The 72089-nt window shown below is 39.0% G+C and overlaps 1 protein-coding gene and 1 long non-coding RNA gene across 2 annotated transcripts; one reads left to right on the forward strand and one right to left on the reverse strand.

The window, feature by feature from the left end:
* Nucleotides 1-10513: 10513 nt before the first annotated feature.
* Nucleotides 10514-21700, forward strand: LOC127017172 (uncharacterized). The gene is made up of 5 exons (XR_007766545.1): nucleotides 10514-10551; nucleotides 11714-11801; nucleotides 14773-14857; nucleotides 19940-20087; nucleotides 20506-21700. It is a non-coding gene; the product is annotated as an uncharacterized LOC127017172 (long non-coding RNA).
* On the reverse strand, nucleotides 18506-30367 carry MBIP (MAP3K12 binding inhibitory protein 1). Its single transcript, XM_050898125.1, has 8 exons — nucleotides 30191-30367; nucleotides 28231-28452; nucleotides 28032-28128; nucleotides 26498-26563; nucleotides 24648-24800; nucleotides 22024-22121; nucleotides 20628-20666; nucleotides 18506-19461 (listed from the first exon to the last, which is right to left on the reverse strand). The coding sequence occupies exons 1-8, from the start codon at nucleotides 30365-30367 to the stop codon at nucleotides 19351-19353; spliced, it is 963 nt and encodes a 320-aa protein (XP_050754082.1). The 3' UTR covers nucleotides 18506-19350.
* Nucleotides 30368-72089: the final 41722 nt, after the last annotated feature.

Below are 72089 nucleotides of genomic sequence, written 5' to 3' on the forward strand. Positions count from 1 at the left end.
GCGTAGCATTTATAGTTTCAGCGGATGAAACTCATCGTTCCTATTAAATGAACTATGCTTCATTCTCCAAACTTATATATCAGATATCTGATTACTGCTTTATTTATGAAAATTTATGAATTGTTATTTATGAAAATTATGAAAAGTTATTTATGAAAAAATAACTTTTAATCAGAATCGTTGATAGTAAAAGTTATTTATGAAAAAATAACTTTTACTATCAACGATTCTGATTTTTCATCATTTTAAGAAAAGAACCTGCGTTTGTTGAGCAGAGCAAAGTGATAACAAAGGGATGGGTTATAACCGGGTACAAGCATACGGAGTGTTCAGACAAGGAATGGCATTTCTTGACTTAGTAAATATTGATTCTGACTATCAGCAGAGAGAATTTTTTCAAGGGAATGATAGCTGGGCAAAAGCCCAGATTTTCTTTCAGTAACACCTACAGGTAGTAAAACAGTTTTTCAAACGGGGGGCTAGGATCTCCATTGCAAGGAACAGAGATTACCAGTCTGGATTAAGAATTGGGACAAGATTTAGCATTGAGAGCAACCTGACAGCCCTGAGTTACACAGTTTTGCTCTCGAATTAAATCATTCTTGCACTTGGTTTGTTTTCTTTTTTTCTTTTTTTTTCCTTTTTTTTTAAATAAAGTATCCATTGCCTTCACATGCACACAAACAACTTTGGATGTGATTTATTATTATCGTTAGAAACCATCTTGAGAAAAATTTCATTGTGAGTTTTGCCAGGGATTTTCTAGACATTCAGAAAGAGGCAGCGTGTGTCTTGAAAAGTTTTTATACTAATTTAAATTAACTCAAAATCAACAGCTTTATGCAAGTGTAAGCCAAAATTAATGCAGTGATGAATCGGGCCCCACATGTTGGACCTTTCTGAGCTCTAAATAGCAAACCACAGAATCTCAAATACAAGGAAGATGCAGTCTGGTGTGAACTGGCTGATTTGTTAACTTTGCAGGATTAATGTATCTTCACAAGAAAAGTTTTCTTAAGAAATGGAGGATAAACAATTCTTTCAGACTGCAGTTTCTGCTTAAAACCCATGACAAGAAAAATGGTTTTTTCTCCTTGAAGGTTTGTGTAGCATCAGGATTCCTTTGCATAAAAGAAATACTCCCTAACAACATGTAAAGGAGAGTACCAAAAAAACCCCAAACAACCCAGGATGAAAACCTAAGATTCAGCATAAATCAATTGTAAAAATTATTTTTCTAGCCCTTGTGTTCATAAACAAATGCAGTGGCCCAGATTTTTTTATCTGTATTGTTTAAAACTCCTATCTAGTCCTGTCTGTGCCAGCTGGGATCAACCAATTCAGTATGTTTGGATGCCACTTCTAATTCCAACCTGGTGCTCTGAGCCCATCCAGTATAGAAACGTTAATGCAGCATTTCTTGATCACATGATCAAAGAAAACCTGCCAGATCCAAGCTGAGCTGGAAATGCGTCCTTCCCTCCCCCCTGCAACCCTCCATTCCTGCAACACACATGATGTTACCCCAAATTTTGCTTTCCTCTGCCCAAGCAGTATTCCCAGGAGGGTGGAATAAACTGTCCCATGAGCTAGATATGCTCACCAGGTTGCCATCCTTGACATAAAAGAAATTTTCTGAGATCTTGATTTTACTCAAGCAAGCATAGCAAAGATCGAATAAGGAGTTAATTGTTGGTAATGACGGATTTAACGTTGGGTAGGAAGAACGACATCAGATGAAAATACGATTGTCCAATAGTAATGTTAGAAGTCTTTCACATCTCCTTGCAAGTTGAAAAGGGTATTTGACTCATAAAGAACTTTTCTTCCTTTAACAAGCTGTAAATGCAGAATTAAACTTGGAATTAAATTCTTAGTTATTCAGAATTACACCTTTTGCACGGTATGTGTGAAGGTTGCAAGGAAGAAACGGGCCCATGCTGCACCTCAGGACACCGTTTGTGCAGCTTTACTCCAGCTCTGGAATGACTCTGAACAGGAGGATGATTTGTGACCCATCTCCTCCGAAGGAGTTTCAAGCTCTCCCTTTTACCAGATCTTGTTTTTCTGTTCAGAGCATAAGCCTGCTGCACACCTGAATCTGACTCCTTGCCACCACCACATAAGGCATCTCTCAGAGCACCAGCGGGGCTGGGTGAGCTCTTAACATCCCTTGCACGCTTTCTGTACAAAGGCCCAAACCTTATGTCTATATTATATCCACCAGCAACATCCAGCTCCTTCTTGGAGTGCTGCTGGCATGGTCCCTGGGCAGAGGGGCTGCGCCTGGCCAGGCCTCCCTTGCTCGGAGCAGGGAGCAGAGCTCAGCTTATGCTGCGGTGCACAGCAGAGGGTAGGTGCAGCTGCACTCTGGGTGAATTTTTCTCTTGCTAAATGATGGTGAGGGAAGGGATTCTTCTTGCCTCACTGTGGCAAATGTTCTGCCTTCACCCTGAACACGTCCCAAATATTTCCATGTTCTCAAGATAACTTCAGAGATAAGGGGTTATTTAACTCTGCCAAATCATGGTGTTTGTTCTACGCAATGTATAACTGCAAATATTTATGTGATTAACATCTGAATTCAAGCATACTTTAGTAGTACAAAGATGTGATTAGTCTCACCAGAATATGATTTTTTTAATGGACGTGGCTCCCACTTTCCAGCAAAGATTTAATAGCTGAGTCCTGCAGGGAAGTCTCCATTTAGTGAACTTTTACAGCTTTAAAAATATCCTAGGGTACATTTCCTAGCATGCAGCGTGGCACAACACAGAATTTAAATGAAATGCCGTGTTCAAAATGAATGAACAAAGTGCCGAGTGTCAATCACTACCCTCGTCCTTTCCTTTTTTTAGCCCAAATCATATAAATGACTGGTACTGACAATGGGCATGGTTCTGGTGCTTGGGAGCAGCATTTTTCCTCTTCAGTCTGAAGATCTGGAACAGGGGGCTAAGAGGCTCCAAGCATGCCTTGGGGTAGCTCCTCAGCCTTCTCCACTCCCCTGGAGATCCGCTGGCATCTCCAGAGTGCAGGGGAGAGGCATGGAGGCAGACTGGCTCCCACAGCTCTTTTTGAGCCTCCTCAGTCCCAGTGCACGTGGGGAGACAGGAGCAATGGCAATGGCACAGGCCCTTCCCTTTCGCCCCGTCGCGTGCATCTACGGTGCCTGCTGAGGTCCAGCTCAATACAGGCAGCTCTGACCCCTACCAGGTGTCCCAAGGGACCTGGGCTCCCAGTACACAAGCTCTGGTAAAGCTCCTGGGCTGCAGGAGCCAGCCATTAGGACTTCCCATGAACTTCTTCCAGACTGGATTTTAACCAAATGTACTTTTTCCCCATTCGCACCATTGCCCTCGAGATCAAAAAGTGGCTCCCGAGCCACCTACCAGAGGGCAGAGGCCAATTTGCATGTCAGCGGATTTGCAGATGGAGAAATGTAAACAAAACAGCAGAATCATCTCAAATTCCAAACCCCACCACCTTCTGCGATTTCTTCACACAGTTAAGTAAATTATGAAAAATAAACAAGTTGGTTATTATTATGGGAAGAAAACCCAAACAAACCAAAACGTATGTAATATGTTTTGTCCCTGATGATGATGAGGACAGTCGGTGGTCAGCCGAATTGCCTTCCACACGCAACCAAGGGCTCAGACTATGAATCTGATACAAGTAGCTGGGTGTGCAATAACTGCAGAATCAGCATCTTGTTTTGAAATGACTCCTGCAAATCCTGCAGGAACATTTCAGTACTAGATGGTGTTGCTATGGGCACCAGAAGGAAGCTTAATATAAGAGAAACTGTCTTAGGAATTCAGGGGGGATGGGTGTAAACAGAATACGTATGTAGGAACCGGAATGTCCCTGGCACTAAAAAGCGAATGGCATTTTGGGGTTTTTAATGTTCTGCTAATAACATTTTAGAGTAGGTCTTTCCAGAGGGAAAATATAAGCTGGTACCTTTTTTCAAGTTGCCTAAAGTGAAAGATAGGTATATAGGTAATCAAGTTCTGTAAGGTATATCTGCATCCTGTGTAGCAGAAGCATAATGAAGTCTGGATGCTCCAGATAATTTCTCTGTAAAAACAGATGTTAAAAATGGGAATGGAAAATGAGGGAAATAGAAGAACTGCAGTTCCCTCTACTATTCAGGAGAAAGGATCCCACTCTGTCTTTGAGTACAGTTCAACCTTTAGGCAAAAATCACATTGGCAAGGGACAGCCGGATGATTTAATTCATAGCTAGATTTCTCCCATTCTGGCTGTCTCTCCACCAGTGTAGACTACCTAAGTGGATGAAAAGAAAGAAAAAGTAACCAGTGTAGAATAACTGCAAGCGTATCTCAAGACAGACAAAGAGAATGCAAAATTAAATTCTTGATGTGAAAAGGATGGGACAATGAGCCTCTCTCCCCAAGATACCTTCAGAGAGGATTCCATTTCAGCACTTGCTTGCTTGCTTGCTTGCATTATTTTTCATTGACGCGTCCCAAAGAAAGCCTGAAAGCCTTTTATTATTTCGTATTTCCTTTTTCTTTTTAGTATGTGGTATAAGTTCTTTTTTTTTTAATATTATTTTCCTGTCAATGTTAAAGCAGTTCCCATTTTTCTAGTTTGTTTCTGACACCTAGCTGTGATCAACAATGCTTCCCACTGAATCACTTCTTTCATCTATTCAGCTTCTGTTATTTCCCTTATCTCCTCTCCCCCCTTCACCAGCTTACCTCTCATTAACCCTCAGGGTTCCAAACATATTGTATCTCTCCCAAAGACACATATTTTTATTCAGACATAAGTAATTTTTGCTCGCTAGCCTCAGTTTCCATAAGTCCCTAATAGAATAGCTGTGTGTAGTACATCATACTCTTTATGGCACGGTGAACAATAAACCCAGACATTAATTTATACTTGTGCATTGTACGCTGTTCCACTTCACCTTTTCTCCCCTCTGAACTGATAGTCCCATAAAACCTCATTCTTCTCTAACATAGGAAATACAGTTCAATCCACATGTAAAAATCTGCTTGGCTAGCAATTTTGTTTGACCAACAAAACTATTATTTTCTAAGAGTCACTTTAACCCATCATGATATATTTAAAATCACGTTTTAACTTTTAAAAGTAGTGGTAGTGATACATTAAGCTACATTTCTGCTAGTATAAAATATACAGGGTGTTTCTAGGGAATAAGCTCTCTCTTATGTATACCAATATATTTATGGCTCATTTTCAGATGTACAACTGCCTTCACTTGTCTGAGGATGAAAAATATGCAAAACCCAAGAGATTTAAGTCCTGAGTTTTAGCTATAACTTTTGTGACTGAAACTGGTGAAAGCAGCTGGAAATATATCCAGCTATTCATGTAGACTTCCCTCTCTGCTATCCCTCCAATTAACTGTGTAACCCAGCTCCAATCCTGAAGTCCTTTCTCAGCTAAAATTCATATAGTTTTTGGAAATGTGTGTTGTGTAGCATGAGGTGAGAGTGTAAGTTCAGATGCACACAGAGAAGGCGCGTTGCTCATCCTGGTAAATAAGGATGTGTCAATAAGCTTATGCAGGCATCTATATTTAAGAAAAATTAAGGTAATATATGGGAGATTATGTAAATAACTTCAGAATTCATCATGGGTGTAAAAACAAAACATATTTTGGAATACACGTTTGTTCCTTGCAATTTCAAGCATTATTAACATTGGCTCTAAACAAAGGTTATTTAACACTCATGGAAAGATTTGCTTTGTTAATACATTAATGGGCATATTTATTGGAATCAGGTGGAAGTTTTTATGTATTATATTAAAGATACTAAACTGTGTGAATGGATTCATCTGTCTCAACTTAAAAACTAACAGTTGGATGATTTGAAGTTTATAAAACACAAATTTTTTTTCTTTTTTAATTTGGGCAACATTTCTCCTGATTTTATTATGTAAATAGTCATTATCTCTTGACTGTATAAAGTATCTTTTACCAAAAAAACCTCTTAGAAAAATGAAAACATCTTTCATATTTTTAGATGAAATGTTTATACTGGTTTATGGTAAACTTTCTCAAAATTCAGTAAGATTCTAGCACAATTCAATGCAGTCTTTTGAGCAAAAGCAAATTACACCCAAGAACATTCTTATAGACATTAAAAATAATTGGCATCACTAAAAATTTCAAGTTTGTGCCAGGAGCAAAATAAATATTTAAGTTACATTTTGTGCAAGTAGTCCTTGCTAATTTAATCCTCAGATATACTCAGTCCTGTATAACTTAATCTCTCCTTCATCTTATATTTATTACTTCAAAAGGTTAGTTTTCTGTTACAGAGGAACTTACTGCTGCATCAAAGGTTTAATTGAGCTCCTTTTAAAGTATCATGATTGTCACTATAAAATCATGCATCCGCAGTAAGTGCGTTTATAGAGAACTTACAGCTTTAAATTTCACTTAGAAAAAAAGCCTTATACTTTCCTGCAGGTTCTGAATGCAGATTTACTATAAAATAAGTGAATAATAATACCAGGTTATTTTGGAAAGTGTTCTTTCATGCAATCACTGCATTTAGCACAATCCCAAAATGGCAGCCCAACAGGTGGTCCTTTCACAGCCTTCAGCCCAAACAATCGGAACAAAAAGGACACCAAGAATCGAATGTTCTTCAGGATTTAAAAAGCTGTTCACTTCCCTTTGTTCATTTTCAGATTTAGCCATGTTCATTATTGTTGAGCCACAAATGCAGGACATTCTTTTTTGACATTTTGCCATAAATAGACACTGACTGAGGCTGACTAGCCAGCTAGCTGCTTTGTCACATGCAAGCGGAAACTACTTCTTCACAAAGCGAATGCATTCCTGGTGCCTCAATGGCCCCGGCAAGCACCGGTTGTGACATGCTGCAAATCTGGCAAAGTCTAGGTTAACAAAAGTATGGGTGACAAAGGCTGAAGTTTCTCTTCCTATATTTTCCTCCACAGTAAGTATTTAATTCTGGCCTAATGAATTTGCCTGGAAGACTGGGTGTCACATTGACAGGCTCTTGAATGTCTGAAAATATACTTCTGCATTGTGGGCTCTCTTTGGAGGGAACCGTTAGTTAACCGGTAATGATGGACTTCAGGGGCGAAATCTAAGATGAAATACTTGTTTCTCGGTGTTTTAAAAGTTGTGAAAGTTCCTCGTTACAGTGATCTCAGTCTCAACATACGCAACAAAAGATGGGCCCAGTCCTATGGGTCTTTAATGATGCAAGGAGCCTTTACAGCCGCCTTCACTGTGCTGCGAGGAATTACTCAGACAAGTAATGGGCGTAGAGGCACAGATCAAGCTTTTTTCCCTCATGTGTATGAATAAATGTGTAAAACACATGTTTTGTAGAAAAGACAGGGCTATAATGGCACCTGACTGTTCAAGTATAGTTAAGTGAATTTATCTTCAAAATTTTTAATTTACCAAGTCAAATACTCTTCTGCTACTGTATATTTTAAATGTAGTACACACAGCTTTTTCTTTTTTTTTTTTCTCTTTTTTTTGACATCTCCAGCCAAATTCAAAACTCCCAGGCTCTCCCACTGCTATTACCTTGGGGATTTTCCAATGCCCATGCGAGTCCAGGGCTTTTGACGCCCGCCGGGGTGTGGATGAGACCTGCATTTATAGGCAGTCCTGGTGTGCGGGATGAGGGTTTGAAACTAGACCCTTGTTAACCTGTTAGCTTGAAATTAGACGCTGTTAACCTCTTACTTTCAGCATTCAATTTTTGGTGGAAAACGTGACTTGCTTCAAACTGTCTTATGAAAAGATATGTTGCAGATATAAATAAAAGATTAATGCATTTTAATTTTAAAACATCTATGTTCAAAATTGCTTATAACAGTAAAAAAGATATTTGATAACTACTGGTAACAATTCCAACACACACACAAGGAAACACCTGTCCCTCAAGTCCTGCTGCTGCCAAAGGCAACAGCGTGGTCTAGAAGAAAACAACCTTTAGGTACAGACACAGTCTTGCCTATGTTAGTAAGGTAGCAGCTATGCTGAGCAGTGAATTTTTCCTCTTCAGTTCAAAAACTTGAAATCAGTAATGAAAAAACTCAGTGTTGAATACGTTATTGAATGAAGCCGATGTTCAGTGTTGTTTGCCATCCGGATATTTGTTTCATGGTTTACCTGAGCCCGTTGTATGCCGAGGAACCAGTTTATAAATGAACGAAAGGGTGAAAGCGAAGACCTGCTCTTGAGACCCTGAAGATACTTGGGCAAACTCCTTTACTGTGGGTCTCCCCTTCCAGGCTCCTGAACCCACTGGGGTGTTTTCCTTGCAAACCTTCACGGAGGGCTGTGAGTCCTCATGGTGTTCCTCCAAAGGAGGAGGCTCCTGCCTTTTTTTTGTAGTAGCAAAAGTAAAATTGTTCAACTTTTTAATATATGAATGTAAAATCCATAACCTTCATAGATTTCAGGGGGAATCAGTTAGTAAAATGTTTAGGCAACCACCAATCAAAATTATTATTGGGTGCTAAACGATGAATACATGTTGTATGAGGATTTTGGCTTATTTCAAACACAAAGTACACACAGGCAAGAAATGTCAGCTTGTAAAAAAAAAGAGTACAATGACACAAAAGTGGGACTTGATGCTCTTTCTAATCTTATCCTTATTTTTAGTTTTATTCTAGCCTTACTGTCATTCCAAAATTCTCTAACAACTGTTTTAAATCAAGATATCTTTCATAAAGAAAAGTACTTATACAAACATCTGCATATATTTTTGCAAACCCAAGTTCAAATTTCAAGTTAAAACTCTGGGGAAAAAAAAATTCTGTTTGTGTGGCAGTGCTGATTTAAGGGAAGAAAAGTAGAAGTCACAGGACACAGAGAAACTTCACTAGAATAAATCAAACGGCACTGAAAGTCAATTAATGCGGAGGTAGAAGCAGGGAAGCATCCAGCTTTACCCCTCTCCAGACAGCAATAAGTCTCTTGCAAATTTAGCTGTCAGAAATGATTGCTTTGTTTTTGACAAGTGACATTACTTCCTCTTATACTGGAATTAAAATTGATTGAAATTGATTCATGACTTTTCAATATTTCCCGCACCCCTTCATTCCTTTCAATTTGAAAACATTATTTCAGTGAAATAAACACGGATAGAAACAGCATATATATGGTTTTGGGTTTTGTTTTTTTTTCTTTGAGACGTCTAAGTATTAAGATGAGAGAATGGTATAACTAGTGTTTTTTGACTGGGTAGTAATTAATTTTCCATTAAAGAAATGCTTTCAGAAATTATGTCTTCCTAAGGGAACGAGGTTTTTAAAAATTTTTTTTACTGATTCTTCTGGCGAAAAAAAAAGGGAACAAAATAACTATAAATTGTTAAGCAGCCACACAGAAAGGTTCAAATCAGAACAAAAGTTTTGCTATGTTGCTTGGAAGGTTTTCCCATTTGAAGTCTTGCTCCTGCTTTCGGACCCACCTGGATGAAGGGCAGCAAGCAGGCAGTGATGCCAAGCGGTGGGGCTGGCCCGGGAGCGGGGCCAAGGGGGACGAGGAACCTGCGCCAGGCAGGGACCCGCAGGGGAAAGCAGAGCCTGGCAAAAGTGTGCTGGTGGTTCAAGGAGCTCATAACAACATTTCATGGTGAAACTGCCTGCAGTGTGGCTCTGCCTGAACTTCTTTGGCTTCAGCAGCTGTAAAACTGTGTTTGTTTGGATTCAGCTGCGGGAGCAGTTAGCCTAAAGTCTTGCAGCAGCAGAATACAGTATAATTCAGGCATCTTTACTCTGTAGCATTATTAAAACAAGAGCCTATTGGAAAGTCTGCTTATTCTTGTCACAGATACAATATGTGATAGCACCATTTTAAGTGCAGGATCCAAACACATCCTGAACATTTCTTGATATATCATGACAGCAACATTGTAAGACAGCCAGTCTTTATGATCCCCATTTACCTACAGGGAACTGAGGGAGAAAGCATGGAAAGATCAAATGATTTCAACAGAGCTTCACCAGTAACTTGTGGATGTGGCAGGCACTGGACCAGTCCCTGCTAAATCTCAGTAGAGAACTGTAACCATGAGAACATCCTTTCTCCCAGAACATAGAAATTTGTATTTAGTCTAATTGAATTCTTTGTTTTTCAGTGTTTCTACCCCCTTGTATTTCATGCCTTTGCTGACTTCTGGTCAACTGCAGAACCCCACATGAAGCCAGGGTGCCTTGCTTTAAAACAGAGACCTGCATGTCACCCTATAGACCCACTGGCAGCAGTCCAAGAACTTCCCTTATCCCAGTGGGCTTTTTCACACATTCCAAGCAGTGAATAATGAGAAGATCACCAAAAGCATGGCAGAAAAAGGGAGGACGAGGGCAGTAATCTGAGCAAGGGAGAGCAGGTGGGAAAAGTAGCAGTGATTGCATAGCTAGATTGTCATGAATGGGAGTGACTAAAATAAATACAAAGCAGCTGGAGTCATAGGGAACATGCTGGGATATGGTGAGGAGTGTTGGATTGTGAAAGGATGGCAGGGTTTCTTTCTTGCCATGAAGGTATGCTATGTTGTTGGTGCTCAGTACCTGGTAAACCTGTTTTTCTAACTCTTGCTGTAGCAAATCTATTCCTTCAGAAGGAGGCAAGCAGGCAAAATTCACTGCTGTCACGCAGCAGTCTCTGGGTGACTGACAAATTGAAAGGATGTAACAAATATTTTGTAATTAATCAAATTTGTGAAGTTACAAAAATGATCATAACAGTCTCCCTAAAAACTAGATTGCGAAGCCAATTCCTTCCTTAGTTAATCCTCCAAAAGCCCTGAACCCTGATTATAAGCTGCAACATTGATATTAACTGAGAGAAAACTGGTTCCTGAAGCCTGTAGCCATTGTAGGCAGAACTGTGGGGCTCTGCGTCGCTAGGAGTCAGAAACACCTTTTGCACTGAGATGTTCTGAGGGACTAATAATCTGGTTTTCTTCTGCACGGAAACAGCTCTCCTCTATGCAGTTAATGACCTGATACCCTTTAGACTTCTTGGTGTCTGTAGTAACCTTCAGCAGCAGCAGCCTGTCAGAGTCATGTAACCAGAATTGGTTCCTTCCTCTCCTGTCAAACTGCTTTTTCTTTGTTTTCATCTCCTCTGTGCTAACAACCCTTCTGTGTAGCATCCTGCAAGGTCAATCTCTGACACTCTCCTTTGGCCCATCTTGTATCACCCTGGTCTCTTCTCTACCTTCACAGCTATCTGTGCTGGGTAAGTGTCTTCTCTTCTGCAGCTCCACCACCTGGAACAACCTTATTTTGTCTCTTGTTGACTCTCTGTCTTGTTTCAAATTGCATTTGAAATAGCTTTTCACCTTTGCTATACCTATTTTTCTCATTCTCCGCTGCTTGCTTGCCTTGTAATTGCATTGGAGGCACTCAGTGAAACACTTTGGCACAGCTAAAAGACAAGTTCATATACACAAATGTTATTGTACTGTATTAAAGTGGAATTCACAGGCCAGAACAGTTTATTGTTTGATATGTGTTATTGTTGTAAAACCAAAGCAGAGATGAAACGCTCCCTGTAAATGTGGGTTTTGAACTGATAGGTTTCCCTCAACCTATGCTGGAGGGTGTATCAGTACTGTTTCTCCATGGGTAAGAAGCAATTAGCATCAGCAACTTTTAACATACTGATTTTTAAATACTCCAAAACATCTCCATTTTGCAGTGTTTTTCCTCCTTTGCTGTTTGGGACATGTAATAAGGAAGAATTGCGAGTGTTCGTGCTAAAGGAGAATCTCTCTCATCCCTTCAATGTAAGAAATGTTTTTGTCATAAGCCGTTGCAATGTGTCAGTGAAGATTTTCCACTGCACTGAGGAATTCCTGTATTTGGCTGTCTCATGTTAAACTGTGGTAGATAACTCAAGCAAGCATGACATTTCTTGTTGCACCCTGTAACTGAAGTTACAGGCGGTAGAATCTGCTTAGCTGTGTCATCTGAACAGGCTGCCTTCCCACAATGGTAGTTTAGTCTGTATTAAACAGAAGGCTCTTTCTGCCCTCCTCTCCCATTTTATGATGCTATTATTTGCTGAACACCAAATTCTGAAAAATTAATGCATACCTGAAGGCAACAATCCATACGTTTTCATTTCTTCTCAAGTTCTGTGCAAAGGCTGTAGTTCAGGATTTGAGCTTGTTTGCTACTACGTACCCTCTTCGCCAGAGAAGCACCTGGTTAGTAAAACTCCAGATTTATTAGTGGTGGCTGTTGTGACTGACCACAAAATGAATTCCCTGTGTGGTGGTCAAGCAAAGCAGCTGGCATGCTTAAGCAAATATCTACAGTATGATGTGTACAAAATTACTGGCATGAAAGTGTACCTCTCATTACTGTGATAACTCTGCATACATCTTGCTTTCTTGCTATTACACATACAGGTTACATGCACGAAGCTCCAACTACATAAAGCAGAGGTGGGACTACTGCATAATTAAGGGCACTTTCTTCATTCTTTGAATGATTTTGATGATTCAGGGTCTGGGGTTGATAAAAATTCTTCTGTATAAAGACAACTACAGTGTAGGTTATTCAAACTACTCCCCATATACCCAGAAGACTCAGAAACAAAACAGAGCAAGAGCTAGGTTTACAGGCCAGTGCTTGGTGAAGGCTTGCTCATGCTATGTGTTTTCACAGCAAGAGAGGAGACTCTTTGGTGGAAAACACCTAGCCAGCTTCCGTTCATTTTGACAACTCAAAGGGAAGTGGGAGAGTCTCCATCAAATGCAAAATGCTGTGTGTATAAACTGTGTATAAAATAATGTAGCATATGCATGTACAGCTGTATGAGAGACTACATATAGGCTTACTAGAATTGTCATAGAACAGGCTACAGAGGCATCGCTTTTATTCTCTCGCAAGTGTTAGTAGGGCTGTAATTCTAGTTTCGAGCCAAATGAGTTTGTGACAATTGATTTAGCCTGGCTGTTGCTACAAAACTTCATAATAACAGAGCATATTGTAGAACTGGTAAAATAGGTCAGAATTAAGAAATTTTATTATATTTATGTACAAACAACTTATTTGTATTCATAGTGGATTGTCTCCACAAATCTATTCTTGTCTCAGAGCCAAATAGAAATTTAATGTCATTGTTATGTTTAGGTGAACATCACACTCTTATATTCCCCTCTGTTTGGCCTTGAATAAAAATCAGAGCAACAATAATATAAATAGTATGAAAGTAGTCATGAACAGTAGCCCATCTGTACTGGACAGAATTCTACAAATCAATTAGATGGTCATAAAAAGCTAAACAGATGTGGATGAATCAACTGTGGAAATAAAATGGATTGAACTCTTACGTTTATTGTTCATGTATAACCCTTTTTAATAACCAAGATGGGTAAATTACACTAATTAACCTTTAAAAATTTAGATTATTTCTAAATAATAGCTTCAAACAATGCCTATTCTTTTCATTGTTACTTCTAAGTGTTTTGTCCATGACAAGGCAGTTTCATTAGAAGATCTACAGAGGTAGTTGTTTAAATGTGCTTTTTCTTTTTTCTTATTTCTCAATCATTAGACTTTCTACAGTACATACTCCCACCTCTCCCCCATCAGGTAATGCTTGAAGTCACAAGAAATCAAATCCATATATCCTAGGAAGCAATGACAAGAAAACTCATCTCCTGGAGACCACTTGAGTTGGGTCTCACCGCTCTTGGGTGGGATAGATTATCTGACAGGACAGCAAATCCTATTCCTAGCCATAGGAGCACATTACCTGGGCTAGGGCAAAGCTGGCAGCAAAGGCAATGTGTAGCCCAACGCTTTTGGACAGGGTGCCTGGATCCTCAGCAACCCGCAGGGCTGCGGATAGTTTTCATCCACTTTCTCCCATGCTTTGAGGTAGCGAGCAATTGTGAGAGGATTATACAGGTTCATGTTATAGCACAGCTGAAATCAGGGTAGAGAGATTCCTACCGCTACAGAAGCCTGAAGTACTCAGCAACCCTTCAACAGGAAAGGTTAGGGGAAACTCTTGCTTTTATGGGGAAAGGGAAAAGGTATCTGTAAGGGAATCTTTCTGGAGACTTTTTTTTTTTTCCTCTTCAAAGCCCCCCTCTCCATGTCTTCATTCAGGAGAGGATGGTTCAGCATCTGTTACTGTAGAAATTGTTTTGTTTGTTCTCACTGGTGCAAATGATTTGTAAACTCATCAATCAAAAATATATTTTTATTCAGTGTTTTGACTACTCCTTCAAATAATGCATCTTTGGCATTCTGGGGTTAGAATTTCTCAGTGGTGTTGTAAGGTCTTAATTAAAACAAAAGAGATAACTTATGATGTATTTAAAAGAATAAATAAGTAATCCAGCACTGATCACAATACATTGGATGGAATGGTGAACGGTTTGAGTTTCCTAAATTACTGATATTACCTGCTGATACGAGGGCTGTTCAAAAGGGCACTTCACTTTTGGGTTTATTTATTAAAATCCTGCACTCAACTGTAAGAAATTAGCCTCCTAGAGATGAATCGCTCCCTACTCAGGGGAGCCTGAAGCAAAGAAACTGATCATGCACACGTTGCAGAACTGTGCAGTAACACAAGCTCCAATGTTTTACTACATCTCTCACGCAAGGTGCTAAACAGCAATGTGAAGCATTCCTAAATGTTCTTGGCTTAAAGGTGATGCTCTTAGACATCTTCCTCAAATAATTAATGCCAAATTTACAGCGCTGTATAACTATCTTTTTTTATCTTGTAACCAGAAGCCCTTAATAACTGAGGTGAAGCGTGAAACACAGGCTATTGGACTCTGGCAAAACCTGGACAGATCTCTAGATCAGCTTTCAGGTAAGCATAAATAAGGAGACAGAATGTCTCATTTTATCTGTGAAATTTTACGTACTGCAGCTGGGATACAAGTCTGTCTTGACTTCTTGCAGTGGAAACCAAGCTATGCTTTCAGTTCTTGGTTGGCTACAGAGATTTTAAGCATTTCCTTCAAAGCATGCACCTTGAAAATATCAGGGCAGAAGAGATGCAGCTCAGGTAAGAGCCTTGGCAGCCTGGAATGCTTTGCAATCTCTCTCCAGCAGGACATACCGTGGTCATTCTCTCTTTTCCTGCCAGTTTACAGCAGAATAAGCTTGTTGGTGTTGGTAACGTGGAATAGCTGTACACTAAAACAATAGTAAACCTGTTCTGGGTAAGTTAATTAAGCAATGCCATTCCTAATTGCCTGTAATTTTAATATATGTAGATTGGACATGTGTGGGAAAGGTTCACAGAATTTCATCTGAACCCTGTGATATATCATCCTGCAATGGGTTGCACTTATGTTCAGTGCAAGAGTTCCTCAACAGGGAAACCTTCTATACAAAATTACCATTGTATAACCCAAATCCAGGTGGTTTTTATCTACGACCAAGTTAGGGGTTCACATTGTCCTACGAGAATTGCTTTTCTTACTCATGTGTGACTCCAGTAACAAATCCCAGAATCCAGCTATGGCATTTGTGCATGACTGATATCAATAAGATTTCCACTACCGACTGGGGGAGGTGGGGTGGGTAGTGGTGCTGGTACCTCCTCTCAAATGTCCACATGTTGAAGATGAGATAGACTTTTAATAAACAGCACACTTCCTTGTGAGCCTAAATTAATGAAGAATCTGCGCTATGTTTAGCATTTTTATGGCAGTGTGTTTGCTCATGGACTGAGATACCATCTTACAAGAAAACCAAAAGCAAATTTTCTCAAACTGCTTGCAAATTAAAGAGCTCTGGACTGACAGCCAGGCAGAATGCCTGTTGCTGTACGATAGTTGTTCTCGCCATGCTGCAGACAAGCTGTGGGTGGTAGAGGTGTTTCCACAAAAGCACTGAGGTCCTTTCACAGGCAAACCTTTAATATTACTGGGATTATGTACGCTGGAGGATGGTGAACTGGATCACATAAGTGACCTACAAAAACGCTTCTGTATAGTTTTGTCTATTCAGTAAATTCTTCTCTGGAGTGAACCTGCACATCTAAACCACTCCTTTGTCCAGTTCAGACTCAAACCTGGCCTTTTGCCAAGTGAGAAGTGTTGCTGTAGTAAGCAGCAGCCACAGCAGTGCTTCTCATTACACAGGCTTCTGGATCCCAGGAGCAGCCCGAGAGGAACACATCGTATGAGGGAAGGTATCCTCAATGTTACATTGTACTGCTAGCTCTAGCTGGAAGTGGAGAAGGAAAGGAAGATGTTTAACAAAGATATAAAGTTCTCTTCTTAAGCACACTTTGGTGTGTCCTTTTGGAGGAAAGGGAGTGTAGATCAGCCCAGCATCAGTAAAAAGGTCTTGGTCAAGGTGTTGACATGCCAACAAGATAGTAAACACTTCCTCTGCTTTTGCTTCATTTGTGGTTACCTTTCAGACTTCTTCAGCTACTGCAGCCCCATCTATCAGCAAGCACTGTAGTGTTTCAGGTGCAGAAGAAAAACAGCGTAATTGGTAGTTGTGGAAAATGAATAGTGTAAGAGGTCTGTCCTGCATCCCCTTTATTATGGGGTGTGGTGGATTGCGTAGCTCATCTCTTCCTGCAGAAATAGTCCTTACAGTGGAAGTTAGTCGTAGAAGGTAAAGCCCAAAGAGACAAAAGGCAAGCAAGGATAAACTGGTAAGACCAGTAGCACTGAATACCAGAACAATGTCCTGTTGCCCCATCCCTCTATGCATAAAAGTCACATAGCAGAGGAAGGGAAACTTCCAACAGCTTGGCAGCCCTCTGAAATCCGCAACTACTTTTAACGTGCAACTCACAGCAGAGAATATCTTCCCAATGAATTTTTATAGGACAGGCACATTCGCATTAAGCGTACAAGAAATTAACAACTTGAAATCAAAGAACGGCAAAGGTCTAATAACAAAGCAAGATGAATACCTTTACATTTTTCAAGTGTATCCATAGCATTTATTTGATAAAGTATGTAGGGCTAATAAATTACCAGGCAGACTACTTCTGCTGTTGTCTCCTTAGCTATTGTCTTGCTACAATGCATCTTCATTATGCTTTCAACCTCTAACTGCTATGTTGCTGCCATCCTGAGAAAGAGGAGAAGGAGAATCCCATGGCAAGAGATCTTTCAAGTAGCAGGTAATTCACGACAGAAAAAGCCACTTCGAAACTGCTAATGCAGTCTTTTTGTAACCAGTCTCCCTGGAGGAAATCAGCAGTGTTTGCACTTCATTCCAAGAACTGACCCCTGATGAGGACTGAAGTATTTTTTTTTCTGTATATATATATATACATATGCACTTGTTTTAATGTAAACTAACAACAAATAATTTAATATTAGACAAATCTTTCAGACCTAGGTATCTGCCACAGGTTAATCTCTTATAGGGCTTCACTCCAGAATTTTCCAGAGAAAACTGCATAGTGCAAATGCAGTAGACTTAGCCAGCATGTCCCACCAGTACGTGAATTATAATACACACGAGTAGAGGCTACTGCTTTATAAAAGCTAAATTCCTGTGATCATCCTTCCTGTCCCCAGTTGCAACAGCCACCTCCCACCACTCTTTCAAGTACTACTGTGTGAAGTGTGTGGTGCTAGGCACAATTATATCCACTGTGAGGGTGGTGAGGCACTGGAACAGATTGCCTGGAGAGGTTGTGGATGCCCCATCCCTGGAGTGTTCAAGGCCAGATTGGGCAGGGCTTTGAGTAACCTGGTCTAGTGGAAGGTGTCCCTGCCCTTGGCAGGGGGTTTGGAACTAGATGATCTTTAAGGTCCCTTCCAACCCAAACCATTCTATGATTGTACTCTTTTGAGCTATGGCTCTTGGGACACAGTACCAAAAAAAGAAATGTTTTGTAGACAGCAAGTAAAGCTTATCTACATGAGGTAAAAGTTGCAGCTCACTGTGGTGCTTCACCAAAACACCCCTCATAATATGAGCTGTTAGGATTTCCAACAATGGCAACATTTCGCATAACAAAAGTAGTCTCTGTAGGACACTGTACTGATATGTAGCATACAATCTGAGTAATGGTCCTACACATAGGCAGGTCAGTCTTCAACTGCAAAAGTACCTCTTTGTATTCAATGTTGTACTTGAGGCAGTCATGACTGCTTGGGTTAATCTCTTCCTGGGTGGACACTAAGCATCTGAACAGGTAACTATCATACTGTCTTCTTTCCTGGAGCTAGGACCAGAGCTCAAGGAGCTTTGTCTCCCACCTCTGCTGGTTCACCTTCAGAGAAGCATTAGGTGCAGTTGCTACAACAAGCGTTAGTCTAGATGAGAACACAGAATCACAGAAAATGCCTACTATGCTTCAAAGTGCAAGACTGTGTCCAGTCAGTACTGTTCATAACACCTGTCACAGAGACTGATACAGGGACATCAATAGTAAGACTGCTGTAAGCAGAGCAGTTGACATAAAAGACTCCCTCCGTAACAGCTACTTTTCTTCTAAACTGGAATAAAGACAGCAAATAAACTAAAGAACTGGTATAAATAGAAAATGGTTTATTTTAAAAAACCAAAACAAAACCACACTTCAGTGTGTGGCTAAAGGTCTGACTTTAATTTAAACTACGTACCCAGCATCCATGCTTCAGAAGTCATGTAAGCATGCATATGGAAGGAAGGGAAGCTGGTGCCTGCTGGCATGCTCCTCAAAACCTTCCCTGGAGTGGTCTTTAGAATATATTAAGTTTGTTAGCAGGGTATGCAGTTTGAATTCCTGCAGGACACTGAGGAAGTGAAGAACAGGTGTCTCTATTTACACATATAGGATTTCCATAACCATCTTTCAAACAGAAATGCAATTTGCTGCATTTCTAACAGCTGTGAAAACAGTGACAAATATGAAAAAAATGCAGGTAAGCATGCATACTGCAAGTTTTTTTTGTAATTTTTTTTCCTAAGACAGTTTACTTATGCGGAAGTATTTAATTTTATTTCACAAGTCTATGCAAACTACTTACATGAAAAGTATTCAAAAGATAACCCTTCTGAATACTGAATCATCAAGAATTACATGCGAAATGTAGCTTTTGTATGCAGGTTAAGACTTCCCACATACAAACAATGCTGCAATCCTCCTTTATAACAGAAGGGAATGGATTATTAGAATGCTATTCCTAAAACATTCTTCATTTTAAAGTAACTATTTCATTAATAAGACTGTTTTTCAATTTTTTCTGAAAGAAAGCTTTCAAGATCATCCAAAAGAAGCTTATATGCACGCTTTGCTTTCATTGCTAAAGTCATCCTTGATGAACACTACTCAGGTCTATGGTTTAGGTATGTGTAAAGCATGGTGAGGACTCTGAAAAGACTTTTTTTTTTTTATCGAAGAAGTCGCTCAGCCTCCTTGGACTTGCTTTCTTTTGTTTTCCTCAGTAATGCCTGTTTTATAGCATTGATCTTTTCATCAAGTTCAGCCAATGAATAGTTCTGCTAAAAGAACAAAATAAAAACCACAATCATTTACATCTTGTAATTGCGAGAGAAGTGGCCTAGCACTTGATACTTGAGGTCACTGCGTATTGCACTAAATGACAGAAATACTTTTGCAGAATTGTCTGAATCTAGTCTATGGCTATTTAAACTTGAAAGAAAAAGAATGTAAACTTAGAAGAAACTGACAGTCCTAATCATGGATCAATACATCCATGTTATTTCCATTAGATGCTTGTTTAACCTGTTCATAAAAAAACAAAAATTCTTTGATGTTAAAACACTGGACGAGACTATCTAGATCTTGTAGAACCCAGCTTTACAACTGAAGGGTTTTTTTCCTATTGCCCAACATCAGTCTCCTCTGGCCCACTTAACCTGACAATTTTTTTCATCTCTTCTTACACAAAGAACTATTCATCATCCTTTTTATAAAAATATTTCACCCTATGGAAGATTTTTTTTCTTATATAAACAGGCCTACTTCCTCAAGTCTCAGATGGCCCACATCCCATTCTAAGCATTCTCTCCAGTTCATCTGTCTCCAAGAGTGATGGCTAGTAGCAGACAGTGTTCCAGCTACGGTCTCACTTGCACTGAAGAGAAATTCTCTCATGTGGCCTAAGGTATGTGATTAATGCATTCCCTTATGTGATGGTGTGAAAATGGTAAGTCTTACTGACTTAGGTTAATATCTGCTGTAATGTCAAGTCTTCCTGCAACACTTTTGCTGAGCCAGCCATTTCTACTTTTATTGTCTCTTCACAAACTGATAAAGTGAATTAAAAAAAAAAAAATTTAAAAACATCAACAAAACCCACCAAGCCACAAAACAAAACCAGGAGACATTACTAGGAGGCTGATCAGAATTCACAAATTGCTTCTTACCCCCAGCTTGATTAACATCATTACAGATTTATTTTATTCTATCATGCTTCTAACTGGTGAAAAAACTAACTAACCTACCCTAGTATAGACTTTTAGAAGACTCATTTCATTGTGACACCCATTAACTTTGTCTCCTTCCCTCTCTTTCTTTGCCAGCAAGCTATCGAATACTGATGCAGCTATTTCTGAGAAGTTAGATATTTGCTTGGTAGAACTTCTGTTTACTTTTCACTCAGAACATCCTAAACTTAAGGTAAACAAAAGTTAACAGTACTTACGTGGGGAGGTTGAACCTTTCTCCTCTTGCCAGAACAGCTCTAAAGAAAAGACATAATCAAAACAGACTTAATGTTGCACTGACAGAGGACCACAAGTAATTCTGTAACAACATTGACAAGAGTCTTTAAAGTACAGGAAGGACACTGGCTGCCATTCCATGGATTAAAGAAATCTTTTTCATAATTAAGTACTTTGGATCACAGGAAATACTACTGGAGAACAGTCAGAAGCTGTTGAAGTTTCTCCACGCTTGGCAGCCAACAACTACCAACTTAACTGAAGCTTCCTTCAGACAAAACCAAGATCAATATCCAGCTTTTGAAACTGTCAATATTTTTCTCCCTAAAATTTTCCTGTATCCACACCAATATTCATGCAAAACTTTGGACAAAAAAATGCTAATTACTGCACAACACTACTATTGCCACCATCACAAATTTTTCCCAGATCCCATCCTAGAGAAGATCCTAAAGCACTTTCCATGGAAATTTCAGCTTATGAAAGTGTATGTTTTAACTTCTGGTTTCCAACAACTTAAAGGAATAGCCTCACAAATAATATTGGTCTCCAACACAAACAAAAAAAATGGAACAAAAATTGATAATATTGCTATTGATTTTTAATTGCTGACTCTTCTTTGGCTGGTCTCAAGGGAGAAGATATAAATTAAAATATGATCAACAGTAAAAGAGACATTCTTACTGTTACATGCGGAAAGAAGAGCAAGATAACAGACAAGAAATTTCTACAGCCAAGCAGAGACTGATGTAGTAACAACTAATGTTCTCTTTGTCCTAATCTCCTTTGGTGAGTGAAGGATAAGGTTTACTATTCAGAAAGAGACAGAACTCTGCCTGAAGCCCAGCAAAAAGAAACCAAAGTCATAGAACCACACAAAACAATTTTTAAAGGGTTTAGTCTCTCATCCTGTTGGAAGTTATTTGACATAGTAGATGTTTAGTAATCAGATCATGTACAGAAGTCCAAAGGATTGCAGCTGATTTAAGCCATTAATGATTTGTATTGAGATCAAAACTTTAGTCAATTTTCTTGTCTTAAGAAGCACTTCAGATTTTAAGGCCGGGGGGGGGGGTGGGGTGGCGGGGGGGGGAGAAATCCAACCTCTAATACATTTCTTACAAATTAGTTAAGCTCGGGTGGCTGCTATTTTTCCCCCTCCAACAAATACTATTTTCTTTCAAATGAGAAATTAGGTAGAAATATGAACTTACATAGATGGTCCACGTGAAATATAACCATTACACCAAGCCAGAGTTGTCTATCAAAACTGTCTGCCCCCTGACTCCTTAGGTTTTTGTCTGTACATCAAAGATTTAAGCACAGAAGTCCTGAATACATTTAGGTATGCTACAAGAAGTTGAGAAAATTTCTTACTACAGATTGAAAATATTCAGGAGACAGTCCTTCCAGCTCAAGGATTTTATCTTCAAGCTTCTTAATTCTCTGATAAATGTCTCTTGGTACAGGACCACCTAAACACACCAGTACAAATACAAAGAAATCAGGAAAAGCGCTTGAATAACTTTTTAAACTAAAGATTGCAAGTTTTACAGGTGAATTCTTCGCATCCAGGTATCAACCAGCAGCTAAAACAGAACGAGTGGGTGGGATAATAAAAAGGAAGGGTAATTAATATGATTCAGGGTAAAACCTGATTGATAAGCCCGTGCAGTCAGTGAAGGCAACAGACAACTTTATGCAGGTGGTTGAAATATGTCTGACAAGGTCCCCTGGAACAACTAATGACCACTCTTACAATACATTGGTCACACACCAAATGTTACCACTTCAAAACTGACAGCAGCATCAGGAGGGAGCAGATGGGATGGCAGACCACACATGAATTCAGCATCGATATCTAAGACTGTTCTGAACGAAACCTACCTCCACTGAGCATCAGAGGTTAGAGGACAGGTATGAGTTGTGCTTGACAAAGAACAGCGTTTGCCTGGCCATAGATGGGAGAAGTAGGGGTGGGGAAAGTGTGTGTGGAAGGAAATAACAGAGCTTTGGAAAAAACCAACCAATCAACCAAACCCCTCCCTCGCCTCCCCACCCCCCCCAACCCCCAAGCCAAACAAAAAACCCCAACAAAACCCACAAACACCACAAAAAAAACAGCAACAAAAAAACCCCACCTCAACCCATTTGCTGTTCGCAGCTATACTACAGCAGCTCGGGCTTGTTTCCCCACCTAAGAACAGAACTGATCACAAGATCAGCCTTAGAAAGTATCTTATTTATGCTACATAGTATTCTATAAACTGAAATCACCGTTTATCACAACTAACTACTGGCTATCCCAATTAAAATGATAGTCTGGTTCTGAACAGTAGTGACAACCAAAGCCTTAGCAAGCTTTTACTTCTTCTCTTGCCACCCGTTTCCATTTATTTCTAGGTCGGTTAGGTAAGACAATTCTATTCCACAAACTACTGAAATAAGCACTAATGGGGTTTTTTCCATTCATCTATTTCCTCACTTCAGACAGACAATTTTGCGGGTAGCTTCCCTCCTTCAGTTCTGCTCTCTACGCATCACTCAGCAGCTACTAATTAAATCAGCTAACCTCTCACTCTTAATATTGCTGTCTCTTAATGTAAAGGGAAAAGAGCAGTACTAGCACTAGAAGAAGCTGTTCTGAAAAACAGCAGGTGAGTCAAGAACAACTCTTTCAGTCATCAGAAACAAAAACTGGCGAGCAGGCAGCTGAGGCAGTTACCTGCTCAGGTGAATACTTTTTGCACAGCTGCTGGGGTAAGTAACAAATGATCTTGAGACCTTCCCCAGGAATGCTGATTTGGACAGGAGTTGAGCTGGAATTGCACACTTCCATCCTCTTCCCCTATACTGTAGTTTAGCTGACCTGTTACTTCAAACAAAATTATGTCACCTATTATAGGCACAACCTGGAAGCAAGGGCCCCTACCCGCAATCATTATCCCTGATATGCATATACCAAAGCTACTACACGTTGTAACCTTAATGCTGGCCAGCCACTTGCAAATTCTATTTCCATGCACAAAAATCACCTTATTTTTGAGACAGCTATACAGCTAAGCGCCAAGCTCTGACTGCTGCCTCAACAGTATCTAGGAGTATTCTACTCTCCTTGCTGCCAGAGGACTTTGATCCAGTATGCATTCACAGGAATCTAGTAACCTAGTCAATGTTCACCATATTCTTAGAGAATGGATTGGCATCTATTCAGTATTCAGAATACAAAAAAAGTCAGTGTGTGTCTGCAGTGTGATATGTAGAACATTCACTTTATTAGGTGAAGATGTGGGCTTCTGTTCTGTTTTGAAAACTTTTTTCAGGAAAAATACAGATTCCTCCATGATAAGTGCCTCATTCATTTATATTCTAGAAAACTGGGGCTGGGGTAAGGAAAGCAACTACTTTAAAAAATCAGTAGCCTGGTGGATATGGCATTTATTTTAGTGAAAGGTGAGGACTCATGTTTGCATGGCTAAAGGGAAATATTGACAACGAGCTTCCCACGTTCTGGGAAATAAGCTTCTCACCTAACTGTATGTCAAAAACCATCCACCTTTAGGAAATGGTTTCAGGTTGTCCTTCGGGTTCATCCTATCCCCAGCCCACAAGGTGTCCATGAAACTGGACGGAGTCCTAACCTCAGCTTTTCCTGTTCAGTGGGTCAAGGCAGAAGGAATCCACTAGCTATGGAGAACCCCTACCTCCAAATATTCCAGATTGTTTCAAATACCATTCTGAAGTGCCTCTCTCTCGTTTGCCACCACATCAAGTGTAGATTTACTAATTCAGCATCCTAATTTGGGCATAAATCTGGGTTCCATTTTGGGCATAAGAACTTAAACATTAAATTGTAGTACTTGGCATGACTAAACCCTTCAGTGGATCTACCCACCGTTTTTACAGTCACAGTTTTCATGGACTTGCCCAATTTTACTACAGTAATGATAACTGCAGTACAAACTGGCACACCTATGTCAAAATTAAAACATGATACAAACCTGTTTGTAACCGTAAGTGTGCTTCAATGTTTTGCAATCTCTCCTCAACAGCTTGGTTTCCACAATCATGAATGGGTACATTGGCTTTGTGACTGGACCCATGTGCTCCTTCAGATCTAGTCTGAGGTCCATATGTATTTACTACCCTAGAAACTAGGTAAAGAGAACACAAATTTAACATATATGCACATGAAACACAAACTACATCTAACTAAAACAATCAAAATATTAAAATATGAAAAGCCGTGTTAAATCAATTTCACACCAATCTCTCATGTGAAGGGTCCCACACACATTAAGATCAAAGGTTCAAGTAAAAGCATTTTCCTCTTTTTGCATGAGTAACTAAACTAAACAAAAACCTAGGACTTTACATATGCAAAGTAAAAGAATTACTCATACATTCATGTAGAATGGCAGTATCAAGAATTTGTCATCAGCTGCTGATAAACAGCAGAAAACTCGATATCTATGTCAGCAGTTGCACATGTGAGCTGTTGTGAATGCAAAGAAGAGGCCAGACCTAATATTACAGGAAGCATCATAAATACATGAAGATGAGGGGAGGTAAACAACTAGGAGAACTGCTACGAATCTCAGCAAGGAAGTTCTCTTCTAATTTTCGTTATTTGGGAAACAGCTTTAATGACTCTTCAGCTGCTTCTGGGTCTATCTTTTCTCCCTGCTGAACCATATTTTCATCAGAAGATTTTGGTCACTTCTCTTTAAATCACGGTCATTTCTCAAGTCCTTCCTCATAGGACTACTGCAGCATACTGCAGACTTAAAGACTATGTTGGCAACTCCAGACACTGAAGCACTCAGTGCTTCATGAAGGCCACACGTTACATTCTTGCGTCAGTTTATGCCGGTTTTACTTCCAATTCCTTCCTAAGTGTTATTCACCTTTCAGTTATGAACTGTTTGGGTTTTAGTTACTTGAAGTGCAAACTTTTCTTTTTTCCTATAATACGCCACCATCCAAGTTACAAACTAGCACTCAGTTTAAAAAAGTGACTACTGAAAGGGGTTCTTCGTGAAAGATTCTAAACTCAAACTCACTTCCCCATCTCCCTCTTAGCTCACCAGACCTTTTAATGCTTATACCTATGATCATGTTTCACAGTATTATTCTGAATTCTAGAATTCAGAATAATGAATTGGTTTCTAGCAGTGGATAACTGAATACTACCACTCTCAAAAATGGAAGAGAGGGTTACTTTCATTCTCGTTTTGGAGATTTTGTTTGTTTGTTTTCAAACACAGAGTAACTTGTGTACATCTAGAGAGCAGTAGATGGACAAGCAATCTTTTATACATAACTTCTGTTGGACAATCATTTCTACACTATTTACTCCTTTCCAAAAGGTAGTGCAGTGTTAAGCTTGTTCCCCAGCTTGTCACTTCCCATAAATCTATGCCTCAGAACTTCCACTGTGTCCCAGAACTATTTTCTAATTCAATATACTTACACTGACTAATGAAAAATAGAAGATAATTTTATTTAATCTCAATTCCTTAACTGGACTGCTGGCTTCACCTTAGAAGGAAAGCTAAGAATTGTTCAGCTTCTCAGTCCTGCTTTATCTTTTGCATCTTCCCTTTCAGACAATGAAAATAGGCTACTTTGTTTTGGTCTTTAGTGCATAACCATCAGCTTAATGAAGCAGTTATAGGATTGAAAACCTTGGAGAAGTAAGCAAAGATGTAAAAGTATTCACTACAGTCAAAAATCAATACGTTAAGTTTGCATTTTTTGAGCATTCTATAAAAAGTTTTAAAGTCAAAAATTCATCTGTGCTGTTCTATCTGGACACTCTTAATAAATGGGTATTAAAATAGTTGCTTACCCTTTATATGGCTTTTAAATCCAGGATAGGGTGTGAAAATTGCATCTGTTCTGGCACAGCTATTTTCTAAATAGATAATAATAATATAAAAAGTGAGGTCCTAATTATGTTTTTACAATTTAAAATATTCTAACCATCATCAGCTTTGAGGCTTTTAACAAATCTAACTAAAATTTTTCGTACAATAAAAACATCAGAAATACTTCATTCAGTCTATAAACACTTGCTCATTAATAGTTTCACACACTTGCATGGACCTACTGGTTTTAATTGAATAAGTCACATAAATGTATGCACACGTGTATATAAAAGTTTATTGGATCAGGACCAAATTTCTTCCAATTCACATTTTATTTGGTTCTTACTTTTCACTGCATTCCTCTGTAACTTATTTCTTTCTTCCTGTACAGAAGTCTTTTCCCTGCTTACCACTGTTATTCTGCTTTTATGTCCTTTTTTGAAACCATTCTCCTCCTATTTTTAGACTGGTCTAGTTTACGCATCAGCATTCTTTTCTCACCTTCCTGCATTTATTCTGATGCCTGTGACTTCTTTAATTTGTTTAACCATAAAAACCTAAAGTACAGACCATCTTAGTTTATTCTAAAGTTTATATTTTAATCTCTGTTCATATACAGCAAAGCTTTACACATATTTTATTGTGCCTGAACATACAAAGGAAGGTCTTATCATCATTTCTTCTGTACATAATTAACAATTTTAGGAATCAGTATTTTACCATCTAGCATATTCTACTAGACTTCAGATGTCATTTTCATTCCAACTAATATTCAACGAGCTTAACTCTCTTCCTATAAAGCTTACGGAACAATAAGCTTTGATCTCTAAAAGCATAAGTACATCACAGAGACAATGCACATCTGGGTTCACAGGTACTTAGAAAACGTCTCTGTACTACTTATGTATGTAAAAGTGTCTTCACTTTTAAGACGCATTTGGTTACACAGTTACTGATCGTGCTAATGAGATCCAGCCTACCAGATGGATTTAAGATTGTCTGGTTATAGATACAGCCAATTGTGCCAGTTGGTGCATTAAAAACACCAATAGCGTGAGTAATGTTGAAAGGAAAAAGTTATTCTAAGTAGCTAGTAATTCAAACTGATCACAAAAAATACCTCTTTGTAATTTAACTAGCATTAAATTAACTTAAATTTGAATATGCAATTCACAACACATTTCTGAATTACAATTTTGTTGACTTTGGAAGGAACATCTAGCTAAAACATTGGGAACAATAGCTACAAAATCATCTATTTAAGATCGCAGTTCTTAAAATGAACACAGTAATAGCTATAATCTTTCCATATGGGATGCATTAAACATTGTCATCCAGTGACTACTTTCTTTTTTTGTCTATCTGACAACATCTGCAGCGCACATGCAAGTTCTTAACTTTAAAACAAAGTTACTCTTAAAAGTTCTGTTTTAAATACAGAATAGTGCTTTTGAAAAATAAAAAAAATAAAAAACTTAAATTGCTATGAAGATTAAAGTCTGGCTAGCCAGTTACCTTGATTACAATCAATAACATTGCAAAATTCCCTGACATTATTTTCATTGATCTCAGCTTGTTTCCTCTCGATGAAGGCTGATATCCGCCTGTCAATCTGCAGGTAATAAACATGATGGCATATATCTATTTCATTCTTTAAATTTAAAATGTAGAAAGGTCTTTTTCTGTTTTTTTTTAATTTAGGTAAATCACTTACTTCTGCTTTTCCAGCTTTTATTTGGACCACCTCTGGATCAAAATTAATATGAGCACCTTTCAGATCTCCCAAGTCATAACTTGCATACTTTTCTTCAGTCTGACAGTTACCATCATAAACATCTAAACTTGTTTCACAAGTCTGGCCTTCTGTTTTACCTGCAGGTTCAACATGGCCTATATTTTCCTCTTTAATCAATGACTGGAGTTTTTCTAAAAGAGGCTGAACAAAGAAAACAGTATGTTAGGGTTAAAAAAAAAAAAAAAAAAAACAGCCAAAAAATCCCAAAACCAAAAAGCCAAGTACTATTACAATTTCTAAAACAGACCAACTGAAATAATTTTAGGAATTACATCTGCCTCTGATGGAACACAGTAATAAAATTTAAAAAAAAAGAAAAAAGCTATAATTCCAAATACTGTGCACACCATGATTCTGGCCTTTTTGACCTGTGCCTTTTACAGGTTTGTATAGGAAAACTCCCAAATTTCTGCAAAAATCTGCCTGCCTGCTACTTGTCTGTTACAAACTAAATCAAAGCTTCAATCGTTGGCACCAGTGCCACTTAATTAACATGTCATTCAAATGCCTACTCAGAACAGTAAAGCTTAGTATTTCCTCCTTAACATGAAAGCCAATGCTTTCACACTGTAAAGCCTTTACTTTATCACCACAGCACTACATTCTCCACTTGAAACTGCAGTTGCCCAAGTGAACGAGAGAACACAGACATGAAATACACAGGCGTTATCCTGAACACATGCTTTTCTTGACACGGTTGATTATCTACTTAGGTCATGAAATTAAATGAGAGAATGCACTGACATTTGTAGCAGCAAAAATAAATGCTTAGTCTACTACAATAACTCTTACACAAGATGTAATAACAAAACTTCAGTACATATATATGTCACACCCCTTTTTTTACTTTTTACCAGTTTCATCTAGTCTGAATTTCACTGCTTATTTTCCCTCTAGAAATTATTTTATTTATTTTTAAAGACAACATGATTTTTACCAGTCACATTTCCTGAAATGGAATCAAATTCCTACTTGCAGCGTTCTTACAGTTGGATATAATTTTTACTTGCTTTTATCTTGCATATTTTCTCTTTTTGTTTATCACACCAAAGACTTTGGTGGATGTCTGGAAAACACAAAGGGTCTTTCTTTTACCTACAGACAAGCAAATACAGGAACTTCCTTTTTCACCCTCTCAGTACTATACACTTGAACTAATTCATTGACTAGCTGAAGTAAAAAACTGGTATTCAAATCCCCACCTTTTACAGATGAACTATCAAGGTCAAAACACTGTTCATCTACCAGCTGACAAACTGCTCACCCTCCCTGCCATGCAACTAAATTACATGTACTTTTGGCAGGGTTGGAAAGTTTCAAATAGTTAAAGGAAATGACAGTAATGGTGACTGGCTACTTGGCAAGATGAGACATTAATGTCAAAGAAATTACTCTTTAAAAAAAAAAAAACCTACGCTGAAAATATATTTAATTGCAGTAAGACACTCCAGGATGTGTCATGCTGGGATAATGCCACTTCTTGAACCACTGAAAGCACTCCATGAGCCTCAAAACTCACCCAACGCATGGAATCATTATCATAGCATGACACACACCTGCCGTGTCTTATTGCTTAATTATAACCCACCATAGATGGAAATGTATCACATTTACAATGCAAGTCTAGAAATCAATGAGGATGCATTTATTCAGCCTGCTCACCTACAGTGGCTATTCCCACCACTAATCTGAAAAATCCATAACTGTGAGTACCTATGAAGCATAGTGGAATCCCAACCGTATAATACTTTTGCTTTCTTTTTTGTCGGACATAACAATGTAAGATCAAAACGACGGAAATTTTACAGTTTAGGTAATATAACTACATTCAGTTGTTGATCACTTTTGTCAAGTCAAATGTGTCCAATGACATATTTACCTGCAAACATAAAATATGCTGCTGAAGTGCACTAAAGAGCAATGTTGGCTGAAGTGCTGATGTGCTTTGAAGCTTGCTCCAATCGATTACAACTTTCACGATATCGTCTCCAAGGTTAAGCTTCAAGAAGGCAAAACAAACACAATAAAAAATTATCTTGTTATGTTGTACTAACATCACAAAAGTATACAAGACTTCTACAGGACAACAATTATGCTCAATCTCATACAGACCCCATTTTTATATGAGGACATTGGAGAGGTTTGACATTAATTATAATTCAAGCAGCTGTCATTTTCTAAGTAAGCTAGTATTTGCAGAGTATATTCAAAAATTAAAAATTCCCTACTACCTCATCACACTTTCATTATATTAATTTGACCTTTAACTTTAGTCAATTCTCAATTCAATTAACTATCATACGAAAACATACTGTTGATATTAATCGCTCAAATCTTTTCTTTTAATAGATGACAGACCCACCAGTAGGAAGAAACGTGCACCCAGGATGGCAGTCTCCTGTACGTTCATGTATTTTATTCTGAGATTTGCAAGGCTATCTATGCCTGTATAACCAAGGTGTTGATACTGCACCATGCCACATGCTTGAAATTTTTGCTTGCTGCTAATCCAAAAGAGGCTTTATATTAAAAATAAGTGTTTAAAAAAATAAATCTTTAAAAAATCTGAAGGTTAAACGAACTCTAGACTACACAGCACCACTATCAAACCCATTTCCAAATCACACTATTTCCCTTTATATGCCTTCAGATCAAAATAACAATTGCCATAGTCTATTCTCTTTGCCAAGGAATTGCAATATTTAACTCCCAAAGCAATAAAGAGAAACATACATAGTGAATCTGAAGTTTTATTTAAAGGAACGCTGTATCTTCTATAAGCTAAAAATAAACTTTCACTTTCTAATACAAAGCTGATTGTTAATAATCACTAATGAACTACACACTTTCACACCCACTTTTGCCATTTTTGTTACACTAAAGCTCTTCTCAAGACGAGAAGCTCGTTGAAGTAACGAGCACTTTCATTTCCCACAGCCAAGTAGGTTGTTCTCCAACCAAACAACCCATAAGTGATCCCCCAAATTCTAACTACAGATAAAACTCTTGTTTAAAATCAAGAGGACTTACGGGTACTCTGTTTGAGACACAGAATTCCCAAGTCATATGCATTTGTATGTCTACATCTCACTCCTATTTTTTTTTAAAAAAAGAAAAAGACCTCAAGTAGATGACAAAAGTGACCTTTAACACATGGTCTAAAGATATCTAACTTCTAACGGCATCAAATATTATGGACAAGAACACAGAATGCATATGCACTTGTTTCCTGAATCCACCACACAGCGTATGAGGAAACAAGGAGAACTAAACACAAGAATGTCTCCATCACTCTGAAGGCAAAGCAGTGGATACTAAGTTGTTCTACGTTAGTTTTAAACCCCAGCATTATCACAATTTTGTATGTAAAGAACTATAAGCCTGAGCCTTCCTTCTTTAGTCAAAGAACAGCCTTGTTAAATCCAGTGTTAGATTCCAAATTACATAGCAAAGGAGATGGTCTGACTAGATATATAATGTATTTCAGATAATTTTCACACAAATGGTTATTCCTGTTTAGCACTTCAACTACATAGGATGTAGGAAAAGTAATGTTTTAGGAAATATTAGTTTTGACTACCTTACAAAGTCAAGAATGTATTTAGAATTTAGTAAGAATAAAACCTTACTTTAAGAATTAAGCCACTGTGCATATGTGATCATCTGAAGCACGTATTTCTTCCCAAAGTTTCTAGAGTAACATCTGCTATACGCTACATTACAGTCCAATGACAAGGTAAAAAAGGCATAGGTGTAAGTCATTGTAATGAAACAAAATAGGAGTCCTACTGCAATTTCCTAATAATCCTCCTTTTTCAAAAAGAATCAGCTGATGTGTGCCTTCATAACATAGCATGTGACTCCTGTCCAGGTGGTTCAATGCACACAAACAGTAGAGCTTCTGACTTAGAATAATTTAGAGGCCAGTGGTATTTTAAACTCATAGACACTGTTCTTAAATATAAGTAAAGAATAAACCCCTCCTGCATCCAAACTTGTTTCTAGTACAACAGAATTAGTTTTCTCACTGTTTCACATCCTTCTACCTATAAGAACTGTGACAAGCAGGTTTATAAATTCTGTGATTTGTTAACTTCAAAGCCTTTGTATATTTACAAGTCCACAGCCTATTCTGTAGCAATTTACAGGATCATAAGTCATTTCAGCCCTTTGAAATAGTTTTATGAAAGACACTGACTGTCACTTGGGGCTTAAAGAACTTTTCACGATCAGTCATATTGGCTTTAAGAGTTGTTATCCCCAGATGTCCTCCTAGTCACTGTACTGCCAGTGACTGCTCTAGTAAAAAAATTCCTGTGCCAGAAATATTCCTGTTTCCAGTCCAACCTGCTAGCATAAATCCAACTTAAACTGCTACAATGGATCACAAACTGTGACAGCTAACGATCTGGCACATGTTCACTCATCTCTATAAAAGGGAAATGGGGAATCAGTAGTTTCAGTCAAAAATGCAAGATGGATTGCTAGAGTCAGTAAGCTGGTAAAATACCACAGTTAAATCTACCAGAACTCAAGTGCTGGCAGACAAGAGTGTAACTCAACAACTGGAAACAATCATAACTGAGCAATTAAAAAGGCCTTCTCAGCTAAGATGGCGCAACCAGACCCCTACTCATAGTTCAGTGCAGTGCACAGTAAAATGGGTTTGTTGTCATGGAAAGACTATACTCCAAACACCAACGAAGATGATTTTACTCTGCACCATAACTACTGTAACTCTACTGAGGGGATACAGCAACTCTAAACTGGTCTCTTGCACACCCAAATATTGTTAAAAATCACTAAGCTCTCTCCAGTGACATACTAGACATAGAGCAAACTTTGGAGAACAAGTAAGCTACTGAAGAAGAGAGAGAAACTAGAGTGTTTAATGTAGTTTTGAAAACAATTAATTAAACTTGTGATGAGTACCCTAGTTAAGAGCTTAGGAAACTTCTCCTTTATTCTTTATGTTTTTCATAAACACAAGAGTTCAACTTTTCACTCACATTAACATTGTAAGAACAACAGTATGAATGACAGTATCACATCTAGATAAACTGACAGTCACTAGTTCTTCATTGATTACATTTAGAATTTTCACCAGGAAGAATTATGGGATATTTCATCCTCAATACATAGATAGTTTTCCTGTCTCAGTAATCCTATGAATCAGCGGTGTATGATCATCAAGTTGTTTAGCACTGCACTCCTGTTCAAAAGCTAGGGTAGTTTTTAATCACTTTAGAGATAGGAAAACTGAGACTCTTACTAGTCAGTGCCTGAATTTTCAGGCCCTTAATTTTGGATAACTTTTGTTTGAAAACAGAGACAACTACTAGCAGACTTTGAGGTGAGAAGCAAATATAATACACAATTCTATTCCGATGAGAGGTGAAATGCTCTAAAAAATAATTTCAGATCAGTCAGCAGCTACTACTAAACTGCCTCTGTATCTAACAGAGTCCATTTCTGAGGATTTTTCGAACATAAACATATATTAAGTTATATTATCTCCCGCATTATCTGGTCCCAAACCTTCAAACTGCTGTCTAATTTCAGAAGCAAGACTGTGCTTCTACTGCCTTCACAGAACTACATATATGCTTCCACAGTGGAAAAGGAATTAATCTGTAAATTATTTACGGTAATAATTAAGTTGTTACTAAAACCTCCTCCTGATAAGGGCCTCCCACCACTACCGTAACATCTGTTAAATAATTCATCGCCATTACTAAACCTAAAGTAGGTGTTTCAACTTGAGTACCACAAAGCAAAGCTGCTTTAAAAATTCTGACCCACTGAGATGCACTGTGTGTTTCATAGTATGTTACTACCAAGACAAGGCTAACTTCAAGCCCCTGATCATTTATTTTTATTTCATGCACAGTAAGCTTTTAGTAGCTTTTCAATTCAACATGATTAATTGTTAAGATACAGCAATTAGGCAGACCGCAGTTTCTCATGGGAGAGATCATCCGTCAAACTACAAAGCGACATGAGACGTCCCGTCACTAAGAGGCAAAGGCATGGCCACGACTACGAGATGCAGCAGCAGGCCACGCACCCTGGGGCTGCCCACGCCAGGAGGGATGCAGCCGGCACCGCCATCCCCCAGCCCTGACAGGAGTTTCACCGCTCCCGCAGGCAGGCGTGAACAACCTCCAGAAGTGAGTCCGCTCCCTTGCTTGTGGCAGGCTTCTTTTCTCTCCGGCGCCGTACTTCATCCCTGGAGCCCAGAAGGGCCCCGCAGGCCAGGGAGAAGCAGGAGCACGCCCTGCTCGGGGCCCCAAGGCGGGGCAAGCCGGGCGCGGTGCGGGGCCCGCGGCGGCCGGGTGAGCCCTGCCCCAGGCCTCCCCCTCCGGCCGCCCCGCACTCACCTGCCCCGCCAGCCCGGCCAGGCAGCGCAGGGCGCTGCTCGCCACCTCCGAGGCCGCAGGGTCGGCGCCGATCTCCGGAGCGTGGCCGCCGGGCTGGAGCGGGCTGGGCGCCGCCGCCATGACACCGGCCCAAGCCGCAGCCGCCAGCAACGTCCTCACCGTCGCTCCGCGATGACGAACCCCTGAGGTGGCCGTGCCCGCTGGCCCCGCCCCCGCGGGCTGATGGACAGGCGCGGAAGCCAATCGCGGGCTGCGCTCTCGAGGCCAGCCCTGCGCCGGGGGAGCGGCTCGCCCTATGGGCGCCGGCTTACGTTGTCGGGCAGGCGGGGTAACCGGCAGCGCGGGGGATGAGGGGCTTCGTCCTGGGCTCCTGAGCCTGTCTGCCCTGCTCGACGAGGGGCTGCTCTGCCCCTACGCGTAGCAGCGGCGGCCCGGGGCAGCTTCTCGGCGGTGGCAGCAGGGCGGGGGCTGGGGAGGCAGCCTCAGACCTGGTTGTCCTGGCCAGGCTCTGCCTGTCCTCCTCTAGCCCTCTGGGCTTCCACGCTGTGGTGTGTGGAGGAGCCTCTCCTGCAGTACCTATCCAGTGTGGTGCGCAGCCCCGTTTCCTAGGCCTGAGGAAGCATCTTAGCTTTGGTCCTTTCTCAGACCTCTCTGGGACCCTGAAGCTTTTCTCAGCTCAGGTCCGTTGCAGCCATCACGTAAAAGACCGCCTCAGTGGTCGCAGAGTCACAGTGTGTTGGCCCAGGGGCGTAGGCCCACCTCTGCGTGCTGCTGTAGCACCTTTGGTACCACCAGGCTTTGAACCCTAGACTGCAGCAGCTCCTGTGGGGCTTCCTCTCCCTGTGAGGTCGCCTTACTCTCTCACCCTTTTCTTTGCCTCCTGGCTCCTTCCTGTCCTTCAGCAGCTTCCATGGAGCTGTCAGCATGGGCACATGGCAGGCATGCTTCTAGGAGTGCCTCCACTGAGTGCTCATTCATGGAGGGAAGGACAATGCGTTTATTTAAGTATATCGGATTATGGCACTTGTTTCAGCTGTGCTTTTCTGGTCATACCTTTTCTACATTCTTATGTGCTTCTCTTCAAAGCCTTGACTATTCTAGTTACAGCAAGGTGGTTTTTTCATCAGACCACAAGGAGCAGGTATGTCAGAGTACTCTGATTATGGGGCTTGCAAGACTGTATTGCCTCTAAGACAGTCTACTTGATTTCTTTCCTAGGACAGTATGAATGCTGACAAAGATTTTCTACCTGATGTTTCCTTTGATACCCTAATTTTGACCCTTTAACCTTCATAACTCTTCCTGTTCCCTCCCCCTCCGATATTTTTTATTCCATTGGGAAATGGTGAGTGCTGTTGTATATACAAATGTTAAAGCATTCTTAAATAAAAATGTTAGGCAGAGTAATTTATTTGACTGATATTTTGGGGGGATATTTTAAAGGCATTCCTCTCTAAAGTATCCAGATAAAACTTACCTTAATTTAGTCAAAATAAATCCCACTAAACTGAAGACATAGTATTCTGTGTCTCCAGCAACCAACTTAAATATTTGAGAAGACTCAAGTAGAGAAACTCCTGCTGAGTTCCAGAGGAAAATTAGTTCCAAAGAGGACTTCAGTGCTAATGATTACAAATATATTTCATGGAGAGCTGCATTTTGCAAGAATATCTTATCTAAGGTGAGCTAGATGGCATTTGGCTGGATTCAGATGATGAGAACCACTCTTTGGATTCAGAAATGCTTACTGCAGAATGTGTTCCTGATTTGGAAGCCCTGAAATGTAGAGGACCTTATGTAATTCCTGCAAAGATACTGTTTTTGACAAATGACAATATCTTGAACACATGCATGGAACATGGTAGTCAGTTAAGAAAGATTGTGAAATTTTATTTTGCAGTTCTGTCCAACAATGCTAATTCCAGCTCATGGTCAAGGACTCAGTGCTTCAGCCTGCCCTGTCTCTTGCAGTTTTCTCTCTGCACAGGCAGCTGAAGCAACTCTGCAAAATGTAATCATCTCATTTGGAGCAAACCATGAAGCTTTCAAGGATAAAGGAAAATACAATATCTCCTTTCCCCTTCCCCCACCAGCACTATAACACTGAATAAACATGTAAGTAATTTGCTGGCCAGAACAGAATATGGAGCACAGAAGTAACACCTTGGCATTGATTGTTGCCTCTCACAGGAGGCAATTTGCCCTGACTGAATCTCCAGTGACCTGCAAAGATAGATCAAGTCCAGACATTTAAACCAAGTTTTGACTTCAAGTGATGAATGCTCAGCTACCTGATAAATTCCACTTCTGAAACATGCAGCTTTCCTGGAGTGATGGAGCAGGTGTATACCTACTTTAGCAGTGGCTAGATGTAGCTTTATTAGTTCAGAGACCTGAGATCTTTCCTTTGCTTTTGAGCATGTTATCTTTACCTCCAGCAAGAGTTTGTTTTGGGGTACAAAACATTTCAAATGAAAAATAAAGAGATAAGCACATAAATGTCAGATACTGGAGGTTATGCTGCCATATACATGGAAATATAAGGGAGGATGAATGAATGTGAGGGATATCAAGAGATGGTGGAGATGATATACCGTTATTTATTCAGTGATCATTACAAGAAAAGTAGGCAAAAGACCTACTTTTGTAGTCTGTAGAGTTGTTGATGTCCACCTAGTATTTACTAAGCAGAAACTGGATCGTGGCCTTCTTCCTGTTGACGGCAAATGTCTTCTCTTAGAGAAACAGTAATGATTCCTATGGGTAAAGAGGGCACAGACTTTCTTCCTACCTTCACTATCTCAAAAGACCTTGATCCATGTTGCAGCTGCTAGCTGAATAAATTTGGTATCATCTGAAATTTCAGAGATTAAATTATGTAATGCATTATGCAAGCATGAACAGAACAGAAATAATCCAAAGTGATTTAAGAGATTAGAAAAATAAACGCATGTGAGAAAATGAGAATAGAGGGAAAAAATGTGCAAATACAGCTGAGACAAAGTATGTTAAACATTCATATCTACTGCAAGAGACAGACCAGAGCAGAATCGTTCCAAAAGATGATTATATGCTCACTGCATGTAGTGCACAGTAAAAATGAATACACTTGCAATCGCCTCTGGCAGTAAAGCTGGCCACAGTAAATCCAGGCCTCCCATAAAGACAGAGGAAATTACATGGCATGCTCACTAAAGCTGGTGAAACAATAAAACATTGGAAGCTCTCATTGCTGGAAAGATACTGGTAATTTGGAGGGAATTTGTAGAAAACTGGCAAGAAGTGGATTGCCGGAGATAGAGATACTAGTTTAGAAAGAGGGATCAGAAGATTTAAATATGTGTAACTTGGCAGTAATGTCCACTTTCAGATGTTTTGATAATGTGACTACCAAGGGACGGAATAATCTCGAATTGCTTTCAACATTCAGGGGCAGAGTTATCATGATAATATTAAATCTTCTGCAGCTTTGATCCCTGAAATGGATCTCTGAGGTGTATAAAAGCCTCTCCCACCAAAACCACCTTGAAAAATATAAACACAAAACCACTAAGTTCTTCAATAGCAAATATGTTGTTTGAGTGAAAATGATTTTGAAATGGAAAAGAATTTTCTTTTGGTTTTGGTTTGTTGCTCCTTTTTAGTTGGTTCGTAAAATGATAGATATATACACCTCTTTCCAACTCTAGGTGCCTTTAAGCACTTTAAAATCACAGTAAACTTTAATAAATTGATGCAAGTTCTGTTTGCTGGTCACCAGTGTCATAATTACGAGCACTATTTCTTTTGCTGAATATTACATTAACATAATTTCTGAACTTGCACTTTAATTTTGTCCCTAACTAACATGCAAAGAAAGGTGGGTGCTTTGCAGAATGTACCAGTGGTTGAGGTTTGTTGTGCTAAAGAGTGAAGTGCTGAGCTAAGGAGCCTGTGTAATGTATAAGCAGATTTTTCTCCTGCATTGAAAAGCTCATGCTGTGTACTTCTGCTTATGTCAGCTGTAGCGCATAGAAAGGCAAAAGAGACAACACTTCAGAAAAAAATTAAACTGAAATCATTTGGAGCTTCAAAGATAAACATACCCTGAGTTCTGCCCAGAGCCCCAGGCAAGTGGTGCAGCTTGGCACTGACTGCTGTAAATGTAGTTTTCCTTAATATTCAGATTATCAGTGCTGCTCTAAATTATCTCAGTTTATAAATAGAAAATTGATAGTATCCTACCCGTTGGATTGAAATAGAATAGGACAGAACAAAGTTCCCTCCAGAATAAAAGTTTTTATTTATTTTTCCAAGCATTAATTTCAGAAGAAGAGCACTTCACTTCTGTTGCTGCCTGGGTAGCCAGGAAAAGGCATCGCTCCAGCCAAGGTTATGGATCCTGGTTCAACAAGATGCTTAAGCTGGTGCCTAATTTTAAGCACTACCCCAGCTGAAAAAACTCAGCCTGCTTCCCTAAAATGTAGCCATGTGCTTATTAACTTCATCAAATAAAGGCTCTGAATTGCAAATCTAATTCTCCAATAGGAGCTGCATTCCTTCAAAGCAAATGTCTTTGCTGACCTTTTGGTGTTTCTCTCACTCTATCAAAATTTAGAAGGCCCTGTTCAGATGGGATTGGAATGGGATTTGTATGAAATGTCCTGTGGGAAATACAGCTGTGATATATTTGCATTTAAAGAAAAAAAAACTATAAGTATCTTATATTTATGACTTGCAGTAATTTCATCATTCCTGACAAAATGCAAAATCTTCATGAGGCTATTGCCTGCTTTCTGTTTAGTGTCCTTATCCTTGCCTTACTTTGATCATTATTTTTCATGTCTTTGTTTAGTAATTTTACACCATATTTAAGTTTTATCTACCTGCCTGCCCCCTCTTTCTTGCTGCTGTCTGCAAATAAGATTAGCATCCTTTGCACAAAATTCTTCAGTTCAGTTCTATAATTTGGGATCAAGAACTGACCTCTGCAAGGCTCAGCTCAACAGCTCTTCTTAGAAGTCAGTGAACAATTATTATAATTATTCTGTGTTCACAAATTTTTAGACTTCTATAGCTACTTTGAAAGGTTTGATTATAAACCTCCTTTCTATAATTTCCTTTTGAGACTATCACATGAAAATGTAGAAGGTGTCTTGCGGAGTAGGTGTCTATGCTCACAGTGTTTCCCTTGTCTGTAAACTGTCAGTAAATTGACACAAGCATTGTGAAATTAAGCACTCATACCTGAAGATAGTCTAAAAATTAATAATTTTCCACTGCATTAATATGTACATGCTGCACATATTATATATTTAACTCAGGTTTAATGGGATACTTGAAAATCTATATTTAACAAGGAAACAGGAATATAGCACATTTACTTCAGAGAAACTTTAACTTTTGGGATTCCTTGATTGCTGAGTGCTTGATTTTAAAAGCTGTAGCTTGCATCTTTATTAGTATAATTTGACTATTATTTTAAAAGAAATAATGGTGATGGATGCTTAGGAATATTTAAAATAAGGTTCTTCAGCTGTGCTATGTACAAGCTTTTCATACAGCTTAGCTGGGAGCCAAGTCCTTTTCTAAACATACAGTCTTCCTAGCCTTTTCTGTGGAACTGTTAAGTTGCTCAAATTTAAATTTACCTCCTGCTTCAGCAGTTTAGCTTATAAATTTCTATACCCCAGTAGCTGGACAGTTATCAGCTAATAGACCACATCTGTCATTACTGGTCCGACCGATCATTCCATATCCTAGCAGGCTCCTCCACTGACTTCAGGAACCAGATCCAGATCTGCTTTAGATATGGGATTCATGGACTGATAGGTGAAATTAGGGACCTATACTATGTAGTTGAGTTGAGCCTCTCACAATAGCCCGAAGGGGTTAATATATCCACATTACAATGTAAGATAGGCACCTAAATCCTTTAAGCTCCTCTGGATATATCACTCTGTGTTCATACCACCTGCAGTATTCTTCAACTTCTACATATGTACGAGTAAATACATAATGCCCTTTTTGGATATAAAGTAACTATAAAGGTATTTGAATGATCTCCATTGTATTATAGTAAACAGACACAACAAAAGATCACACTCATCTTTACACTGTCAGTATTTTTCTAATGCAGAAGAGGCATTTGTTAATAGGGAATATGGAGTCTTTGACATTTTGGGTCCCAATCCTTCAGTGAAGCTAGTCAGGCACCTGCTTACTTTGTGCACAAATCATTCTAATGAATTCTAAAGGACTATTCATGTGCATAAAGCTAAGCCTGTGTGTAAAAGCCTTTGCAAGACTGGGCCTAGGTTGTAAGTTTGATAATGACCTGAGGCTGATTCAACAGAGAACAAGCAGTCCTTTTTAAATGTTGAGAAGTGTAACTCCAGCTCAGCTGCTCAGGTATGGGCAGTGCTAAGAAACCTCGTAGTACATGGAACTCTCAAAACTGACCAAGAAAAAATGACAAGGGGTATCATAGATATTTTTTCATTTACATTTTATAATACAGCATTTTACCTTAATCTTTTTAATTCTTGGCTTCAGCTTAATTTCATTATGGCTATGAATTCCATTTGAATAACTTTATTGCAGGAGCTCAGAAACTTTCCTGTTTTAAATTCATATAAATATATATATATAGCCTGTATGAAAGAGTAGATCTGCTTAGAGAATGGTAATTGTGAGAAATCATAACTGTGCTCTTTGGAACATTTTTGCTTGAGGAGAAGACAAGACATCAGCACTGTTTCATAAAGAACTGCACAGAAGAGCTTTCCATACTTACTTGTTCACACCGTGACATATTCTGGCTTCTGCTGCAAGTGCTTTGTGCTGCACTGCAGCAGTTTATGTTCTCAGAGACAGTGCATCACCTGCAGGAGCCTCCCAACATCAGGGCAATTCCAGTGGTTGCGATACATCTCCTGAAACCTTGTTCTCGATATTGCTTCCATGAGTTGCTTCCATCAGGAACTTCCACTGAATGTGATAAATTTTTTTTCATGTGTTTAACATTAAACACACAGGCAGTAATACTAAAATCACCATGAAAAATCAGTGAGATTACTTAAATGTAAACTGAGTTCCTGCTTGGGGCTATAGATTCTGGCATTTAATATGTTGAGTGTATCAAATAGGCATGTTTATGCACAATCACGAAAAAGAAATGTTTTCTTTTGCATAAAGCTAACTGTTGTCTTATCACGATCTACTCACTGCTAAAATGATCTCTCTACTTAGTGGCCTTTAGGTAACATTGACTATGAAATGTCACTTGTTTGTTAGGCTCACTAAGATAAAGTTGGTAAAAAAGAGGGAAAGAGTCTTTGTCCTGCAGCTTAATCAACTTTTAGTCACACTAGACTCGTCCATCAGAAAATTCCAGTTTCCTCAGTTAAAGGGTGAATTTAATAATCTCAGCTGGGTGAAGAAGTGAGCAGATTAGGCATGGAAAAAAACCATACCAAAGCTGCAGTGGGTGAAGGTGATAGTCCTGGGACCACCACTGCTGGCTTTGTTCTAGTTGTTGGCCTTGGGGACATGACAGATCTTTTGCTCGGTTTGATACAGGAAAAAGAATGAAGAAGGTACCTCTTATAAGGCATGGTGCTCCTTTACTAACCTTTTTAATTATTATTTAAACGAAGATTAAAGTTATGGAGTTGGAGAGTATTTTGCTGTTTTATAATTTAGCAGTTCAGGCTGAAGTTTCCTTTATGTTCTTTCTGTTTTTATGCAGGCAGCCTAGAAGATGGACATTTGACAGGCCACAATAGACTGCTCCTTTCCCAGGTATCTCCTGCTTGTTTCCTTTATCTGTGAATAGGAAATGGCTTAAAGGCACCTGTGTTATGAAGGTCCCAGGGGCAGCTGCCTGACTAGTGAATGCCTGATTATGTGTTAACATGCTTTGTCAGATATTGGCAGAATCTGTTCTCTTCTTTTGCCTTTTCAGCAAGGGTACCATTGACAGACTGGCTACCCATTTATAGAAATGTTGTCCATCAAACTGTGAGGAAGGACAATGGTGTTTTTCTGTGGCCAGTGACTGTGGGAAACTTTTCTTTGGCTATTCAGGCAATTTTTGTAGCTTGCTCTGAAGAGGAGAGACTGATGAGTGCAAAAAGTACAATTAAGCAAAGCCAGACTTCAATTGAAGGCTGTAGTGTAGTCTGCTGTTCTCATTTTTTTATTTGGAAAAAAATCTATGGGTTTTCACGTTGCTGTGTGGCATTCAGCGGGGGGCTATTACAATCCTAAATTTTTTTTCTAGACCACCTAATTCTAAGTAAAAATTAAATGTAATGAGAGCCACTTGGAGTTCTGAATATTTTAAAGCATAATTCCCACAGAAGGGATTCGACCTAAACTGCAGAGAGCATCAGTTGGCTAATTATAGCTGCATTTTATATTACAGCAGGTGTCAGATGCAGTCATCTCAATAAAGTCCACATAATACTCTGGAAAATAACAAAAGCTTTTCTTTGAATGTGGGTACTAATTTCTGCTAGGTGTCATATGAGCTCTGATACTTCTTATTGGCGTTAACAAGAGCACTGCAGCACTCAAACATGCTTTTTGCTTAGGATGAATTGATACTGTAAAGCACTTACTAGTCAGCCTTGGCAGATGTCAGTAGTTAATACTAGTGTTGCAGAGGTTGGTATATAATGCAAAGAGTCTTATGTAAATACTTTTAGATGATGGGCTGGTTTTGAGAATGAGCGTGAGCCGTGCACCAACTTACTTAACGAAAGCTAAATAGACAACAGCAGGATAACTGCATTTCCTTTAGCTTCTATCTTATTTTAAGTCCTCTGCAAGTAAAGGGCACATGGGAAGGCAGTAAACTAGGTGAATGAAAACATTAAACTTAATAAGCACTTCATGCTTTCATACCATTTTCCCAATTCAATGGAAGCAGCAAGTTTGAGTTACTGAAGTGATTGGTGAGAAAGGTCTTTCCTAAGCGTTGAAACTGAGATTCCCTAAAGATTGTATCTTCAGAACAGCCTGCATGTGATGAAACTACAATCTATAGGCATCTGATCGTCACCTGACTTTTTAATTAAAAGATGGCATTCTATGATTCCAAGAGGAATGTGTTTTAAAATATTCATGAATCAGTAAAATACTGAAGTGGGTAGCTTGCACAGAAGCCCTTGAATATGAGGAATTGTGATGATGTTGAAGTGGAATTGCAGGCACAATGGGCAGGGTGAAAAGCACAGGCAGCAAAGCCTGCCCAGCTGATTGTGCTTGGCCTAACATGCAACAGAGGCACTTCCCAAGCTTGCCGGGTACCCCAAGGAGCAGTAAGATAGGAGAAGCCTCAGTACAGAATGGCAGGGTCAGGTAATGGGAGGCTTCCTGCTTCTCCTGAAGGGGATAGGATGTGCCTGGTTCAAGCATGGACAAGGAGAAGGGCTTCAACAAAGAATAATGCCAAATGTTAGGCTAATCATGCAGGAGGAAGAAGCACCTACCATGTACTAGCAAAACAAAGGAAATTCGACAGATGACTAAAATCCCCCGACATCTGAGTCTTCTGTAAGAGCAACAAGCCACTTAATGATTTACTATCTAGGGCTATATACCTCTCCCCGACACTGTCTCCCCTGAGAAAAGGTACTCCCAAACACCAGGCTGCCTTTGTCTCTGGCATAGAAGCCCATGGAGAGTTGCAGAGGTTATAGAAATGATAAATACAACTTAATATCATAAATCTTTTATTTTTAAAATGTTATAAACTGTCAGCTGAACAAAACTGAACCACAAGTTCCAGCATGTTACCTTAGCAACTCTGTAAGACAAAACAATCACAGGTTATGAAATATCATTTAATTTTTTGTAGAACTGCAGAACAGTTTAAATTATAACCTTACTGCATTACATACTGAATATACTAACATGTAGGAAGAGCCTGGTTTTGGCCTGAAGACTAGATGCAATAAGTAATTTGTAAAAAACAAGTGAAAGTAAATTAGAGAAATATATTCATATTAAGAATACATGTATTTCTGGACTAACATACATATATTGTTCAAAAAAGTTTCTAAATACAATAAAGAATATATATAATCCATACAGCCTCTAAACCTGGCCAAAACCAGATACAGAAACCAAACACAGAGGTACAGAGAAGAAAATGAAGGGAGAAATAATTCCTTGGGTAATCTGTGCCTGGCATCTGGGGAGCAGAGGGCTGTCTGTGAGAGAACTGCTTTAGCTCTCACACATGAGGTTACCTCTAAGGAAAAGACATATGAAAAGGCCCGAGAACAAAAGCCCAATTATAAAAGCTGAAGGCATGATTCCCATTGTATAAATGAATTTACTAATTTATCCCATTTATTCCACATAGCCCCTTTCTGAAACCTTTTCTATTGAGAGCAGCCCAGCTTAACGTGGAAAGCTCTGAGGAGTTCTGTGAAAGGTTGGGAAGGTAAACGAGGTAGAGTTAACTGCATGAACTGTCAACCTAGTCGTCCTTTGGTTGTCTCCCTTTTAGCCCAAAAGTCATGAGGAGACCACCACTGTACTACATTGCTTTTGCACTATTGCTTTCCCCTGTCTTAATTTTCTGGTGTTGGGATGTGCTCCTGTGCATGTGATACAGAGCTAGGTATTAAAGAATAAAACCTCCTCCTGCCGGCAGACATCCTAATTTTTTTTTATTCTAGAGGGAGAAGGTAAGGGGTAGTTATCAGCAAGTAGAGATGCTGTTGTAAAAAGTAGCTACCGATAGTGTCACTCAGAATTTATTACCCTCTGCAGATTACAAAAAACCTAATGGCTTCTCCTTGTAATGTCTCTGAAGGATTCTTTGGAAGCAGGCATCTGACAGACAGTTCCTATGGTAATGACTGTTACTGCCCTATATATAACATGAGTTTTATGTGTGTGTAATTCTCCTCGATTATTCTAAAAAACTGAATGAGTCTAGGATAATTTTGTGTATCACCTACTGTGAAAATTGCTTTGGTGGCAAGCAAAATCAACTACTCCGTGACCTACACTTCTTGATATTAGAGGTTATATGAAACTTACTGCACTCTCCTTTCTTCACAGTTATTGCTACTTCTTCCCCTCCATTTTTACTCTAAGATTACAGGGATGTGATTGCACAATACAGGCAGCACAGATGGCAGCTGAAGGTCTGTATCTGCCAGGTATCTGCGTAACAGCTGAGTCAGTGTATGCAGCTGAGCACAGCTCACTTTCTGACGTAGATGTTCAGCGCCATTTCTCTGAATCATGGCCTTGCATAACCTTTGGAAGTACCTCTGGCAAATTTTAGACTATACTCAAGTACACAGTACTTTGGCAGGCAGAAGTCAGAGGAAGTCTTGCTCAGAAGACAGAAATACTTCCTGCATTTGCTACTGTGGATGCAAAGGATGGACTTAGTGATGTAAAACACTGGGCAAGTGTAGGCCCTATATATCACCTATAAATATAAACTATATAAATAGTCACCTATACTCAAAGAAAGTTTGCAGGAGATCTGCTCAGGTTTGCTGACAGACTCTAGTAGAGAGAGGAAGACGAATCTTAGAGCCAAGGAGGAAGTCATGAACTATGACAACGAGGAGAGAAGAACTGGTTCTTGAAGTTTGGGAGGGCAGGATGATGTCATCTGGAGCTCTGTGGAATTGCCTCCCTCCTGATAGGGCTCAGATACATCCAACAGCTCCTTTCTGATAGCTGAGGTTCACAAATCAGGTGTCATGGGGAGAGAAGTGGTGTGATGCAATATATGCACCATCCTGTGACATTTCCACAGTGAGATGCCCTTTTCTGTAGATACTGCAGTTATACACCAGTAGACAGTGCAGATATAAGCTCTTCCAGCCTAATGCTGCTGGTCCCCATCTGCAAACAGATGCAAGAGGTGGGAGACTGGAAACCTTGACTGAAGAGGAGAAAGAAATCTGAGGAAGAAAGAAACCAGGTGATGGCTTACGTAAGAAGCAGTTTGGGAAAGAAGAGGAGGTTTGCACCATATAGGTCCAAGAACTTCAAATAGCTTAGGGAACAAAGGAAGGTAGGAAATGCGAGAGGGAGTTCTGGGCATGGTGCCTACTGTGACTGACACGTTCAGGGACATGAAATGGAGCCAAAGCCTTATGTCTGAGAAGGCTTTGTGCTTCTCCAGTAGTTTTATAGGCAACATTATTTCATTGTCTGCGTGAAACATTAGAGCTGATTACAATGCTGTAGATCCAAACAGACTGGAGAGATTTGGGGAGGAATGTTGTTCCCTTGAGTAGCTTCACAAGATCAGCTTACAGAAAGGGATGGAGAGTGGGAGAAAAAAACACATGGGAGAGAAGAACTGAAAATTCCCAAAGAGTTCCACCAACCATCATAGCTGTCAGGAAGGTGGTTTGTGCATAAACGAATGGCAAGGTCCCAAGGGTGCCAGCAGTGCTGTACACTATTTGTAATGATTTTGTAGTGAGATACAGGGACGAGTTCATCCATTACCAGCTCTGCGAAGAACTGAGCTATGGAATCTAATGGTGGAGAATTTCATTCCTAGATCCAAGCCTATGAGATTGAAATAATGGTGCTTGCTGCTCCATGTGAAAGATATATCTTCATTGAGAGCTCACTTCTTTTCTTTCATTAAAGGAGAAAATAAAAAGATTTTCATAAAAATGAAGAGTAAAATAAACACTTGATAATATGTCTGTGGACATAGTTTCATTTTACTTCAGCTGTGGCATGAAAGACCATGAAATATCTTCATCTGGCCTTTCATTAAACCACACTATCTTTAAATATATTTCAAGGAAAGTAAAGAGTTTGGAGTATTAAAAATGTATACAAAGATTTTGCAGGTAATGTGTATGTGAAGGTTCAAGCAATCATCCAAGGCCAGAGTACTTGAAAAAGTGAGAAGTTAAATTACTATGATCTTAAAAATAATTACTGTAATACTTTGGAGAATACCTTTGCCATAACAAATATAGAACATATTTTCTAATTTCTATTATGGTTATCAAGGTCATTCAGTGACAGAATGCAAAATCTTTTATTTTTCTCATTCACATACAGTCAGGTGCATAAATTCTATAGCTAATGTAGAAAGGCATTTAAAAATTGGAATTCATTAATGAAGAAATTATGTCTTTGCCCAATATCACACAATAATTTTTATCTTGTGAACAGAGTTTAACAATACGCAGGCTCAGGCTGGCTTTGTTCCACTAATACATGTCATTTCCAAAAGTGTGTTGCCTATATATTAAACACAGTGCACACACAAGTACCCTAGCATTCCTTGAAAATGAATTTCAAATCCACATTTATTGTAAGTGCTTTGGGGCAAGAACCATCTTTTGTTATTAAACAATGCAAATGGGATCTTGGCCCATAATTGGGGCTCCTAAGCACTGTGAATTCTTTCACCAATGTCTCACATTCTCTTTCTCCCTTTCTTTGTCCCTCTGCAGATTATGCCAGTGTTTACAAAGGTTGGGATCCCTTGCATCCTCATCAGTTTTTACATTTGCCCAAGAATCAGATTCAGTTTAGCCTAGCATTCTTCACAAAGATAAAAGGGTGACAGATCCTGACACATTTGTGCTTTTGAAAAGTAGAAAAGCTGATTTCATGCATAAACCCTATCCTAAAGCTGTCTCCAAGGTGAAATTGTACCAGTCTTGGTATAAAAAGTGGAAGGAGCCAGATATTTAAACTACATACAGTGATACGCTTGAGCACTCTTTCTTATACTATAACCAGAAAATGCTGTAATAGCCTTATTTTCCAGTTTTTAACTACTGAAACTTTGCTTTAAATCTGATTTCTTTGTGATCAAAAGACACCCAAGACACCTCATTTGTGTCTTATGCGATAGCCAATCTTCTTCACATGTCTGGGCTTCTATCAGTATTATTTAAAACTATAATACTGAGCAAGAAGATACACTATTGAATGCTTATTTTACAGTTGCATTACCTGTACAAACATATACATGTGAGTCACGCATTAATCACTAGACTTTAACGGTTGATTTATACATGACAGATCAGTATGTTCTATCATAAATAAATGAGTGAATTTACTAAAGTATTGATAATTCTTTGTGATTTTATTCAGTGACAGTGATTTAATAAAACTAGAAAGAAACATGAAATTATTAAAGACATACAAAGAGCCAGAATGGGTGATACTGCCAAATTAGAAGTCTCTTTCTAAGGCCTGATACTTTAGCCTGTAGTTAAAATGAGCTTTGCCACTGAAAGAGCATTGTGACCATAATGCTTGTTCCCCAAACAGGAGTGGTGTAGCAACAACTATTCAGTCACAGGTTCTTAGGTTGTTTGTATAGTATAAAGCCAGTAGAAACCATTGCAATTCTCTAGCTGGACCTCCCACGTAACATAGATCTAAGAATTCCCTGGAATTAATTCCTTCGGAATTAGAGTGTATGTTTGAGAAAACATGCTATTCTTGATTATAACATTTCCAGAGATAAAAAATCTACCAAAACTCTGATTATGATGTTTCAGTGATTATCATAACAATGAAAAAAATAAGACCTTTAGTCTAAATTTATGTAGCCTTTAATTTCAGCCACACATTGATTTGCCCAAACTGAAGAAACTGATCAAACTTCATCTTTCTTTAGTAAAAACCTTACAGAACTTGGACAAATCACTTTAACTTTCTTTCTGAGCTTCTCTACAGACAGAACTTAGTGTACAGAAAGCATATGAATTCACAGTGCTTGAGCTAGTCAGCTCAAGTTTGCCAGGCACACCCATCTGATGAATGCTAAGTAGCTAAGACACAAACTACCTTACCTTAAAGACAATTTTAATGTAATATACATGAGATTTTTTTATTTCACTTTGAAATGAAACAAACTGCCTCTAAAAAAGGTTAAACCAGCAGCAAGGGAAAAAAGTGATGTACACCCTCTCCCTTTACTCAATACTCTTGTACTTGTGCATGCAGATCACATGAGGCCACAGTTATCATTGGCATATATGCATCGGGCCAGGCTAAACCTTATATTCTCACAAGTATTCAGTATGTTTATACTTCCATCTGGTCTGGTAAGCGAGCAGAACTATGTCATTTGAGTTATAGTCTGCATTGCACATAGGCTATAGCTGTAGTGAGGATTGTTCCAAAAGCTCAGGTATTGGCTTTAAATGAATTAGGAGGGATAAAAAAGTTGTCAGGGAAGGAAAACAGTTGATGCCGGAATCTTTTCCAACAAGAAGTTCATTATTAGTAGCAAGACATCAATGGAAGCCTCACCTTCAAGGAAATCTCAATTAGAGGCTGGAAAAGAGTTAATGAGATATAGGTACAGCAGAATGTCAAGGGAATCTTGCTATTATTTTATCTTGTGCGACATGTTACACAGTATTAGTAGCCTGGATATGGATTTGGACAGTAGAACCACTGACAGGCCTGTGACTGCATGGAGTTGCAAGATGATGAGCACAACTCATAGTCCCACATTGAAACCCAGTATTCTGCTGCTAAAGAGCAGACAGAGATGATAAGGACCCCACACACAAAGAAGCAGACCTCTAGAAAGATCCAACAAGTCAATTTTTTTAAATACTGATTTGGACAGCTGGTGTTACCAGCATGATCGTGGTATTTCAGAAATCTATCCAAAGCAACACTGAAATGGACCAGATGTGGGCGGTGTGTCATTGAGTCCCTGCTGAGCTAGACAGGCAATTCCTGAGAAAGGCATTCTTAAGGTAGAAAATGCATGACCATGATTTTGGAGCATTTAGCTACAAATATCAATTATGTCAGCAGGTTGATGTGACTGCCTGATCCGAATTCAAGGCATCCTTCTTAGAAAAGACCTGAAATTGAGAGCCCAAAGAGCTGTTAGTACTACAGGTTGAGCTTGAGCACAGTGTTGCAGGGAGAAATCTCATCTGAATTTCTGCCATATCCTCTAAGTTATTAACACCACAGATTTCTGATTCAGGGCCTCCCATTGAGAGAATTCCTGTCAGCTTCCTTCTTCCTATGACAAAACCAGGCCATATAAAACCATGTGTTGTTTGCTTGAACCCCATTACCAAACAATGCAGATGACTTGATATCTGGTTTCTCCTCAGGCAACTTCTGCCTGAGACACCTTTAGGATGGCCCAGCCGCAGGACTATCCCCGCAGTTGTAGGGAAGTTCTGAGCAGAAATGTCCTTCCCTTCTCTAGAAGCGAGGTCAATGCACATACTGGTGTGCAAGCAGCGTGGGTTAGAGACGTAAATGTGCGCACACATATGGGGGAGCAGGGTCAAGAAACCCAAGCTCATCCTCCAATCTGGGTCCTCTAATCACGTTAGCTGAAGTCAGACTCGGTCATGCTTTGTCTCTACCTGAGCCTATGACTTTTATATTCCTCGCTGTTTTAACAAGAGATGGAAGAGGTCTCCCAGTCAGAAAAGCCAAGGCCTTGTGATGAGATCTGGTCGTATTGGGCCCTTGTAGTTATACAGCTTGTTTGGGAGGCAGGACCTTTGAGTGAGGAGGCCTAAGCCAAAATTTTTGTAGTTACTCTTGGAATTAATATCACCGTCAGATGATAATATGAATATATCATCTTGCTTTTCCAAATATAGAATCTAAATATTGATATAGAGCTGCTGTTTAATTATAACTATTTCTGCCATTTCAATCTAATAAAGTCCCAATATCTCTGGGTTTCTTTTGCTCCCAATTTTTTTAAATGTATTTTTTAAATTTAACTCTGTGTAGTTTTAATTCTTGTTAGTTTGCTCTAATTTCTCTTCTCTGATCTGTATCCATTACCCTTAACTTTTCTGTTCCTCCATTTGTTTTATACGAAGTGTGAATTCACTTATCAATTATTTTTACAGCTGCTTTCACCTGGCTGTAGGCTAGGTTTGTTTTATAATTAGTCTGCCCTTCTTTCCTTGTTATGCTAATGTTTTGGGAGATATCTATTAAAATGTTCTTAAGCAGCTCACAATTACTGGTCACATTTTTTTCATTCATGTTCTTCTCACATTTCAGTTGATTGATTTGTTTCCAGATTGGATTTTACTCTGTTCAGCCATCAAATTTCCTCACGATCCCTTGCGCCCAGGCAACCACTAATGCTTAGTTTTGCAAATAATTCCCCTTTACCTCCTCACTGTGAGGCCCAAGATGGAAATCTACATGGTAGAGGCAACAGTCTGAATAAAGGCATCATCACCTAGGACTTCTAGGCAATCCACTGATGTTTTGATATTGGAAACATGAGAAACATGAGAGCTCTTGTAGGGGAGCCCTCTGAGGGGGAGCAGAGGTCGGCCGGTCCCGGCCTTATGCCAGACTACCACTTCTCCCCCTTCAGTCTTTAAATAAGCGATAACCGTTGATTTTAACATCCCAGTCATGTGAGTTTCCTTTCAGGTCACAGTAATACCAATGAGATTGATTTTAGGCTCATAATTGAGCTATTCCAATTCCCCCCACCCCTTTTTTTTTTCATCTGGGCTTCTAGCAGTGGTGCCTTGGCAATTCCATAATTTCTTCTCTTCGTGCTCTTCAATGTCTTGATTAAGTCTGTCTTCAACATCTCTATTTTTTGTACCGTGTAAGTGCTCATTTGTTTCCTCTTCCACTCTGTCCTGTAAGTGCCAACACCTCCTCTGACTCCTGCAGTTGGTCCATCTGCTATAAGACTGGTTCCTCCTCCACACCAGAAGCCACACAAACTGTGCAGCCTCCATCCACCCACAAGATAAACTGGTACTCCATCCACCTTGCATCATTTATCTAATAAATCACTTTTTGTTGTATATTTTCTGTTGTCTTAGAGTAGGCTTGCAGTATTCTGTGATAAAGTGTAGTATTGCATCAAGCTAATTACCATTTTGTGAGCACCGTGTTGTACTAGTAGTCACAGAATACATTTCCATTAACTTTATAATCTCGGGATATATTTAAAATGGTGGTATAAATAAGCAGGGCTTAGAAAAGTGAGTAGTTATATGATTTATCCTGCACATAGCTTTTAGCTTCACTTACTTCTGTTTAAACATCCTCTGTCAGTCTTCCCTGCCTTCAGCTGGAAATAGTAGTGCTGTTGTAGCAGTGGTGATCTAAGAATAGGCAGAGATACAGGGCATGGAGAAAGAGGTACATCAGATCAGCTGGTGTAGTTGCAAAAGAGAGGCAAGCTTTTGGGAGCAGTGTCCTCACCAAACTGTTACCCCTGCAGAGCTGTGATCAGGGACTGCCTGAAAGCTTCTCCCCCTTTCCCACCTCCACCAGCTTGTCTTATAGAAGGTATTCTCTCTCTGTACGAACTGTGTGTATCCTAAATCACAATGAGATTATGTTGTTTGCTTTAATTAATTGATGAGTTTTGTCTTGACTTCTTTATTCAGAACCTTGAGTGAAAAATTTTGGATGTCCAAGGTCTCTTCTTTGAGACAGAGGTCTATCTTGTATTATTCTTGTGCTTTATTTTCAGAGCACTGTCTTTAGCAAATGATTTGGAGAATGTTTGAATTCCCAGATTAAGGCTATATCAAGAGTAATTGTTAAAAATCTTCCTACATATTGTCATTCTTTTAATCCTGTCAGTCTCCCCCATGTTTTTCCTGGTTAGGATTTCTCTTACCAGACACTCAAAAAAAGTAAGAGGTTGAAGGGTAATGTGATGCTAACACGTTTATAATGTATTAACTATAGCATTTGTGTCTCAAACAGATGTCTGCATAGGTCTTGGAAGAAATTAAAAGCAAAATGCTGCTGTGCAAACTAATTCACTGTTTTGTCATAATATTTCCAGAATTGCAGTCAGCTATAAATTAGTTTGAAGGATTTTTTTCTGTAATAACAATTTTCAGCATGAAGCGTGATATTCAAGTTGAAATCTCAAACTGCTACTCATATTGGAGAAGAAACAGAAAAGGACTGGAGGAAGAAATAGCAGAGAATTTTTTAGCTAAATCTGTTCTGGTTTATATTATGTATTATGTAATTATGTACTTGGGTCTTGTGGTAGTGATATGTTTGATGTAAATCAATGCAATAATGAACTTTACTGAACAGATTTTGTAGTACTCTAAATGTGGTTGATATCTATATATCTCTATCTAAATTTGATAATTCCACATGATAAAAATATATTTCTATTGAGTGTGCTGCACAATTAATCTTAGATACTTTAATTACAGTTTATCTTAGTTAAGAATGTCAAGAAGGCTTACCTCTTGCAGTCTTGGGTGTCTCCATTTTTTCATGCTAAATTTGGGACTTCTTTAAAATGGGACTGATTTTCAGAGGTAGAGGTACTCACGTGTTTTCTGTAAGGCACGTATTTCAAAGGTTTCTTGCTCTGGTGTCCAAGCATAGAGACACTCAAAATTGTCAGTTGTTTTTGAAAAATTTTGATGATACCACATTTTCATATTTTAAAGCACACGAAAATTTCTAAGCTGAGGCACAACAAATTGTAGAAGGTGGTATCATGAAGTTGAATGGATCAGAAACTCATGAGTGAAATCTCAGTATTTTGGAAGTGTTGAGAGGGGAGAGGTTAAAAAACTGTGTCCTGTAATTATCAGATTAGCTTCCTGGTGAACACGTTGCAGAAATTGCTTCTTTTTTTCATATGAATGATTTATTTTTTTTTTAATCTGGATTCTGCGAGCTTATATTAGAAGGGGCTGAACATGCCATTCTCTGTAAATCATTTAAGCACCTGAGTAATTCCACTTACATTAACAATACAGTTTCAGCATCTGCTTAGAGTTATATACATGCTTAAGTACTCTGTTGGGACTTAAATGATGTGGGTTTGGATAGCCTGATCTTGTTATTACTATTAACACTAAATATATATAAAATGAAAGTACAAACCCCTATCATTAATACCCATGTTGCTGTACTCCTATTTGTTTCAGAATAATAAAGTTTTCCTCTTAGAAAAATTATTTACTTTATTCCCTTACCAACATCACAGTACACTACATTAGTCCTTGATTTAAAATTTTCCTGAATAATCTCTGAAAATGAAAACCAAATGCATGCTATCTACTTGTTCCCCTGATTATGTATAACCTGAAAGAAATTCAGAAGGTGGTGAAGCATGACCTTTCATTCCTGAGGCAATATTGGCTATCCTTCATCAAGCTGTGCTTTTCTAAATGGTACCCATTTAATGTCCAAAAATGCTTTTTAAGATTCCCTCCTCCCAAAAGACATCCAAACTAAATGGTCTATAATTTCCTGAAGTGTTCCCAGAGTCGATCTTCAATAATGACACTATGTTGGCCATTTTCCAGCCATCAGGTCTTTTTCTGAATAGAATGACTTTGTAAAATGTCTGCAAAACTTGCAATAACAACACCCCTACTTTTTTTAAGAAATATTGAATATTGGTAACTATTTATTAGTGGAATGCTGTTATTAAATGTCAATATGTTATTATACCATATTATAGATTAATTATTAGTTTCCCTTTCCCAAAACCAAATCTACTGTCTATGTTTCATCTAGAAAATACTCACTTGAGGTATTTACTATAAATCATATTTGGATTTTGTACCTGGTTGCCTATAGTTATTTATAGTAAATGTCCTTAAAATGAGGTGTTGTTTTACAAATAGGAAAAGAGCTAAATCACTTTGTTTAATACATTGTCTTTTAAACTGAAAGACAGTGTTCACAGAACAGATTTGAAAAGAAAACTAGCAGAAAGTTAAAGAGATATCCTTGCTATTTAATATATAATTAATTTCATTTAAAGTGCTTCAAAACTAAGATAAAAAATAACCAGAAAAAAAAGTAGATGTAGGACACGTACAACAATACTGCATAAAAAGATGGGTATTAGAAATGCTTCTGGTACACTTGTAGGTGTCATGGCCTGTATGCTCTAGCTACTTAGGGCAAAAGCCAATAGCTTGCTAACACAGACCCTGAAGTGTCATATGCCTTTTTAAGTATGTTAAGCTTAGTAGTAGTAGTACTATCACTGACATTTCTCTGTACTGGATCATATGGCAGTACAGGAATTTAAGCCTAACTGTTCTATGTCCATATAATAAAACAATGGTTACTGCCCCACAGAACCTACATTTGAAATTTTGGAAGAGAAAAAAATCTGGATACTGCAAAAAGAGGACACAGGATAACAATTAGATGTCAGTCGCTAGCAGTCGCTATGAAAGTACTGTTGAGGGCTCCTCATTAAGTCAATGTTAACTGACTGACCATATGCATACTCCTGTCTGCACCAAATGCAAGGTAAAACATGTTACGTGAAACTGGTTTCCATGAAAATACGGCTATGTGCACATATGGTCAATTACTACAGCTCAGTTGATGCTCAGTTCTTTGCTAAGAGGTGGTACTGCAAGATGTCTAAGCCTTGTGTTTTGGTTAGTAATTTTTGTGAGGTTTTTGGTGGTTTGTTCAATATATTGCTCCAGCACTTCATTTGCAATACAAATTTTTCATTTTAAATAATTCATACTTAATTACAGTAGTTGTCAGTTTATGTGGTCCTTTTCATTCTTGAAATGCTTTAGAAGCATTAATTCCCACAAAGTTTTGAGAAGCAATTAAGTATTAATGTTCCATTTTTACAAACAAAAACCAGAAAATACAGAGGTTGGGCAAACATTTCTGAACATCAACTGTAAAATTAGGCACTGACTAGATAGAGACATGATCTAATTCTCAGAGGCACTGAAGACATTTGCATATTCAGAATGGAAACTTTTGTTCTAGCAGTTAAATTCATAAAGAATCTTGGATACCATAATACTGAGCATTACAAGTTTTTAACTACCCAGGATCAAGACATGGGAGGAGTTCATTAACTCAGAATAATGTTTACAGCAGGTGAGCGTGAAGCTGCCTAAGCTAACACAAAGGAAAGACTGATTTCCAGATTCTCACAATTCCAGCTGTATAAATAACCCTTTACAAACATCCCTCCACGTGGGCTGAAGAACTCTGCATCCTTTCCTGGCATGAACTGCTTAAGTAATTTTTAGAGAAAAAGGGGATTGAGAGAACTGGGGGCTGTGAGTATGAATAAAATCTATTGCCTCGAGCACTCACAAGACTGGGCAAATTTTAGGACTGCTATTTAACAGCTCCAACAACCAATGAAGAATGTGTGTTCCAAGAAGAGATTTCAGCCAAACAGTGAAGCTGTTGGGAGCTGTGGATTTGACCTTGAGCCTGAGGAGAGAACTGAACCTAGGGGAAATGCTCTGATCACCAGAGTATGGTACAAAAAGCAGGTCAGTACATGCCTTTATTTTTAATAAAATAAATGACTAACACTCAGTTTCACACAAAATCAGTCTCCTAGATACACACGTCCCATGCTCTGAGCACAGCTACTATTTCAGGCTTCTCAAAAGGCATAGGTGGGATGCACCCACTTTCTCTATATGAACAAGGGAGAGTGGGTATGAGGTGGGTGTTCTGCTGCTGAGCATTTGTGAACATGTACGGAAAGAGATGCTTAAGTAGTGAGAATTTTAACTCGTAGTATCTCTGGCCTATGGGACTAAGTTGCAGCTTTGAAGATTTTGACAAGAGTAGTGTTGAGACTGTTACAAATATATGCCCTAAGGATATGTCTATAATGATAGACATTCAAGAGTTCACCCTGAAGTTATTCTCAAATGTTTTGAGCCCCATGAGCCCATATTTCTTGTTTGCATCATATATCTATGGGCTGTTTGGTGTAAACCAAAACTGTTTGCATTGCATTTCTGTTTCATGAGCATAGAAGTAAGATTTATCCCAAGGTTCCTTGTGGGACACTGCTGTGAATCATTTGGCAGCCTTGTCTCTTCTTCTAGGCGAGCTGCCATTTATAAATAGTGAAGAAAGGAAGGAGGTACAGAAAGAGTCAGAAGCAAAGAATAACAAATTGCTGCATTCCTGGTGAGAGTATACAAGTATCTTCCGATCTGAATTTCTGAGAAAGTGTAGAAAGACAGGGCATAGTGAGTAATGTCAGAGTGAGCTTCGCACCCTGAAGCATGGCAGAGTTTCTAGTACTGAAGTAGATGGCTGGTGATCATGTTTAAGTATTCACATTTCCTAAAAATTTGTGGGTCCAGGATTGAAGGTGACTGTAAAGGCATGACTGGAGTGAATTATCCAAAACTACAAAGGGAATTTGGGGCCAGAGCTGAAATCAGATGTTAGGATTTCTACCTTCCTCCATTTGTAGCTCAGATCACTGCACCTTACCCCTCCAAAAAGCTAGATCAAAACATAAAAGTTCAGTGTTGCACTCAGTGTTTAAGAAAAAGCAAATAACAATGAAAAATGAGGAAAAACTGATGTGCAAATTGTTAAGAACCATTTATATACATACTATTAGCAAAGGGTTACATGCATTGATGAATCAGCGATTTTAATCAGATGAAAATACTTTTGAGCACAGTTCCAGTGTGATGAATATGCTATAGTTGTAGATCACCAGGAAGAAGATTAATATTCTGTGTATAATTATACACATTTCTTCTCAATTCTTTTTTTGAAAACAGACAGCAAATAGGATTTAAAGCAACAGTCATTCACTTCACATGAGCACAAAGAAAATGTACAAGGAAGCACGCAACTGCCTGCCCCTCACCGGCCAGCTTCCAGCAGCTCTCTGGAAGACATTTTCTACTTAGTTTCCTGTCTACTCCTATCTTGCTCTCCTGAGCCTGGTCTCATGGCCCCACTCAACATTCTTCTTCCATCCTTTTTCAGGCATGGAGAGGCTCATGGCCTGTGGCAGAGTATGCAGAAGTGCTGGATAGTTACCCCTTGGTGGCAGTGGTCTTACACTCTGTTCCTGGGATGAGATGTCTCACTGTAGCTGTGTGGTGATCCTTGACAATGGAGGTTTCTGTGGGTCCATTTGTAATGAGGCCTGCACTGGATGAATATGTTGACTATTTCATTTGCAGCCCTTCTGAGAGTATGTCTGTGTTCAGAGTCTTTGATGCTTTTCTCTTTCTTCAGTGGGCGACACTGTACCTTCTTCTTGTACATAACTACAAACTGTCCATCTTTAGCCTTGCTTGAAGCATCTCTCAGCATTTTCCCTGGCTCACCTGCACACTAGCTTGCCAGAACAGGCAATGATCCCTGCATAGATGTAGCTGTTTTCAAATGTGTAGTCTCTTCTATCCAATTTCCATTTGGAAAGAAGCATATGAGCCTCCTACTGGGATGAGAAGTTGTGTTGTCCCTATCTCAGCCATTTAACACCATTAAGATTAAACATTTGTGCTGTGTTGTTTTGCATAGTGGCACAGGATATCTGAGGTAGTGTGTGAAGTGCAGTTTGGGCCAAGCTCGTGGTTTTGTAGGACATGGTGAACTTGGGCTTCTGTAAACCATCCAGATATCCATAATACTCTGCAGGTTGGGTGCTCTGAGGTTCCCCACTCGCTATCAGTTGAAGAGCTCAAAGTGCACCCTGAGGGATGGTTAGTGGCTAGGCAGTGTAGACAGTGAGTGAGGACACTCCCTGGGATGCTGATGCAAGATAACATAGATGTAATTGTTTCTGCATCTGTGGGTCAATGGTCATTAATTTGCATTCATTGACTGCTTGATACTGTCAAAGGTCTACAACATAGCAATCTCAATAATGTAAGAACAGCAGCCAGTTCTATTTCAAAGAACTAATTGGATGACTCATCCTAAACATCAATTAGCACGATCAGGTCCTTAGTGATGATTTTTGAAGCATTATTGTTAATTTTCTTGTTGGATTTTTTATAGCTGTCATCTGTTGCTATCAGACAGTATTAATGTGATACACAGTGAGCTCTCTTTGTAGGAGCAAAATGAGAAAAACATTTCCATACTGCACACCGATAGCTACTTATTACCTTTGCTGGGGAGAACTCCATTCTGTGTTGAAGAAGTATTTAAATACATAAAGTGGCAGAAAATCATGTTAGGTAAAATTGAAATAAACTGCACAATTTCTGATAAAAGACCTGGCTTTTGTTGGAGCTGTACAGGTCACCGGACTGTAGTTGTTTGCCACAGTGCATCCTCGCACGCCAGTAATCCAGATGAGGAACTTTTTCAGAGAACAGCCCAACTCCCTCTGACATTAGAGGTACAACAGGAATGGGGTGCACACTGATTCCCAGTTCAGGAGCACTCTTGCCTTGCTGTTTGCTGAAGAATATAAATAGGCTAGATCCCTGCTGCAACTGTAGTGGGGGATCAAGATAGCTCAGCCACAAAGCGTTCCTACTGATGGCAGCATTTTTTTGGAAGGGAAAATTGATCCAAGCTGACAGCTGTGCTGGAATGGCTAGACTGCATCTAAGTCATCTAAGGCCAGTTCGGATATCTCGCCCTGCACTGCAGCCCAGACATGGCATAGAGCAGTCCCTATGCAAAGAAGGCACACTTTAACTAAACAGTTATTGTGGGATCTTGTTATTGCAGAAGGACATTAAGACAGTTTAGTTTAGAAATTAGAAAGAATAAGGACAAGTATAAATAAAGGAACACACTCTGAACATGGACAGGGTCTTTTTACTCTTGCAGTACAACAGGGCTGTAAAATGGCCCTGAAAACAACAGCTGAAATCACTTTAGATACCCCAAAACTTCTACACAAGCCACCTTGAGACAAGACAAGCTGCAGATCTTGCTGGCTCACTCTGAGAGCACAGAGGGACCATGACCTGCACAGCAGCAGCCCCCACGGAGGAACTCAGCCAGCTCTTTCATGGTCAGCTCATCAGGTAGTCACAACCTGGAATGCAGGTCATGAGCATCTACAAATATTCAAAACGGGTACTCAACATTAAGTGAATTGATAGTTTTGCTTTACTTTTTGCTGGTAATGGTCTACTTTATAGAAAATACACCTGCATGTGGCACTCTTGTTAGTACTTCCAGCAGTGAGACAGAGAAAGGAGTACGTCTGGAGAGTGAGCTGCCCAGGGTCACTATAATAAATCTGTGGTTCGGGAAGGTCTGCACAGCCTCTGTCCCTAGGTACCTGTAGTTTGGACAAATTAAGGGGGTGGTATCCTTTTCTATTATCACCAACTTAATTATCAGAATTAATAAAAATGCTTTAGGATTTTTTTTTTTACTCTCTTCCTCCAGTACATTTATATCTGCTGTCTGGAGCAATGACTATGCCAGGCCTTTGCTTTAGTCCTAGGCCTAGAGAAAGTTTTCTGCAGAGAGATAGAAAAGTCTGGGATTCATTACCTGAGAGAGGAAATTAATAAAAGGGGACAGATTGGAATATGTAAGATAGTGAGAGGCAGCGAAGACTGAGGAGGAACTTCTGTTCTCTGAGGCTATGTTTAAACTGCAAGATCTGGGAATACTTCTCCGTCTTCTGATCCTGGTATGGGATGTAAGTAGAAGCATACCCCTCCTGTGGAGACATGCCCTCTTCATCTGTCCTCTGTGCTCTATATTGGTTTCCATGGAAAATGAAGCTTAATGTGAAGAGCAACAGTGCTGGTAGCATACTCTGGTCAGGTTCCTACATAGACCACAAAGGAGCAGTATCCTGATGCTTTTGGGTTTTTTTATACACATAGCTACCAGCATCTGCTTATCTACTCACATTTTTTCTCTTGCACCAGATTTTGCCTCAAAAACAAGTGTGATGGCATGGAATAATTTTCTTTTAAGACTGTGGTCATCTGTTTCTCACCATCAGCTGGTGAGGACAGAAGAGGCAGTAGCTATTACATTATCTAATGTTTGTCTGAGCATATGTGGTATTTTTCTAGCACTTCTATATAGTGCCCCACCTTAAACAGGAGGGTTGGAAAGTGCCTCCATCCAAATTAACTTGTAGGCGAAGACACCTTCCTAGAACATGAGAGGTGCACCTGTCAACTTGCTCACACCAAAGGGGGATATTCAGCCCTGGTAACCCACATGGCCCAGTGACCACTCTCACTGCTAGACAGCTTAGCTCTATGAAACAGCAATTAAGTGCTTAATTCAGTGTGAGGGTTTTGAGATGAAGAAGCTTCCTTCTGATCTGACAGATCAGAAAGAGGTGCCTAAGCATTGAAGAACAGGGTCATTCTGTACTGGCTAGTTTGGGCATCTCTCTCTTACCATCTGTTATGAAGCCCATTTTGAGATGAGTTTAGCCCAAAAGGTGCTTAAAAGCTTGGCACTGCAATAGCTACATATCTGTGGTTTTAGCTTCTAAGCCAAAATCCTCCTTTTTCATTGCCTAAATAGGCTTAGCGCCTCTAAAAATCAGGTCACGTACTAACTTCTTATATATGAATATGGCATCTGCAGCCTTTACCAACAACAAGTTTCTATTTTCTTCCATCTCATTGATAAAGATATTGAATAGCACTGAACTAAGAATAGATCTATGTGGAACCCCATTATATAATGATGCCCTCTGTGCAATTACTTTTTAGCTGTATCAGCCTTTTCACGCCAGTTAAAATATGCTACACGGATTTTACGTTGTGTCACTTTTAACCAGAAGGTCAGAGTACAAGGTAAAATATCTCAGCTCAGTTATATTAAGCAACTTCCTTTAGCAACAGAACCTTTTCATTTCATCAAAATATGTAATCAGTTCTATCACTAATTTTCCATGAAAACTCATTCACTGAAATGGATTATGCTACTGTCTGTATAAACTTACTGATTAGATCCCATTCTATTCTATATCCCAGTATTTTGTCTGGAATGAATATAAGGTTACTAGATTTTTACTTAGTTTGGTAATGTTGTTTAGGCATTTAAAAAAAAATGCCAATGTGTTAGATGTTTTCCAGACCACTGAAACTTTGACAGCATTACAGTATTTTTAAAAGATTGTTCCATGAGCAGTAGAAAGAATTAAACTTTATTTTCTTTGGAGTTATATCTTCCACCCACTCACTGCTGTCATCCCAGCTCTCTCCATGTCTTCTAAATCTTTCCCAACACAGTTCTGCCATGTCATCCCCTCCAAGTCTCTTGCTGTCCTCCATCACATCACCTAGTTCACCACACCACTGCTATGCGCTCCTTCCAGTGCCTTTGATCTCTTGATACCATTGTCCCTGTCCCCAGCTCCCTTCCATCTCCTGTATGTCCAATACAACAAAAGATCCATGTTCTCCATGCTCTCTATATTCTTCTTTCCATGTTCTCTGTATTTTGCCCTGCCAGCTGGGGAAAGCCAGCACATCTGGCTACCTGGCTAGTACATGTGCAATCACTGAATAAGCTAGCTGCTGCTAAGTGTAACAGAGAATGGATTCTCCTCTGTGTCATGCATAGTCTTTCTCTTCTACCCAGACAGTATTTTTTTTTCCAATTAAATGTGGAGGAAATTAATTCTCTTTGCTACTTCTATGCCTCTGCTAAATGTGACTGCAACTAACCCAAAGGGTATAAATTATTTGGGGGTGAGGGAAAGGGGTGGGGAAGGAAAAGAGAACTAATGGCCAGCTGAACAGGCAGCCACACAAACTGCATTATTTGTTAAGCCACACACATAAATCAACCTTAGAATGCTTCTTTGGCCAATTGCTTTAAAACTCTGGGGTGCATATTATGCCATCCTTCAGATCTGAAAATGATTTCATGGCAGTGTTTACTGTAAACATTCCCTATCACTGGGAAAATAGGAGGTACTTTTTTATCACTGAGGTATCACTCAGTTTCTTTCCAGTTGCCAAAGAGAAGAATTTATATCATGCATTGATATGAATTAATAACATTTTTACAATAATGGGTCTAATATAAATTTCAAATACAAAAGAGAAAACTGTAGCACGTATACTTCATAACACAACCCTGAGATTAAGAGGGTCAGTATTAGTTCAGAGGCTTTTGCTGGAGACCTGTAAAAAGCACAAGCTATAACTTGTACTGCCGAAGAATGCTCTTGTTAACTTGACTCATGTGAAACCCCTTCAGTTTGCCAGTATTGTGCCCTGCACTGCCCCAGACTAGGAAAGTGCACTTCACTTAATATACATATAAAAATACTAAACAACATAAATTCTTCAGCAAGAGCTTGAAGCAGTATCTGTGCTACAATCACATATCACATTAACATTTGATGTTATTACTGCTTCGCAGGTGCAACAATCCTTGGTCCTTGCCCCTGTGGGAGAGCAGTGGTTGTCTTCTATTTCTTTTTTTAACTGTTTACATTTTTACTTCAATCATAGTTTGTCTTATCTCTCCCTCTGCAGGAGGGCAATCATCAGTGAGATTTGCCGCGAATACATTGTGGCTGCTGTATCTAATGGAACCTGCACTTATAGCCAGACCTGTCAATAACCCTAGCACCATTACAGTAGATAGCTTTTCACAAGATTGGCTTCTTCTTGCAAAGATTATTCAGTACCATATGCGCAAACAACAGCAGCCATTATTGCCCTTTATTTCCCACCTCTCCTTTCCTTAGACTAGCACATCTCTTTATTATTATTTGACAGCAATGAAGAATAGCCCAATCTTTGCCATCATTTGGTAACAACAATTCTTAGCACTTTTCGTGTTCAAAGGGCTTTGCAGTCATTATCTAATTAATCTTCACAACAGCTCTATGAGGCTGATAAGAAAGCTTTAGCCTCATTTTATAGATGGGGAAACTGAAGCTGTGAGTTTAGCCGCTTGATTTTCAAAGGTGCTGTGCATTCTTGGCTCCCATTGAAGTTAATGAGAGCGCAGAGGGAGCAACATCTCTGAAAATAAAGGAGCTTGTGCAAGCTTGCAGAGGAGATCACTATCAGCATGCGCTGGGCATTCCTTGGTCCCAGACTCGTCCGTGCTCAGGCCATTTGGCCAGGCCTCCCTCAGATCTGGGTTGTCAGTGGCAAGCTGGCCATTACACCTTGAATATTCCCAGCTAGCTTTTCATTTAAATGTTTCAGTGTCACGGGGGAATATTTCAGAAACTCTGCACTTGAAGTTTCACCCCAGGGGGATTTTATCTGATCTGTCCTCACTCTAGAAAACTGCCTTTAACGTGTTAAAACATGTCACTGTGCGATGCAAGCACTAGGTTTCACATACATTGATTCACTTGCAGTTTTATGACTACATTTTACAGAAATTGCACTTATTGCACTCCCTAAGCACTAAAGACCATAGACAGAATGCATTCACTAATGCTTCCCTAATTCATGGAGGTGGCTGCTTTACCAGTCACTATCAGATCCTTAATCAGCAGAGTTGTAAAGCTTGTAGATATTCAGTAAAAGTGCTTAATAAAAATCATTTAATTCTAAATTACAAGAGTGCACTTAACCCTAAAGATATTAAAACTGATTGTTTGACGCACTGCACTGAGTGGTAGAAATTTAAAAATAAAAGCTTTCCTTACTTGCATCAAAGTGAATAAATCTTCTAGCCTTCATATCCTAGTGTCATGATATTATGCTGTGATAAACTAATCCATTTTAGAGTTTTAAGCTGTAAATACAAAGTACTTCAACCTGACTGGTGACAACAGGAGGAACTGAGTTTTGAAGAAAAGAGCCAGCATTACGGCTGGCTTTCCTATTATATGGTTCTTGAAGGCCATCTGTCTCTGTCGGTGTACTTTCTGCGGTGGATTTATAAATCCATCCTACAATCTGGCTGGTGGTGCAACATAGTGGAGTGCTGCAGTGGCTGTTAGATATTTTTGGTAATAAATTATAAAACGTTTGTGTCTCCCCTTTGTAAAATATACCATAAAACATTTATATTCACCCCTATATGCATGGATGAGTGCCCCCCAGACACGGGGGCATGCACACACACCCCTGCACACACACACACCCTATTGAGGTGGTCGCCTTCTTGTCATGCCCCTTCCACTGGTAAACATTCAGAAACTGGACCAGCAAAGTCCAGGCTTTGGGTGGGTGGAGATGTTGGTATTTATTTACATCATATGAAAAGTAATAAATAAGCATATTTAGACCTCATATCAACTTTTTTCAATTGAAATGATTTTGCAGTTTGTTTGTTGTCAAAATGTAGCCTTTTTGGAAAACATCAGTAGCAGTGATTCTTTTGAAGAAATAAAAAACTTAACACTTTTTTTAGGCAGTTAATAACAGAATGATTTCTTTTTATCCAAACTCAACAAATGTTAGTATTTTTTTGTCAAAAAAGAGAGGAAAGAAAGGTGATGGATGTGTCTGGATTTTGATACAATGCAAAAACTTATGAACATGTATTCATTTTTAGAGCAACAAATACCTTTTAAGTTCCAGCACTTTTCCCATGGGAACAAAAATCATCTTCCTTCCATATCTATTGTGCAAATAACCATCACAGAAATATTTTAAAGTATCCTTCCCCTAACTCTTTATATATTGCCTGTCTTCCTGGACAAGATGCAGGACTTGCCTAAGAGTGCTTGGCAGCAGGACTGATCTGGGTGTCAGATTCTATCACAGTTCTGTATTTCTCTCACTGCTGATATTGTTTGTATTCAACTTCCTTCATTTTCCAGCTTTATAGCCAGATGTTTCCAGATGCATTTTCTGACAGCTCTAATAGAACATTCATGGATTATGGAGTGTTTTATTTGCCAAATTTGGAGGCTGTGGGAAGGTACGGGTTTTATTTTCTCTGAAGTCCTCCAGAATTGTGATATGAAATCTATCAGCTCACTGTACTGAGAATTGCTTGTAATAAAAGAGGTTTAATTCCATCTTATGATGTTAAAAATCTCCTGCAATTATAAAATTATTTGTCTGAAAATTTTTATGTGTTCTGACTGTTTGGATTTCCCTTATTCCAAAATAGAATTTAAAATCTTGGGAACAAAGTCAAGGAGTCATATGCCTTTTGATTTATTTTTTTTTTCCTTGTAATGTTTTCTGACGCATTTGTACAGTATGTTTGATTGCTTAATTGTTTAATTTTGCCTTCCATAAACAAGATTAATTGCAATTCGCTAGCCTGAATAAATATCTGCCCATTATAGTAAATAAGCAAGTACTGACATTCTGCTTCTGAGCTGTAATGAAAACTTAAGATAGATGATAGAAATGGGTGCACTGCAATCCTCAAACTGTTCCTGACACCTCACTACACAGCATCAGAATAAAAATGGAAGATTTTGAAAAGATTATTGCATAGGCTTACAGCCTCGGAGGGCAAGGAGACAACAGGCAGGCGCTGATTTAGAGGCCTGCGTCTCCTCTCCCATCACTCCTGGATCCACTGGGGCAACCTCCTGTTTCTTGCTGGTTTGAAAGAAAGGGAATAGGATCTTACCACCCTTTAAAGTACTCTAAAGAGAATTCTTACCACATTTAGAGGTCATTGAGCTTCAAAGAGGCCACGGTCAGGGTTCAGGAAGGCTGCCTGGCTTTGTGGATCTCCCATCATACACTTAAAGCCTCATTCTCATCACATCGTACTGTTATACTTCATGTAGCGGAATTGACTTAGTCCACATAGTGCACAGCTTGACAGATAATGGCTTAAATATTATATATCACGAGGGATGATGTAAAGAAAAATTACTAAAACCTCCATTGATAAGACCCATACCAATGAAAATTGCCATCTAGTAATCACCTAATTCAACATAATGTTCATTCAGCTTAATTTACTCGTTTAACCACTCACACACATGCAAAAAATATTTCCATCCCCGACTCCCAAGCACCAGACTGAATTAGTTAATCGAAGTTTGCACACAGCCAGTTGATTCTGAACTCAGTTTTTACCCATTTCACACAAAACTAAATATAAACTTAACTTTTTTCCCTAGGATAAGCATTGTGAGTACAGAATACAATAGGACCTTTTAAAACGGCAGTTGAAACATTTTAACTGAATTTGACTGCTCTGACTCCGCTCCTTCTTTTTCCCTTTGGCAAAACCCCAGGTACAGTGTATCTAATCAGAGTTTACAGTAGATATGTACAGAGTGACCAGCTAGCTTAAGATAATGTTACAAGTACAATTGCACATATATTGATAATATTAAGAGATTAACATTTCTGCATTTACTTGACAGGAGAACTATAGTAAATTAATTAAATATGTGTGTTAATAGTTTAGAGAATTGTTGTTAACTTAAAAAGCACAATCTTATTGTTCTGCATCTTGCATAATTTTCCACATGTATGCAAAGAATTTGCTACCTTCACCTTCTAATAATTTTGCAAAAAGATATGTGGCTATATAAAAGATATGTGCCTATATGAAGGACAAAACAGCAGCAGGAAAATGATTAATTCCCTTGTTTGTATTACTAAAGACTTTAGATTATTGGAAAGGGAAAAAAATCCAAAATTCACTGTAATTGTTATGGGTTTTTTCTGCTTGTTTACTTTTTGCATTTAGCTTAGACATTTTAAAATTCTAAAATTAATTTCACTGCAGCTTATTATGAGCTTCTCTATTTACTTCTTAGATTCTAACAAATACCTTTGCTATATTAAATATTTCTACTGATTATTTTGTTTGGAAAAATTTACTGTTACAAAAGCACAAGTTTGGATTACATTTCAGAATTTAGCTCATAGCTAGCAATTTAGCGAGTCAAATCAAAATTATTTATCATCAGGCAATGCCATTCATCAGAGTCCTTTTTCAACCAATACATATATCCTTGATACTCAACATGAATGCTATGTAACACTAATTGCATAGTACAGAAACTCATCTCTGTCTGCATGAATTTAAAAATAATTTCTTAATATTTATGTTCCAGAAAAAAGAAAATGTTCAGGGTAGCCTAGTGACCAGATTCTCAGCTTGTGTAAATTAGTATTAAAATCACTGATCCAGAATAGTTATTGTTTCAATGGCATGAGAAATAATGTTTTGAGTTTTCATTTCCAGGAGTTTTTCTTTATTCAGCTCTGCCAGATCTATAATACTAAACTCTTGAATAGTTCCTTTTTAAATTAAACAGTGGATTCATATCTTACCAGATTTATGAGTCATTTATATTCCAGTAAGCCACACTACCCAAATGGTTATGTATACAATTTTGATGAGCTGGTAGTTTAAGTACAGAGATAATACAGAGAGCTTTTTCTGAAGTGGGTATGGGGATATTAGTACAGTTAGTGTTTAAATATGTTTTCAATGTGAAATAGAAAAGCTGGAATAAAATTAGTTTGCCATTAGAAATTATAAGAAGTTTTAGTCTAAAGTTTTTCAGAATTATGTTGATGTTATGATAAATCCACAAGCATGGTGATGCTAAAATTACTGTGAACTATATATTAAGTACTATATATGTGTAGGTAGTGCATTTGAGTTCACTGAAAACTGAATATGGGTTGTGGTGGCAGGATTACCCCCAAATTATGTAAAAATAGAAATTTGAGTTTCACAAGAAATTCACTATTATGGCAGTTTTCTGGAAAGCCACTAGGTGGAAGTTATTTTCCTACTGAGCAACCTTATTCCACTCACAGAGGCCATTGCTTTCTACTATAAGGCTGTAAAGGAGTCATTTTCCTTCAATATTATCCATGCTAGAGTTTCAAGCAAACACTTAGCACAAAATGTTGTCATTTACAAAAGTCCTGGAATATAAAGCCAGAGCCTGTCTTTACTGGGACAAGCGCTAGGCAGGAGTTATTCTACTAATATTAGTGCAATTAAATTGATAAAAAAATTGCCAAAGTAGAAAGGATCAAGACAAATACAGGTGAAAAATGGCTGCAAAAACTAATGATCGATGGAGAAAGAAATTAAGCACAATATAGTATTAAATCTGAGCAGAAATAAAAATAAAGTCTGGTTAAAACTGCAGAAGGAAAAAGCTCTTTCATCAAAAATGCTTCCAGCTTTTTGAGATCACTATTTTTATTTTATAAAATTAATCTTACAACACAGGCTTTCCGATAAATTATTCTAAGTTTGACTTTCCGCTCTTTTCTGAACTTGTGAGTACAAAACCCAAATAGCAGTGAAATTTGCATTTCAGCTTGAACTCTTCAACTGTATTTGCAGAAAAGTTGAAAGGATCATGAGTTCGAATCAGTTACTGAACCTCTTCTAAGGAACAGAGATTTCATCACCGTGCAGAAGATGGAGACTGGTCTTTCCTGAATTTGCCCTTTGCCTTTTAGTAGTCCTAATTTCACTAGCGATGAAGGATTGTTATTTGGTCCTGCGCCAAAGAGGATGTGAATAGCAGAAGGCCATGCTCACAGCCTCCCTTGCAGCTATTGCTTTCTTCTCCTGGTGTAGCCTTTACTGAAGAAGAGGGTGGGATGCACAGCACTAAAAACTGGCACAACTTGTGTTTCATGTCAAAAGGAAAATTTGGGCAATTCTGAAATATTTTTTGCCGGGGCATGTGATGAGGCGTACAAAGAACCAGAGCAGAGCATATCACCCACTTCTCTCCAAAAGAGAAGGAAAACAACTGATTGTTAAGCATGCAAATATAGAAGTCATACCTTGGGTATAATGCACTCTGCTGGGAATACCATGTGATTAGTGCCGATAGGCTGCCTAAGGTATCTGAAAAACATCACTTTTCATGGCAAAGTGGTGGTGGTGTTGCTGTTGTTGTTGTTGTTTAAATTGAGTAAGCTCACAGCAAAGAATTAATTACCAGAAACTCTTAGCATTTAAGAAAAAAGCAACTTTGCCTTTTTAGCCCTTTTATTTATAAGGAAAAGAAGCAACATCATTATGTTGCTTTATGTAATACTTGAGCATTAGATACAAAAATCAGGAAACGGATAAAACTTGATAGTATAAATAAACAAATAAATGCCTAAAGGAAATTCTCATAACCTTAGAATGATTTTTAGCAGGATGAAAAATGAAAGTTCAGCAAATCACTCTAAGGTCTACCGCCATTTTCTCATATAAGGATTTATCCTGTATGAACCATGATGGTAAAAAAATTCGTAACAGTAATATGTCTAGATAATGTAATTGTACAAGTCACGGAATCAGGGGCCTGAAATCCTTTCAGTGAATGCTAGCAGTGGTTAAATACATGCTAATAACCAATATGAATATACTTCCTCTTCCTCTACTACTTCATAGAGCAGAAGAGAGAAAAATCTATTGAAAAAGCCAAGATGGGTGCAAGCAGTTTAGAAAGTGGTTTTTGAAGGGTTTTTTCCCTTCCTACCTGAACCTCTTCTCTCCAAATAGATTCTTCCATGAATCAGTTGGAATAAGAAGAGAAACAGATATGGGGAGACAAAAGTCAGAGACAAGCTAAATGGATACTCACTCCAGACTACAATCAGTCCTTGAGAAAAGCCAGTTAATGATACTTGAGACAATGGGCCTGATCTCCTGCTCTCCCGTAACCACAATGAAATGCTCCCACTGTAACGGTTTCATAGCAGCCTGGTTTCTGCCTCAGCCCATCCTTCATCCTTCGTGGGGACATAGTCTGTGGGCCTCACCATGGGAGAAAATGTTGTGTCCAGGGCAGAGTAAATGGAAATGAAATAATTCAGAAGACAAAGCTGAAGGCATTTTAGGCAATTAAATTTGTTAAGATAACATTTTTTTCTTTGTTGTATTCATATAGCAATTTTGACAAACTGTGTCAGTTTTCCCGGCTCTCTGCTGGGGAAGGAACCCTTCTGCAGTGTCTCTGACCAATGAAACGGGGCTTGCCCAGTGAGGAGACCTAGGAGTCCTGGCTCCAGCAGAAATGCCCAGGATCCAGGATACCAACTCTATGACAATAATCCTCTGTACTTTGAAAGATCGAGTTGAAGATGGGGCCTTCGGACTTCTGTACCCTCTGTCTCATAGTGAAAGCGCTCTGTGACTTTGGGGGCCTTTCTACAGTGTACTGATCTAGATGTTCTCTGCAGTAAAGCTGGGGCAGAGCTGGTGGAGGCTGGGAGAGGTGTCTGTTGCAATGGTTTGTACTTCAGCTGAGGGCAGGAAACCCCAGGGATTTCCAGGGTCTTGCAGAGTGGGTGTGACGTGGCAACCTGAAGAATGAAGTAGGATGGATAAAGGCAGAGGAACTGGAGAATGGGAAGAAGTTAGGAGCAGGGCAGAAACTGGAGACAGGAGGATGGGAGTAGTGGCAGTTGTCAAACAGTGAGGATGAGACAGTGAGGACAGCAAAAGAGGAAGACTCTGGGGGCATGAGAAGGAGCAATAGGTACAGAAGCTGTCTGTGTGAGATGGGACCCCAGGGGACCAGAGCTTCAGATGACCTTCTCATCCACCTTTCAATCAGCTCCAAAACGTTCTGTGGCCCTAGATATTTCAGTCCTACTAAAGAACCTATTTTCTGTGGGGTCATGCAATGAAAAGTTTGTTTTTCCAAAGTCTAAGATTTTATAATCTGGGAAATTATAAAAAAAGCAAATTTTTAAAAATCAACATATAAAGAGTAGTATAAAGGTCATATAGGCAAACACTCAAAATAAGGATTACCAGAATTAAGACTGCCTTTATTATTACGAGTATAATAATATACTCTTT

This window comes from Gymnogyps californianus, chromosome 5, assembly GCF_018139145.2.
Source record: "Gymnogyps californianus isolate 813 chromosome 5, ASM1813914v2, whole genome shotgun sequence".
NCBI classification, from domain to species: Eukaryota; Metazoa; Chordata; class Aves; order Accipitriformes; family Cathartidae; genus Gymnogyps; species Gymnogyps californianus.

Coding starts and splice junctions, on each gene's coding strand:
- MBIP (XM_050898125.1), bottom strand. CDS start 30,367: ATGTTAGTACAACATAACAAGATAATTTTTTATTGTGTTTGTTTTGCC. Junction 28,453..30,190: donor AGCATATTTTATGTTTGCAG/GTAAATATGTCA, acceptor TTCTTTGTTCAG/CCTCTTTTAGAAAAACTCCA. Junction 22,122..24,647: donor ACACTTACGGTTACAAACAG/GTTTGTATCATG, acceptor TGGTGTGTTTAG/GTGGTCCTGTACCAAGAGAC.